At 38.0% G+C, this 72,089-nt stretch overlaps 1 long non-coding RNA gene across 1 annotated transcript; it reads right to left on the bottom strand.

The window, feature by feature from the left end:
• Positions 1 to 27,775: 27,775 nt before the first annotated feature.
• LOC138107389 (uncharacterized) lies at positions 27,776 to 33,193 on the bottom strand. The gene is made up of 4 exons (XR_011149474.1): positions 33,094 to 33,193; positions 31,026 to 31,110; positions 29,827 to 29,882; positions 27,776 to 28,944 (listed from the first exon to the last, which is right to left on the bottom strand). It is a non-coding gene; the product is annotated as an uncharacterized lncRNA (long non-coding RNA).
• Positions 33,194 to 72,089: the final 38,896 nt, after the last annotated feature.

Below are 72,089 nucleotides of genomic sequence, written 5' to 3'. Positions count from 1 at the left end.
TTCTGTCGAAGCAGTGATCCCGTAGAAAGGGTCTGCTCTTCCTTGGAAGGTCCAGTGGTGGCTATATAGCTCCTGTCCTCTGGAAATCCAGTGGAAAGGGTTGTCTCTGGTGTTCGGAATCTCAGATTATATCCAGGATGGAATGCTTGGTTCCTCCCTCTGGGTGGAGCATCTCACAATGGGGTAATGAGTCATGAGGCCAAGTGTTGATTAGGCTCATTAACAGAAGACAGTCCGGAGGGAGTTATCTCTGAGTCATGTGGCAGGGCATTGATGGGCCACTAACAGAAAGATAGTCCAGGGGGAAGAGTCAAGGAAACACTGCCCCACCTGGTTCCAACAGCTCAGGAGGGTGGTAATAGAATACACTGCAACCCAGGACAAAGTGTCACATTTAGCACACCAAAGGCATGCACTGTTTTCTTTCCTACCATCAGAGAAAATATAAAGAAATCATCCGTTGTTGGTCCTGAGCTACCACTAATTTTATAGCTCTGAGTGAATTCCTTATCTATAAGAGAAGATTGATTGAAACTCTGTCTGTTGGTTGTAACTTTTCCTGAACTCGAAAACAGACTGCAGTGATATTTAGATATTGTAAGGCTGTTTGAGCACCTGCAGCAGGCAAACTAAAGCTTATGTCACTCAGGTTGAAGTCACAAAATAGAAGCAGTTCTTTTCCCCCATCCCATCCCAGGTAGAGGTTTGAGAAACCAACATTCTGTTCTCTAGTGTGATTTGGTGGTTTGTAGCACACAGAATCAGGTATCTACTATAGTATACTTCATGTATATTTCTAACATCATATGTTAAAATACACAAATATTGAAGATGATTCCTTCTGTGCTGTCAATTATTTGGAAACAGATAATGCCATATTTGACAAAGAATGACTCTTCCAATCAGTTCTTTTTAAAGAGTTCATACAAAGAATCACACAGAACTTTCTGAATTGGAAGAGATCCATAAAGATCTCCTGGCCGTGCGCAGGGGAGCCCCAAGAATCACACCATGTGCCTGAGAGCATTGCTCATATGCGCTTTTTTTTTAATTTTTAATTTTTTAATTAAAAGTTTTAAAACAAATTAATTTTTGAGGGGTTTTTTGAATCTTGCGCCTTTTAGTGTCTCTCAGTTTGGTTTCCAACACCTTGAACTTACGCTAGGCATTTTTCCATCTATTTAACACAAAATAAGTAATGGTTTGATCAGAGACAAGTTACTGGCTTCATTAAAGGGGAAACAGATGAAATGTAATGGTTTCTTATCTACATATAGCATCTAATGATCTCTTTGTATCATGACCTCTGTAAGTAACTAGAATAATAGCCACACATTTTCTATATAGAAAGTCAATCCACTTAACTTTTCACTCAGCTCCTCACTGTAGTTTCTTTCTGTGGCTCAAGTGATGTGTAAGTTAGTAACAGTGGAAGCAGTTTGCTAACATCTCCTGTGAGATTTATGTGTTGTTTTAACCTTATTCTACTCTGTGCCCTGCACTGCCATCCCCATTGAGAACTCCTTCTACAATTAGTGTTGGTACCCACAGTGAGAGCAGAAATTCTGTGAGAGGAAGATACAGATACAACCAGCCATCCAGGCATGTGGCTAAAGGATTCAGAAATCACAGGACAGGGGTCTGCTGACACTATTTCTATAAAACCTAAGCTAAGAAAAGTTGTTTTTTGAATTTCCAAGTATAGCCACTATTTAATAGCAACCATTTTATAAAAACTCTTACTCCAAAAGCTGTAAATACATAAATCATGAAATTAATTTCTAGTTCCTAGAAATGTAGAATAATACAGAAACTTAAACTGTAATATTTATGATTCAATTAAACATGGGTGATACATGCTCCCAATCCACTAACCCTCACAGACATTTATCTGAAAGCCTCCATGATTTGTTTCAGAATCCTAATAAATAGGATGGATTAGTGAATTTCATCTTACTCTGTATTTACTGTGAACACTAAGTGCTATTAATATATATCATCAATTCAAAAGTTCAATCTTCTGAGCAAACAAGCTACTTTGAACTTCAACATTTTTCTTTGTTGACAGCACTGACCTTTTTTCAAGCAAAGCAACTTCATTAAAATTAAAATTAAATATTTGAGATGTTACAGCAAAAAGAGCCTGAATTACTGAGGACAAATCACTTTCGATTTCAGGTCTTTGTTGGTGTTGATCATTTTGTGTTGTTGATAAACTAAACAAAAGGTCTTTGTGAGCAGAGATGCATGCAGAGGGAAGGCACATGGCTCAGCCCAGGACTGGAAAACTACTGCTGGTTCAGCTAAGGAAGCCAGCAATCTGCAGCAAGGTCTACAGCCTGTAGTTCACAGCAGCAGTCAGGAACCTGTGCAGCATCACACTGCCTGATCTTTACCATTGCAGTAAAATGGTGTGTGTGTTTTTCACCAACCTCTGTCCATTGCTGTGCTTGCCCAGTGACAACATTGAGAGATATTCAAGAACCATCTGGACACAATCCTGTACAGTGTTCTCTAGGATGACCCTGACTGAGCACGTAGGGTGAAACAGATGATCCCACTGTGGTTCCTTCCAATCTTATCCATTCTGTGATTCTGCGATTCTTCTTTGACCTGGGGATCATGCTTCCCCTGTGCTTGTAGCCCTGTACATGCTGCACACCAGACCTCCTAGCTCAAGTGTGGAGCCCAGACATACAGAGCTAGTAGCTTTTTGTGATTTCTTGTGAAACGGTCTTCTGTCACTCACTCCCTGCCCTACTCATCTACTCCACACAGGGACCATGGAGTCCCCTGGAGAAGGCCCCAGCAGAAGAGGGTTAGAAGCCAACAAGTAATGTTAAGGTTCATTTCAAGAAGCTGCCCACTGGGATGGTCAGAGCCAGAAGCCAGAGCAGCTCACTGATTCAAGTGGAGGACAGAGGAACTGCTAAAGTATTGCCTACTTAGGTCATGCATGCCATGTTTTGGTGGGTCTGAGTATGTGTGAGAGCAGGATGTCTGGAGTCACCTTAAAATTATCCACACACACATACAGACACAATGGTGATCGCTGCAAGGCACTGAGCCAGAGATTGCAATGAGTAACTGATTATGTGTGTGCGCCTGCATAGGTGGGAGGAAAAGGTCATTTCCAAAGCCCTTTTCCAAAGGCAGCATAAGTTTTGCAAGAACGGAAATATGTGTTTGGAAATAAGTAATTTAGTGAGTTTCACTCAGGAAACATGAATTCTGACAACTGAGTTATTTGTTAGCACTTTCTCTTTGTCTGCAGAGCTTCAGACTTTGGTTATGAAAAGGGGGTCAGAAATTATTTGCAACCACTTAGCACTAGAGGGGCAATGAAGTACAAAAGGGCAGAACAGGTAAAAGATACACAGTAGATTGCTATTTGCAAGAATTTTAATGCACTGTCTATAAAATTACTCACAGGAGTGCAACATAATCAGAAAATATTCTTGCACAGGTCCAAAATGGTAGATAATTTTCACATTCATGTAGTGTTACATGCTGTCCAAATATTCCCAGAAGATTAAAGTTAAAACTTAATCTAAGGTCCAAGTGAACTAGAGACTTCTTCTTTTTTGTGGATAGAAAACATTTAAGACACTTTCTTGAGTTCAGAACTATATAGATATAGTCAGAAGTCCATTAAGACATATTGCTCACAAAGTACTTTTTGGCTTATACCCTAAGGCAAAACTACTCAGAGGAAGTCAAGGAAGCTAAACACAGGATCTAAAAGTTAGGCAAAGTATCCTTATAATGTCATTATGTGTCCATGGAAATAAAGAAAACATACATGTAGATTACAAGTCACTAGCTTATTTCAAGTCTATGTTATTGGTTTTTTGTCTATGGATTGGTTTTTTGTAAGCAGAAGAAATGGCTACTGAAATAATTAATTAATTTTAAAAATAAGATCATTCAACAAAATATAGAAATGGGAATCCTTTTGTTGATTATTTCTCCTGCTTAGCAGGCATCTTTACTTCCTGTTCCACTACTCCTTCATTGACTAAATTCTGAAGATCTTAAAGAGAAAACCTGTGGAATTTCCCCCACATGAGCAAATATCTGATTGGATTCTCAAGGTTCAGAATTATTGCCTGCTTCTGTAACAGGAGATTAAATGTACCAAGATCTGTCCTCTGGACACAAGCCTGTGACAAAATGGTCTACTTATGCTCCTAGCTTGCAAAGTGAGATGACCATGACCAAGTTACCTGTTTGGAAGGTTCCAGGGTCTACTCCTAAATGACACTGAGGAACTGTTTATTGCTCTGTAAAACCAAGCCAGGCACGTCTAACATTTTAATAGGATAGATGATTGCATGCTAGTGTTCATTCTCTACTGTTGAGTATAAGGATAGAGGTGTGCCTTTCAAGTCAGCCAGCAGCCCAGACTGTTGTCTCCTCTTGGCTGCTGGAAGGAGATATGGGGCTTTTTCTGAGGCTGGGCCATTACAGATAGAGAAGAGGTCATCATGAGGGCTGAGCCTGTGCAGTGTTGGTATGAATGTTTTAGTTGACTTGAGTATCAACGTCTGGCCCTTTCTGTTGTACTTTCAAAATTCTCCTCAGAAAAAATTGGGAATTCATTTATTCCCAATTTCCTTTTTTTTTCATGATTTTGTCTTCTACATAAAAGTCTCAGAACAGGACTACCCTTTTGAATATATGAACAGGCAACTTGCAGGTCAGGATTCATCTTCCTTCCAGGTTACTCAAGAAATCCTGGCTGCTGGACAAAGAAATATATGCCTGCTTGGAACTCCTGTCCTTTTTCATGTGAACATTCATAAGTACTTTTTTGTTTCTTTAAATAAGTATAGCAAGCATGAAAAATGCCTCAATTTTTAAACTGAAGAGTACTAGGCAAAGAATAGCTTTCCCCACAAATTTTAGTTGTGTTAAGAGCTGAAACAGAGTATTACCAGGAGGAAAACTAAGGAAGTAAATGAACAAATTTGTTTGATCAGTGTAAAAAAATGGTTTATGAATATGATTATCCTTATCTCTGGGATTTAAATGTCAGCTTTTATTTTTCTTAATGTACAAATAACTCCAAGTAGAATTATTTTTACTGTGATTTTCTATTCACATCCCTCCACATCTGGGAGAGGAGGAGAAAGACTATTTAAAAAATAATTGAAATTTCTGAGCTGGCCAGAAGACCTTAATCAGGAAACTCACCCTTTCTCCCCGCCTTAACATCACAGAGATTAATTTGTAATAGCTAAATATGTCACCACTGTTAAATGTTCAGTTCCGCCTTACAGTACTGATTTACATACAGAAAATACCATGCCAGAAAATGCTCAGACAGAATAAAGATGGCTGAGTAAAAGAACCTCTTTAATTTTAAAAGTGTATATCATATCAGCTTTATACTGACAAAGCCCTAGAGTACAAAAAGCATAAATGTTAGGTGTCTCTCTTGAAGACATCTACAAATGAAGTCGTGATTTCAGAAGAGCTTGCAGGACTGCTGGGGTGTGAGTCATCAGCTGGCTTTGGGGTTGGAGTTTTTGACATCTCAATTATGTTTTCCTTGTTTGCTGTAAAAGCAATCTAGATCACTAACTCAAATGGAGATGTATCTCATGGCTCCGCCTGTCACTGAATCCCAGAACAAAATCCATTTTCTCTCTTTCTAGCATTATTCAAATGATCTGGTTTTATGTCTCTGAATATATTTTCTGTGAAAACAACAGCTAAGGTTATATTAAAGTTATCTTCTAATGCTTTATAGGACCATTAAGGAATGGTCCTAGCTCATTAAATAGCATAAATAGGATTTTTAAAAAGCATTAAAATGGGAAGATGCAAAGTAGCATAGCCCACTTCTCTTTACTTTTCAACTGGAGTATAATCTTTATTTTTAAAAAAAAAAAATTATTGAAATACGAGAACAAGTAACTATTCTTCTCTTAATGTAGTAGAGTATCCTACTGCAAAAATAAGCATGGAAATGGTTTCAAAACTGAGTCCCAGTAGAAGCAGTGGAGGCATAGATATGTACTAAGGATGACTGATATATGTTAGACTTCTATTTTGGGAAAGTGGAACTGCCCTTGGAAACATCAGATCTGTAAGAGGGGTGCAGATAATTGCATTAGATGCCAAGGTCTGTAACAAAGGTATATATTTGTTCAGATTACTTTTATTTCTGCTTCCACTCACTTTACTGGGTAAAGCTAAAGGGTCAGTCTGGATAAAGGGTCCTAATTTACTGATTCATTGCAAAAGAGGAGACTGCAACAAAAATACAGTGTGTGTAGGAAAAAGGCTTGAATATGATGGCTGAAATTACACTGCAGCACGTCTGGTTTTTTTCCTACCTGTCACAAGCTTTTCATGTGATGACATTTTAGAAAGTTTGCTGTTATTCTGAAGATGGTATGGATTTTGAAAGTTTAAGCATGGAGAAGATTAACACGATTACTTGCAGATAGAATGCAGACAAGAATAGATAGGAAAAGATAGTGTGAGAAGAGCAGCAGAAAGTTCCTTTCTTTATTAGTTAGTCCTTATCATTATGTGATTTCTCTGTGTAGCCATCTATTCAATAGTCAAGCTAAAGATATGGATACTTATGCAATCATCCCATCTAGACAGTTGTCATTAGTTCCAGTTCTTACTCAAAATTTCTTTCCTGAAACAATGAAAGAGTAGTAATTCACTACTCTTTAATCATAAGGGTGGATCATAAGGACTGCTAATAATGTAAAGTGAAAAATAACAGCACTGAGGTGGGAAAACAAAGGAGCCATAGATCTAAATATATGAATAAAAAATAATTTATATTAACCCATTTCAAATGGTATTACCAAAATTCTCATGTTCTGATATGAAATATTCATTATCCATATATTTTCCCTTACCAGTCCAATAAACTGGAATCACAGTTCAGGGTTTTTCTCAAAGTCCCCAAAGTTATTAAGCAAGCAAGTACACAGTCTCTTGGCTCTATATGTGATCTCTACAGCTTCACCAAAAATCTTTATTGAATAATATGTGAAAGCTTCTTTGCATCACCTTGCATGAAAAAGTCCTCCTGTAGCAAGGCAGTCTAGTGACTGACCAACATGCAGAAACCATCCACACCACCAAGAGGGAGTTCTTCTTCCTTTCAGTTCTATTCTGCACATATTGTTCTCATGTTTCACTGACTTCAGAAATGTCTTTGAAAAAAATGAATACACCAACTTTCACGGTATATCAGCTTTCCTTTGTTTGCTAACACATGGGACCAAACTCCTTTCTTCTTTCTGGGTGTCGCGGGTTGGGTTTGTAACCGGGCGGAAACACCAATTTAGTGTAGTGGTTTGGTCTAAAATACTCATTACTGTTTATCTTCTGTGAGATAAGAATTAGGAGAAATGCAAAGCAGGCACCAACTTGAATGAATATAAAGAAGTTTATTAACAGACCTAAAAGAAGAGAAGAAAAAAAATTATACCACCTTTAGAACTCTCCTCCTCCCCCCACCTTCCTCCCTTCTCCCACTGACAATGTAAAGACAACCCTCAAGATGTTCAGTCTGTTTACCACTTCCATAATAACCTTGTTCAGTCCATTTAGAAAGAGAAGTCTCTTTTTGCTCGTGCTATGAAAACAGTATCACACCGAGACAGCCACCCACTTCCAAATATTGTTCAGTCCATTCAGGAAGAGGAGTCTCTCTGCTTACGATGTGAGTCCCTTCCCCCGACTTGCAGCTTTTCCCGCAGCTGCTTTCGAGGGTCCACTCTTGAAAGTTTTTTGGGGTACAATTTTAAGGTTGAGCTGTTCAGAAACAAAGAAAACAGAGGCCCTTCTCCTTCCCTGGGAGCAAAGGGTCATCTTCATCTTTAAGACTATCTCTGGAAGCATCTCTAGGAATTGAGGTTTTTCTCCTTTCCTCTTTGGAGCAAAAGTCCTCATCTGGTTCATCTGGTTCATCTCTCTCTGTCCAAACTTCTCATGAAATTACAGCTGCGGCAGCATCTGCCTATTGCTTATGACTTGAACACTCCACCCCCCATATCTTCATGAAATTACAACAGGATACTCTGATATATCATAGCTTCACAACAGACTTTCAGCTTTAAGCATCTCCTCTCTCTCTTCCCTCAGGTTTTCAGCTCTTCACAGCAATAAAAGGGTTAATCTCACCTCGGCCTTGCAGCTGGAATGTGGCTTATCGCTGTTGGTCACCTGGCCTCTGCCGGACAGAGGTGCCACTTTGCTGAAATCTTGGCCGCAGTGGAGGGGGGGGTTCCGAGCCGCTCCGGCTGCCCACGGCAAGGCAGTGGGGGGGGGTTCCACGGCTGGAACAGGCCCATGGCTCCAGGATGGCCGTGGCCCGGCCCGGCCTGGCCCAAGCAGGGCCTGGCTGGGCCCGCTGGCCCCCGCACGGGGCCTGCAGCCACCTGTGCCAGCGCCGGAAACGAGAGAGAGCTTGGGGGGGGAGTTTGTCTATTCTTAAGTGCGGATCACAGAGGCGGTCACAACTTTAAGTGGCTTAAAGAAGTGTCCATATTCAAACTGGCCAGCTGATAGGTTCTATCAGGTCCCAGAGGAAGCTGTAAGCACCCCTTAGCAAGGATATCCCTTTCGGGACTATGCTTGCTAACCTATGACACTGGGGCTGCTTAAACTTCTGAATACACCTATTTAAAAAAAAAAAAAAAAAAAAAAAAGAAAAGCCAAAAAGCCATGGCCATTCTTCCTCTCATTTCCAGCACTTCAAGGTTTATGCATAAATAATTAAATTTGCAATTATTTATTTTATAAATTCAATCAATTGAGTTGAAGGAAGAGTAAGCTAAAGGAATAAGTATTGTCAGCAGAAAGGTTGACTAAATGATCCAGAATTCTGACCTTGAAATCAGGGGTATTTCAATAAATGTGAGAGTTTTGGTCTTCTGACAAATATAGGAATAGAAAACAGGACTATTGGCTTTGTTTTTCCTATCAAAAAGTTGTTAAGATTACAGCTGTTTGAAGGCAACATGACTATATCTTCCTTTTCTTGAATCCAGCCAGCGGTTAAATATTTATAGCAAAATCTCAGCTTGAAGAAAGCTCATGTCTTGAAAGACAGAAAAGTATACTAGTGATGCTGAATCCCAGGCATGATCCCTTCAGTCCCAAGTGCAAAATGAAATGACATCATGCTGGACTGCAAATATGTGATGTTGTTCAAGAATCATTTATAGAATCAGCCTAAAGGGGTGAAGTCTAATCTTATTCTATTTTGGTTATTGTCAATCCTCAGTTATAAGTCTGAACTGCTATTTGATAAAAGCATGTCGAAATTTTAGGTGGAAAAGCCACCTTTTGATATTGTTATTAAATGCTACGAGTTTGACTGCCAGCATAGAGGGGAGGTGGGAAGGAGTAATGAAGTTTTTATGGTCTGTGGTATTGTCTTTGAAAATTATAGACAGCAGTGTGTCTGTAACTGGGAGTTCAATCCAATTCAAATGTCTTGCATGTATTATTAGAGTAGAGCCTAGGAATTCTTATCGTTAACAGGAGCAAAGAGTAATCACAAAAGAGTGGCCCAGAAATATCTTCAGGTACAAAATATTCCCATACCATTTAATGGTTGTAATTAAGGTTCTATGAGGAAATTAATGATAACTAGTTTCATTAGATGAGACAGAGGAGCCAACATTGTAGTATTCAAACTACCTTCAGTCAAAATTTTTCCAGCAACAGAACATATGAATGTTATTTGCATTATACTACTAATGTACAGCCTCCATTTGCATTTTCCCTTAAGAGAGTTTCTAATTAATTTTAAAGATCATTAAACAGGCCAATGGTTTTCAAATACGTATTCATGTTTATTGATGCTAAGTATTTAAGTAAAACTTATCACTTTTCTCTTGTTCTTTCCATGCATGTTCAGTTCTGAACATTGGTGGTCCTTGCAGGGCTATGGAATCTATTGAGTTACTTAGAATTATTTTGATTTCTATACCTAAGAGTAAGCTGATGATAACAGCTACATCCTCCTACTTATCAAACCTAATGTTTTAAGAATAAAGCAGTAGCCCTGTTTAAGTCAATACATGAATCAGGTAAACCATGTGAAGCTCTTATATGATCCATTCTGTGCACAAAGTGTGTCAACAATTTTGATCTAAAGTGTCAGCTAAGGTTTCTGCAGTGTTTGCATGGGAAGTGATTTAGTATTTATTACCAGAAGATGCTGAAACCTTTTTTTTCATTTGAGGAAACAACTTTGTTAGCTTAACTGGCAATCTTACAATAAGCTCAAATGGAGGATATATAGATTTCTCAACTGATTTTACTACTCCTAGAAGGGAAATTATATATTTAACCTGGCTTACCCCAGTTTAAAATATTGAATAATTTTGAAAATGCTGAATAATATAGAATAATATTGAATATTGAATTGTATTTATAATAGTGAAAGTATTGAATAATTGTTTCTAAACTGAGGGCTCTGATAGTGAGATCACTGAATTGTGTTCAGCCTCCTATTAACTTTAAACTTCCTTTGAGAACCTTGAAACTCCCTGTCTTAAAATGCCTATATCTGATATCTTAAGGGCTACAAAGGTGTTTGGTACACAAATAATCTAAATTCTGCTTACGTTTATTTATATTCCCTTTAGTAGGTGTGAACACTTACCTTCCTGGTACTGAACAAAACCACCACAACCCATGGCTTGAAGTCCTAGAGACATCACATATTAAGGTTTCAGTTGCCTGTAATGTCTTTAGCTGTGGATTTTGGGTTTTTTTAAGTGGTGCTTTTGACCCTAGGTAGGAGCAGGGGGCATCCATTCCTTACGCCAGAAATCCCAATTCCAGTCTGCAAGAAATGTTTTGTGTGGGAGAAACATAAGTTGTCTCTAGCCTTCCATACTGAAGTCTGTAACAGGGCTGGGTACAGTGGGAAAAAAAACCTCTTGGGAACAGAGAAATGAGGGGGGTCTTGAAAACGCAGATATATACAATGTCAGTCAATATATGTCCTGAGGTATGATACTGGGTTTCCCAAATGAACACTCCAGCCAACAACTTTTAATGATGCTCACTTTTTTTCTCAGCCTGGGATATTGGGTACTGATACACCCACCCAATTTGTGTGCATTGTGAATTATGGTCTTTGTGAAAGACAGCACTGGCCTGTCTTGAATCTCCAAAGAGAGGGGAAAAAATAAGTGGCTGAACTGCATTCTAGTCTTGAATCTCCAAAGAGAGGGGAAAAAATAAGTGGCTGAACTGCATTCTAGTCTAGAATAGGTGCATCTCCTGAGAAATTTCTATTTTTTTTCTAAATTTTTCAAATCATTAGATTCTGTGAATATTTTTGGTTGATATAAAGGGATGTTTTTAGTTTTTCCCTATTCTTTTTAGAAATCTGACTGCTGAGTTTAAGGCAGAAGATTTTGTTTGATGACAAGAGTTCCAAAATATTTGCTACCGAAACATTTAGCAGTGTCACACTGGTACCTTTGTAGAAATTCCCTTAGTTTATGACTTAATTTAGTTTTCCCCATGTTGCAAAAAGCAATTGAGAAATTATGAAAATGAGGAATGATGTGGGAAACATTAGTTAGAGACAAATAAAATGTCTTGCTCTGAATGCATTGTGCTTCCCTGTTCTGGCAAGAGGGAGTATTGAGGTACTCTTTGTAAAGATTTATGCCTAAATTGATTTTTTTTAAAAATAATTCTTATTATTCAGATTACTTAAATTATACAACTTTAAAAAAAGAGATCTTGTCTTACAGTTCAAACCTTCTAAGTACAGCCTGTTGTTTAATGCCTGCTTGATTTCTACTGACTTCAAAGGGAACTGAAATATTTCAGCATCCCAGTTTTTCCTTGGTTCTTATGTGATAATTTTTAAGGCTGTCTAAAATCCAAACTCCCATGAGAGCAATTAAACCCAAATAGTTTTAAGTATCTGGACTTTAGGATATAGTCTAGTTCCAAGTCATCCTTTCCTTGGGAAAAAAACTCACATACCTTTTCCAGTGATTAAATGTGTCTATTTCAGCCTGACTGTTCACTAACCACTATAAAATTACTGCTGTGTTTTTAAGAAAATGCAGCTGGACTCGCTCATCATAGGTTTTATCACTGTCTCTTGCAGAAATACACTTTAATGATTAAATTAATGCATAACAGCATGGAAATGTAACTCCAGTTACTCTCCCAAAAAAACATAATAATGAAAAGCAATGGAGCTGGGAATAATGAAATTGTGATCCTCTGCAGTTTTGAGGTTTTGAGTACAGTTCTCTTAGAAACGATGCACAAGCAATTGCATCTGAATTATTGTGTAGCACACAATTGAAATGAATGCTGTGAGCCTGTTCAAGTCAATAGAGCTCCATATGGGTTGAATTTGACCCATTCCATATATGATTTCAATTTTATAAAATTTGTATTGTTTGATAGTCTTTATGTAACTTCTAAAATATTACATTTTACAATGTAATACAATGTGAAACAATGCAACAGGTGATTTCTCTTTTCCATTATTAGTCTTCCTTTTTAAAATTAACTTATAAGGTTTGGTTTCTTAGATATTTTAAGTAGAGATTGTTCAAGTGCAGTGTAACAGAAGAAGAACAGTGGCATTTTTAAAATACAGTAGAATACTTTCGGTTCAGAGACAAATGGACAAAGAAAACTAAGCATTATTTTTAGCATAAAAAATTCATATATGTGTGCCCTTTTTTCAAAAAGGAAAATTGCCTGAAGAAGAAAACACAGATCTACTAAAAACTTTATGCTTATGTCTATTGCAGTGGGTTGCCTTTTGTTGTTGACCTAGCCTGACTCAGTCAGAGGAAAGATCCCCCCATCAATAATCATATTCCAATCAGACCTCAACTGGATAAAATGATACTGAGATCCATATACCCTAGTATTACATGAGCTTTATGTGTAGACTGTTATAGAAACAGAAGGTAATCACTGGATAATTAATAAGATTTAATGATATTAAGTGCAGAGACTATCTGATGTCCCATCAAAGAGACCTTCAGGAACTGGAAAATTGAGAAATATTTATGGTACAGCACCAAACCAAACGATGTTTATTTCATGTTTCAATGGAAACAAAGTTAAGCCCTTTTTGTAATATCAAATGCAAAATATGTACTATTACTAGACATGAAAATTAAAAGTCTGATTTACTTACTGCTCCCTGTTGGTATTTTGAACATAGGACACAATTTAGAAAAGCTAGCACAGAAAGGAAAAGAATGTAAAAATTCAATTTCCTGGGCAAATTCATGTTCTATAATGTTTTAATTCTATGCTTTCTATTTTCCACAAGACAATATGTAACACTGACACAGAAGGTAGACTAGACCAGAAATACAGCTACTTCTTACAACCCCTTGTTTCTTTGGGCAGGAAAGCACCCCTAAAATACCACATCCTCCCTGAGCAGGTGCAATTACACACTGAGTGGTGCACGAAGTAGAGGTTTGAATTGAACCACACATACAAGTGAAGATAAGTATGTGTGTAATGTTGGGAGGACTGGACTTGAAACTTTTCTAGCTACCGACATCTTAGAAGACACAATTTTGTTTCTATTATGCCTGCTATTTGTAGTGGGAAAATCTGTTGTTTTCTCAACAAAACAGAGCAGAAAACAAGTGACTATAACTAAAGTTTTAATTTGTTTAATTTGGAAAGAGAAGTTTACAAAACTACTACCTGTTTGAAAATAAATCCTTGAAATGGAGACATGCTTTTAGGGTTATTTCCAGCACACACTAAAATAAAACAGACTCAAGAATGCCTCTCTTGTGCTGATGACCCTGCTGCAATAGACAGTGGCATATTAGCTGTCCTAAATGCAAGGCAATATTCTACCTTGGGCTACAATTTATGAGTAAGCATTTAGATAGATTAGAAATGTTCATGATCTGTTTGGCTAGATGACATTTAAAATGATATTTCATTAATTATGACAAGGCTGGCATTCCCATGACTATTTGTTTGTTTGTTTGCTTCTTTTTCCAGGCTCTGGGTAGGAATGGAAGAAAGTGGAAGACAGATGATCTAGGACAACCTAGTTTCCTGCCTACTGGAAATGAAAAATACGTGTAACTACATCTAATCTGTAGGGAATTTCTTTTTTTTTTTTTAGAGTACAAAACTGCCATGTATAATCAGTGTCTGAATCAGTGGCTATTCTTTCTTTGTAAGGATAGAATGACTTTGAAATGCAGCCTCCTTATATCCCCTTATTTCTCTGCCCTGGGCAGGCATTTATGGTTCAATGGGAACTGGAGCAAGAGGAAGTCTGAGCTCAAATCATCTAGGCTTTCTGCTGTCTAAAGCAGCATATTTTTCTTCTTTCACAGTGCTGAACTTAAGTCATCTCTGTCCCTTTGTGTTTCCTGAAGTTTTTGCCTGATCCCCTAGTTGTGAAAACTGTTAGGCACACACCACTCAGCTGAAGATAGATAAGACATCAACTTGTATGTATGGAAAACTTTAGAAAACCAGGTTGCTAAGAGTATAACATGGAAGTAAAAATAAAAGACTGAAATTCAGAAGACCATCTAGACCATCTATTAATTCCCTTTAACTGCAGCCAACATTGGAAGTTCTAAGAAGCTTAAAACCACTAAGAAAGTGATTTTTGTGGGAGAGGGAGAAGAGATGAAAGTTGGAAAGAACCCCTTAGCAATATGGGTTTTGATTTGTCATTTTATCTGATTACTGATTAATTATTCTAACTAATTACTGTTTGTGACCACAGAGGCCTGAAGGGCATGCCCAGGTTCATCACTGTCTGAAAGCATCTTCAATCAGATTCTTCTGGAAACTTCAAAAGCAAGTATACAAGGAGCAGTTGATCCTATCTTTTTCACTCTGATTTTTCACCTGACATGACAAATACCAGAGAAGTGTCCATTAAAGGTTGAAGATTTGCTGGGCAAATAGTGTAGTGGCAATCAAACCTTATTTATACAGATATTTTTCAACATGGAAAACTGATTTTCAAGGGTATATTTAACTGTACAGTTGGCATGAAAAAGAAACAGATACAGCCAGGATTAAATGGGTGAACTATTCAGTCACAAAATGTCTCATTGGAATTCATTCCTCTATTTGCCATGTTCAGTGAGGGGGAGAGGACCAAAATATCCTCTTCTTCCCTTTTTCCTAGTGATTTTGTTCCCATATATTTTGACATCAATGGTTAATGGTCATATTGCATAAACAGAAATTCTGTGTATTTACAGACAGGAAAATAACAAACTCACATGAGTCAGGGTACTTTGTAAGTAAGGAACTTCTGCCTGCTGTTTTTCTAACTAAATACTAACTGGGACTATTTGTGATTCCAAGCCAGTATCCAGTGAGCAACTCTTAAGCTGTACTGTGGCTTGTAATTTTAATTAAAGAGTCTTTTGGTGTTGCACTCTCTTGAAGCTAGCTACTCCTATTACCTGAGCTTTTCTAATTTTGAAGCTGAAAAAAAGGGAAGAAGATTTTTATAACTGGTTAGAATTCTGTAAATTTTTTTTCTTTGTGTTAAAATGCATATATATAGCAGCTCTGAGGAAGACTTCTGGAATGAATAGATGAACAAAATAATGTCTCAGTGCTTTTTTGAGCACCTTTTGAAAAGGATGCAGCTTTGGGAATCAGGTCTTTCATGTCCTTGAGCATTTAGTGCCAGAAACAAGGGCAGATTAGAGCCCAACAATTTCTCAACCCTATCTTTTCTATGAATTGTTTCTTTGGCATGCAGTCATCAGAGAGTGTTCAGGCTCTCATAGCCCCTGTGCTGGAGACAGTCTTTTAAATCTAACAGTGTTAGTGGTAGGCAAATTTGGATGATGGCTACCTTCAGATCCCTCTGAATGGAGTGTGGACCTCATCCTGTATTTCAGCCCACAGTAAGGATTTAGTTGTGCTTATCTTTTAAGCATTTCTCACAGGTACTCATTACTTCTATTTAGATCTTTTCCCTTCTGATTTGTTCATAAAAGTTTTTAACTCTTCAAAAATTAATGTCTTAAAATGTGTTTAAATTAGAGATTTAATACATTTTGCTTATTTAGATTGTATATGGTCTTCCAGCAGAAAATCACAATCACTTGAAGTTCAGCAACTGTCTGATTTATTTTCTGATTACTTCTTTTTCCTCAATAAAAATAAAGCTTAATGCAAACACTTTTCCAAGAGTTTGTGTCATGTGATTGTGTCCCAGAAATATCTGTAAGGTAGAGATTGACTCCATGTTAGCAGTTTATCCATTCTTATTTTCCCACTTTAAGATTTTAAAATCTCAAAAGATAAAACAGAAATAAAATAGTAAAAATATCTCTACATAGTATAGCACTGTGAAATAGAAAATTACAAGATTCATTCCTAGGGTCATGCGAGAAGGATTTGGTGTGAAACACAAAACCATCTTCTCACATATGAAGCATTCCTCAAGCACAATGATTGATGACTATAGTTGTATTGAACTGTGTACAGGCATGTTGTGAGTTGGTTATGTATTTGTTAAGCGTATTTTTCACCATGTCTGAAGCGAAGAGTATGAGACAATAATTACTTTTTCAGTATGCAATAATCATACATCTGAGAGTGGAGAAAAGTGAACTTTCATGTCATGTTGTGACCTTAGAAATACCTGGTATCCCATTCTAGCACATGGTCGTTTGAAATGTTGATTCACAAAAGTAATGATGCCCAGTCCTTCTGGCTTCCTGTGTGACACTTGCAAGGAAGTTATGATTGAGGGCCACAAGATCTGCTAACTTAAACTGCTGACTAAGCTTACAGAAATCAAAACAAAGCAAAACGGAATAGGGACATGTTGATCTTTGTATATTTTTACATCACAAGTACCTTGGGTGCCACTTCAGATATGTAGCCTTGAACTGTGTCAGTGAATGCCACTCCACATTTTTCCATTTATCGTAAAAATTTATTTTAATAATATCAAATCCAAGAGTTTCTTCTGCTAAGGAGATGTTATAACCATCTGGCTAAGAATCATGCTCATCTTTGCTTTGATTATTTAAGGATTTAAATACTTTATGGTGTTAAATAATCTGGTTCTCCACAGGAAATCAGGAAGGGATTTATATTAGAGGCATAGTTGTGACAGACTCTTAAGAAGTAGCTTAAACTAAAATTCTCTCAAATAAAAGTCTTTTAGAGGCTATTTTAAAAAACACACTGTGAGAGATGAGCCATAGCACTCAGGTTCATGGGATGCCTATTTTTTGAACTTACGTAGAGTTTATTTGGAATGAAAGATAGAAACTTCATTTTAAGATGAAAATGGTATTCCATTAAAGAAAAAAAATGTTTGCTCATTTATTAATATTTTCATGATATCTGAGCTTTTGATGTATTAAAGAAGGTCTCTGATACTTGTACTTGGATAAAAATTCTGGATGTTTCTGTTGATTTGCTGCAAATGTAAAAAGCATGTAACCTGTAGCAAATTCGGTCCAGTGATGAGCTGGTAAATCTTCCTGAAGCTCTTCAGTGTCAAATATTGTAAATTCAAGGCATGTTCAACAGGGAAGGTAGAAAAAAACTAAGTCCCTCTGCAGTGTAGGATTCTCAGAGATATCGAATTATTGTACTTTCTGTTTCAAAACAAATTTCAAATCTTTCAAATTTGAGGTTTCTAGTCTTTTTTCAATCAGTTGTAATCATCAGTTCAGAACTGAAATGGAACTGCAATTAGGATTCTGAAAAGAGTCTAATTCAGAGAGAATTTATATTTAGCTGGACTTTTCCCACTGGTTTTTTGGTAGTTTATATCAGGCTCTCAAAGAAAGGTTCAATAAGCTTGCCAGAAAGCAAAAAAGACCACACACAAAACTGAAAGAAATTTGTTTTATCCTTTAGATGTAACCAGGACTTCAGGACCCAGCACAGAAAGGCAGAAGCATGGAAAAGGAGGTGAGTGAAAAGGGGATCGATACTACCGAGATTGTGCTAGCACTAGGGAAGGAGATCTCTGAGGGGGTTGGAAAGGTTGGGGGCAGAGAAGCCTATGAAAGGGGAAAGCTGCACTCTACACAGGCACAGGAGTGGCTCAGATGTTGCCTGGTTGGGACGTTGGTTGGTTGGGATGTCAGGAGGCTGTGGGTTTGAATCCTGTTGAGACCAGATATACTTCTGTATTCTTAGTGCTTTTTGCCTACATTCTTGGACTTGTTTGTCAAGCTGAGAGATGAAACATTTTAGAAGCTTCGTAGTTAGGGATCAGTGTGCTCCAGACCCCAAGGTCCTCTCCAGAACACATTCTATAAACTAAGATAGAACCTTCCAGGGGAAGGCTCCTTGGGGAGGGGGGCTCACTCAAGTCTCTCATTGCGGAATTTTTGATAGATATGCTAATTAGTAAAACCTATAATGTTATACCAGATCTTTTGGGTGAGTGCATTGTGGTGTGCATTTTGGTGCATTTGACCTGGACGTGCACCTAAGGATCCTTACAATAAATACCAAGGTAAAATCCCTTTTCCCCTTCTAACCATGTTTGACTCCTGATTTTAAAACCAGGAAAAGGCATCAAGATCGAATGCAATTAACTGAATTGCACTTTCTGCAATGTCATGAAAGAAGTGCTTGAAAAATAGTGGGATAACATTTTTTTCTTTCATAAAAGTTGGGTAATTATACAGTCCAGCATCTGTAAAGTTTTGCCTTTAAGCTTGTGAAAGGCAGTCATTTATGTGTAGAGGAAAGTGTTCATATTGGTGTAGTTTGACATCTGTGATCTTAAAAAAAATTCAGAGCTGGAGTCCAACTTCCTCTAAAACCCTTTGACATCGCTCAGAAGTGTAGAGGGAACCAGAATGGGCAAACCTCATCTTTTTAATTTCCAGTGATTATCTATATATATTCAAAATTTCAGTAGAACTATACCACTGCTGTTTGCTTTCAGCATTCTTTCAAGTAATTTAGCCTTACTGGCATGAATAAGTACAAAAGCAAGAATTAAGTTCAAAGGTGAAAACTCAAGCAGTGTAATATAAGATATAATAACAATTTTGTAAGAACAAATCAATAAAACAGCTAATTTCTCATAAAGTACTTCTATTGAACTACTGACACTGAAATAAATTTAACAAAAAAATCCCTAAACATTTTGAGTGTTAATTACAGTTCAGATCTTTGCCACCAGAACAAATAAAAACTTGATTAAATTTTGGCATCATAGCTATATATTTAACATCAATTGGTCCTGTGAATATGTTCCTTTCCTCTTGGCTTCAACCAGCAAAGTATTTAAGAAATTTGATTTATTGACAGAAATGGCTTCTTCTCTTACCCTCTGCATTGCCAGGTGATTCTTCTTTAAAGAATATGCTTTTCATAAAGTTTTGGGAAAATTTGGAAGTGTTGGTGTCCTGTTTTCAGCTGATATAGAATGAATTGTCTTCCTACAAGCTAGTACAGTTCTGTGTTTTGAATTTAATTTGAGAATAATGTTGATAACACATTGATGTTTTAGTTATTTAGTTATTAAGCAGTGCTTACCCTCAAAATCAAGGAGTTTTTAGTTCCCCATGTTCTGCCTGTGAGGCAAAAAACTGGAAGGGAACAAGGCTGGGAGAGCTGACACAAACTGGCCAAAGGGATATTCCATACAAACTAGTGCTATTCTTACGTTTTTCTTTATTTCAATGATTAAACTTTCTTATCTCAATGTCTTGGGGTGATAAACCAGGACATTCAACCCACAGGTTTTACCACTGTTCCTCCCCATCTCACCACAGGGAGGAAGGGAGTGGCTGCACGGTACTTAGTTAATGTTTGAGGTTAAACTGTGACAGTTGGGATGCTGTAATTCATGGAACTGCATATCACCAACCAAGTGAGTAGTTCAGATTTTTATTGCTCCGGGCTCTCCTAAGACATTTTTAACTGCTTTTGACACCTGTTATATATGAAGCTAAAAAATCTATGATGTTTACATACTTTCATTAATACCCAGTGCTCTGGGGGGGACAAAAAGTAGTTATTGAAATTAATTGATGTAATATCCTGGATTTATTCATAATTTTGAAGTATCATTAATGATATCTGTATATAAATAAACTCTGCAGTTGTACTTTAAATTATAATTTTCTAGTGGAAAAAAATGAGGTGAAGACAGGTTTGCAGACATTTCTAAGACACTGATTCTTATTAATTTCTGTATTATATAGTGTTTTAAAGCTTTAATACAAAATACACTTTTCCTGCTGCTATTATTTTCTATATGTACTTAAAAATCAATAAAATATTTATAACCTTAAAGAAGATATGTGCACCAAGGACTTCATTTGTGAGACAAATATTTATACAATTTATTTATTAGTTCACACGTGTACAAAAACAAATAATGTGTAATCATGGTACACACACTCATACACACGTGCTCATAATGTAGAGCTGACTCAGTATGTAATTTTACATTACATATTGACTCAGTATATTACATGATAGGATATTAACAAGCAGAATTTGTTTTATATGAAAAGAGATGCTTGAACAAGATTCCAGAAAGATAAATAAAATAAATGAATAAATAAATTAAAAGGAAAAACTAACAGGTACAAAACCTAGATGTTCAAGTGAAAGACAGAACAATTCTGCTCACTCTCTTTCAATCCCTTCTAATACAGAATTATTTCTCTCTACTTTTTCCACTTGTTTTTTAAATCCAAATTCAGATCTGATGTTCTACCTTAAAATAGCCATTGCCATTGTCATAAGACTGCTGAGGAAAAGGTGAAGCTAATTCAATTCCAGATTAATTTTTTATATTTGTTACTTGAAATGTAAAAACCTTGTTGTTGATCTGTCAATTTTCATAGTCAAAACTGAACAAGAGGAAAATCAAAGTCAATAATAGTAACAAAATTCACATGCAATTTCACTCAAAAACTCAGCTGGCTAGAAATATAATTGACAGGTATCACGATGTCTCAGTGGAGGAAAAATTTTAAAATACCAACCTTTAATATGCCTTTTTTTCTCCCATGCATCCTTTAGGTAACTATTTCTGGTATAAAACTTGGCAATTATCACAAAGTACCATAGGTAACTGATTCCATGTGACTGCACTTATATTACATCACACAATCTTTCCTTATTTTTGAGGCTTATGCTAGACATGCAGAGTCCAATGACTTTACCTTGTTACATCTTGTTGGCTGCTAAGTTGTCAAGACAACTTTTTGGTTAACGTCTTGACAGATCATCAAATTTATTACTCAGTTTATACTAGCCAATAGACACTATAGTTTTCTATTAACTAGCAAAATGTCTGTGCCTTTCAAAAATCTAATACACCTTAAATAGTTATAATAAAAACAAATTGATCAACTTAAAATACTTAGGTTCCTAGAAAATATTTCCTCCTCAGTTACCCACTATTGAGCCTTCTCCAGATCTTCCTTTTCTTTGGAGGGAATACTAACACCTCCAAGTCTTTCAGCAGCATCTTCTGAGAAGACTGGCTTTAGACTTCCATACCATTCACATCTGTTGGTGCAGTTCAACAGGCAATAATTTTTGACAGCATTTCATAAGACTGACATAAATGACTTCTCCAGGCTTAAAAGACTTGTGAGTTTTCTTTTTGGTTTGTTTTTTTCTTTTTCAGAAGTGGAAGGTGGTCTTATAGGTTATGGTACCTTTGGATTGAGGCAATACTTGCTTTGATGTTGCCCCAGCCCCTATTTCAGATCTGTCAATGCTACTCTTATCTGAATTCTCACCCCAGATCCTTGTCCTCATCCAAATGGCCATCCCATTCTCCTTTCAATGGTATATCTGCTAAAAACAATGTCTTCATGCACTCAACTAATTCAGTTTACAATAATCTTTATCCTCCTTCTTAATTTTGTATCTCTTTAATTTATATGCTACAGAAACCACAGCTCCTTTGCTGAGTATTTCACTTATTACACTTGAGCATACTGCATGAAAATAATCCTGTTATAAACTACTAAATGGATGTCATCTCTAATTCTAGAAAGACTTATGCAAGTGTTCTATTTCATATGATGTAAGCAGTACTGTTTACACCAGTGGGAAGAGTTGCTGCGCAAGAAGATAATCCCATTGGAAGCTCTTAGTAATTACAAACCAAAAGTAAGAAACAAGACTTTGACCATCTGGGATCTAAGAGTCCTTGCAGTGCTTGATGTTCTCATTGCCTCAGCTCAACTTTCCTTCCATTTAATAGTGAACACAGCTTGGACCTCAGAACTTTTCCTTAAGGACACCAGTTCAAAAGCGTGCACTTTTCTTCTAGCCTGTTATAAAGACTTAGTATCAACTACTGTCTCATTTTTAGCTGATTTAACTCAGTGGAGATACTCTGAGTGGCAGTTATCCATGGAAGGCAAACTTCAGATCTCTGTTCTATTCACCTGCTGAAAACTGATTCCCCATTATTCTTAACAAAATATGTGTGCTAGCGGCTATGAGTGCCTCCACATTTGTATTTACTGTATTGGATGGAAGGCTTTTTATATAGACACATTTTTTTTCCATTTTAAGACAGCATGAAAGCTATCCTGGAGATCCACATGCATTTCTCTGCAACATAAATCCAAATTCTTTTCAATCAACTACTGTGCTTGAGTAGTTATGGAGTCCAGAAAAGCCTCATGGCAGTGATAAACTAAAAGCACACTATTTTAGTGACATACTTTTGATTTCATAGAATTAAATCAGGAGATAATTCATCCTACAAGAAACAAGAGAAGAGAACAATTTCTAAGCGAGCAAAGAGTACTATATTTATTCTGTTTGTTTTGTGACTGATGTACGTCAAGAGAAATTTTTCAGTGGTGCTCTACACATAAACTTGGCTTAAAAGAACAGTGGGTATTTATACTGAGTAATCCAGCATAAAGTATCACCTACGCCTAATCCCAAAAAGCCTTTCTTTAAAGAATATTTTCCATTGAATCTTAATAACTAAAATTATTTTTATGTGAGCCTTCCCAGATGAAAGCAGCAACTTACACAACCACACTCCAACAGCAGCTGCACCAGAAAATATCAATAGATAAAAATATGTTGAGTGACATAAGAATCAAACAGGAATGGACAGGGATGTAAAGTGAATTCATAAGGTTGTAAGAAAATGTGAGAGAAACAGCGCTACAGAGACCAAGGTCAATGCAGAAGGAGGGGCAGAAAGTGCAGGAGCAGAGATTCCCCTGACGCCCGTGGTACAAATCAGATGAGGCAGCTGTGCCCCTGCAGCCCATGGAGGATCCCATATCTGTGCAGGTGGATGTAACCCTGAACGAAACTTCAGCCCATGGAGAGCCCTCCCTAAGCAATCTGCTCCTGAGGGACCTGTACCTGTGGAATGGACCCACACCAGAGCAGTTCTGGAAGAGCTGCAGCCTTGTGAGAAGAACTCATGCTTGAGCAGTTCTTGTAGAACTGTCCTGTGGGAAGGACCCCACACTGGAGCAGGGGAACACTGTGAGGAGGAAGGAGAGGTAGAAATGAAGTGTTTAGGCCTGGCCACAACCCCTCTTCCCCATTCCTCTAGTGGTGCTTGGGGAGGGAACTAGATGGAAGAATTGAGAGCAAAGTCGAGCCAAGGAGGAAGTGAGAAAAGGTGAGAGGGTGTTTTTAATTTTGCATTTGTTTCCCACTATCCCACTCTATCTAAAAAAAAAAAAAAAAAAAAAAAAAAAAAAAAAAAAAAAGGCAATAAATTAAATTAAATAAATCTTTACCCAGCTGAGTTTATTTGGCCTGTGATGGTAACTGGTAAGTGTTCATCCTGTCTTCATCTTAACACATGAACTTTTTCATCTTAATTTCTCTCATTATTGTGTTGAGCAGTGTGAGAGTGGCTGGGTGGGGATCCTGTTGCCAGGCAAGGCTGATTTGCCACAATGGCACATGTCTCTCAGTCAGGAACTGTTTAATGGCCCCATTTTAGGCACAGGCATTGCACTTATACTTTAGAAATTCCCAAAAGGAGACAATAATAAAATCAAATATTTTGAAGAGGTATTGAGCAGATAATGGGGGAAAAAAAAATCTCTGAGGACTCAGAAAGACTTACAAAACCATCAAAAACTGAGAAGCACTTCATATATACTTTTATTACTAAAGATGCAGAAGATTGATGCTGTGTTTTGCACAATACAACCTGTTCTGACCAAATTTGTCATGTATGCTAACCATCTTCTATGGTGCTTCCTAGATCTCCCTGACTTGAATTCATCCCCCAAGAGATGATCTTGATTTTGTCAAGACTGATATATGCATTTCTCCAGAAGATACTGGAGTGATTGTTCCTCTAGTAAAATCCCAGTCACCCCTTTTAGCATCATGAAACTGAGTCCTCTTTGCAGCTCTTGCCTAAGAGTTACTGAAGGATTTGACCCATGATTAGCTGGATCACTGATATATTTATAATTTTAACAGCAAGAAAAGATGTATTATCTCTATAATTTCTATGGAGAAATTAGGGATTATATTTGACCAGTGAGTTAATACATCAATACATTCAAAATGTTTGTAAAATCAAATAAAAGGAAGATTTGTACACAGAAAGACAGGAAACACTATCAGTTCAGAGGCATGTTCAGATCAGCACTGAAGAATTTGTGCTTCACAAGTCTGAAGGCTAAGGGATGGTTAAACTGGAGCCACATTGTTCTAACTTTTCCAAATTGGAATCCAGTCAATTGCTTTGATTAACTGATGACCTCTGCGGTTTGTTGCTGGCAGTATTTTCAAAAATAGATGTACTGGGAAAGAAACTGAATTGTGTCTTTCCATTAAGCAGATAACTGTAGAAGAATCCCTCATCCATGTTAAAAAAAGATCCACAAGGAAGCAGTTCTGGGATCTACAGCTTCCAACTCATTTCATCCCAGACAGTCTTTCTGGGATTCAGTCAAAGGGTTTCCTCCAAACCTGTTCTTATTTTTTGTAAGAGTTTCTGGAACTCACAGTGTTTCAGAGTAAACATGTTTAGTTCAATGAACCAAGATTTTTTAACATAGTTAATTTGTCAGAAATTTTTTTAACAACTCCATGCTCCCTATCTTGCACATAGTGCTCAGTATGAAAAGGACAAATACACAGATGTGAAGCTTTTCCATGTGAGGGCTTGCTTTTTGCCTGTAAACAAGTACAGTGCAAGATATAATAGAACTACCAATTACCAAAATAACATTTTTGCTTTTTAAAAGTAGAGAAGTCATCAGGGACTCTCACTAACAAATGCCTTTACTAACTATACAACATGAATTACAGAAGCATTTAGTTATAACTACTCTAACTCTTGTACCGTTAAATTCTTTACTAAAGGCACCAGACAGAAAAAATGTACTCTTTTATAAATAATAGCTACTTTTTTACAGTTCTTAATGCCATGAATGAAAACAAACTAACTAACTTTTTTTTTTTCCTTAGAATTCGTGCTAAAAAAAAACAGGTAGAGGGACAATGCCATTAACCAAGCAGGTATTCCATCCATAAAGACAGCTCAGGATTAGGGCGGCTTAAATCCAGTAGATCATTTTAGATGAGTGCATAAGCCTCCAGATGGGGATGAAACCCTGTGAGAGAAATCCACTTCACCGTTAACTGCAGTTAGATCCTTCTGCAATTTCATGAGTCACAACCATAAGAGCTGACCAGCAATGATGCTTGAAATTTAGGCCCATTTTCAGTCTTGTATCATTCCTGATATATTTTGGGTAGAATTTCCCACTGGAAGAAACTTTTTTGCCATGCCAATAGCAAAGTTGCCATAAAAAGAAAAGGAGGATATTCCCAAGTCATTTGGTACCTTGTGTAATTTTTGATGGAACATTTAGCACTGTGAAAGTGTGTCATGAATCACTTCAACCCCAGGCATGGATTTCTGGTTCTTTAAAATCACTTCTGCATCAGACAGCATTAAAATAGAAGTAGATAATTAATCTTTAGAAACCCTAGAATCAATCAAGATAAAGCACTGCAGTGTTTAGAGGCAGATATATATAAAGCAGTAAGTACACTTTAAGTTGTCTTTGTGTTTCACTTAGATAACAAACTGGAACCATGATGATAAGATTTACTTGCTGAAATCCATTTGTAGGGCAAGATCCACAGGTTGGATATTGCTTTTCTTGAGGGAAATCTGGACAGTGGGATGCATCAGTCTTTGTATGCCCATCTTCTTTGTGCATGCTACATTAACGCTCAGACATTTATCCTTGCTGCTCCACAGCTCTCTGGTGCTTCATCACTTTTTCAGAATGTCAGTTTGTAACATTGTGCCTGTAGGATTGTTGGCTTCCCCTCCCCAAGCTGAGAAGTGCTAATGTCTCTGTCTAGGCAATAAATAGCACTAACATCGCTCCCAATATCTGCGTTTAAGGAAATCATTGACTCCTTCTGAGCTAACTACTTACTAGTTCATGCAAACATAACATTCATATAACAATACCTTGACAATCATGCTTAGTAAAGTCACACGTAAGGAAATGATGTGTGCAGTTCATCAGATCCTCTTTGGGAATAAACACAGCAGTGAAAAAACTCTTTTGGAAGTGGCAAGAGTCTTAGAGTAAGCATTTGCTGGCTTTCAGTCTGAGCTACACTCTGATCCTTAGGTTTCTATGATCCATAACGAATTAAGCTTAGAATATATTTTTCATGAGCAAGGAAAGCCTGAACAATGTCAATCTCTTAGTGACCATATGAGCTAACTTCTTAGAGATCACTACAGTAGTCTCAGGAGTACTAACATAATCCTTTAGGACCATTTTCAGAGTTTAGCATCAGTTTGCCTAAATTAAGGTTAATTTATAAGTAGTCCTTCTCTGCTATGTTCTATGCCCTAATGTCCTTCAGAATTTTGTTTGATAACTGTTCCCCCTGCTTTAAATTCTAAATACCAGAAATTTTGAAATTACTATTTTAACATGAACTTTTTAATGAAAAACTTCAAATTTCTGTGGGTCAATGCACCCTTAAAACTGAAATATGAAACAAAAGTAGAAAAACACATCATTTGCCTGCATGAATAATTCTTATAAAATATAAGTTAATGTATACCAAATTTGCTATTTTAGCCAGTGTGTTAAAAAAGGAAAAAAAATCAAAACTTTAAGAATGCCTTTCTAGAAGCTTCCGGATAGCGTTGCAATGGTCATAGAGCAAGCAGTGAGCAGGACAAAGAGCAGTCCATGTGACAAACACTGCAGAGACATTATTCTTGCTTTAGCTACATCCCTGGGCCAGTGACTGCAGCTCTGGCCCCCACTCATGGCCTAAGCATGGAAGCAGATAAAATAAATTTATGCAAATAATCCCTTTGTCCTTAGATCTACATAACAGCAAAAAACAAACCCATTGTCCCCCGTTAAGATGTTTCCATTAATTGCTATATTGTGTGACATGAAAATATGGCTCTCTGAAGTCTGTTTCAAATCCATGCAATTATAATTTTGAAAATGTAATGCATTAATTTACAACACAGTCTGTTAATATTCTCTTTTTCAGAGTGAGGCTTGGAACAGAATGACTATTCAAATGAGAACAGCTTTTGCCAAACACAGTAAACTCAAGTTGGTCTCAGTAAAATTATTTCTGAAGAGAAAAATACTAGAAATCTATAAATACTCATATCTATATATTTCATATGTAAGTATATCACATATAAACTTGCAGACACAGACTACAGATTTGCAAAATAAACAGTATTTATAATTTGGAAAAAAATTACAAAAAAAGAGTTTTTTAATGAGTGGACGAATTAAATAGAGTTTGGTATTTGGTTTAAAAATACCTACCTTCCTCAAGAAAATAATAGTTTTGAAATGTATTCAGCATTACATTTAATATGACACATTCTTTTAATAAAGTTGGGATCTGATTATAAAAAAAATTTTCTGAATTTTCAGAGGCTCAGTTTATCAATAATTTCTAAATCCTTGCTGAGGAACACATGTATCAATTAAATTATAAGACTTATGACAATTTATCTCTGATTTTACTTCAAAATGAAAACACACTGCTGGTTTTATGGCAAGAAACATGCACCATACACCCCTTCAATGAACAGAACAATGTCAATGCCAGACAAATTGGCCAACAGACTGAAAGCCAGCAGAAAAACATAACTTTAAATGAAATTAACAGATGACCTGCTCTTTATGCCAGTCAAGTACTGGGTGGTTCTTAGCATAATAAAATAGTAGTAGTAGTGGTCATAGTAGTAGTAATAATAGTAGTAATAGTAGCAATAATAATATTAATGTTAATAAAAGCTGTTCTAACTTGAATTCGTTTTTCTACCCTCCAAAGCTCCAGCAAAGGCATTTTAATCACATCTCATTGCCCTCAAAACCCCCTTCTTTGCTGCACACTTGAATTGTATCAGTCAAAGTCTTATGTTGAAAAAAAATTGGGAAGAGAGAGGTGTGATTACAGGAAGGAGAAAATCTATACAGGGAGGCGGTAGCAGGTAAACTAGTTCAGGCCACAGTGTATATCATACATTTTGCAGCAGTATTTTTCTTAAAGATGAGGAAGACCATATCTCAGGAATTATGCAATTTTCTGGAAGAAATTTAATACAGCATAATGCCAAAACAATAAATGGTTTGAAAATTTCTCAAAGTTACACTATCATTGATACCTTTTTTCAACTGTGTGAAGAGGCCTGTATTTAAGCAGCAGCATAAATATTAGCTTATTATTAATAGCAGTTAATGTTTTAAACACAAATTATTCTTTTAAGCTATATTACATCCCAGTAAAGTGCTTAAAAGTGAAATCTCATGAAATGAAAAAACCAAAAAACCAGCATGTCCTGTTACAACACCAGTGACAAAAAGAATGGAAATTCAATTAGATGTTCTATGTAGGAGTCTCCAGTGATAAATCAGACGTTGTTTATTAGTCCACAGTAAATAATATCATCTGGTTAGGGGAAAAAAAAAAGAAAAGGCTATATGACAAAACAACAGAAGGCAATTCTAGCTCTGTATTTGGAAACAGCCCCCGGGAAATCCCTGTGCAGGCATGCTGAGTGGAATTCAGTCAAAAAGGGAATCGTTTCCAGAAAAAATGCTCACAGGAGCACCATTTCTGGAATCAGTTTCCATCTTACTTGCAAAGACTGTGGAAATCACTCAACCTGAGGTCTCTATGGCAATGATTTTCTCATGGTGGTCAAAATTCTTGCCCCCCATGTTTTGGCTCTTGCTGGAATGTCTATTTTTTCTATGCTGCTGGTGCTCTGAGGTTTTGAAAATATTTTGTGCTTATGACATAGTGAAAGTGATGTCTTTCAAACTGTGATCTCCAAGAGCTGATGACCAGGTCAAGGTTGTACTTTCTCCAGTGTTCCCTTCAGTCTCACTCTCAGCAAGACTGGGAGATGTCTCACTGTGTGCTGTGGCTGCCTCCTGGCCCACATGGTCAATGTTACATTTTTTTTTCTCCTACAATATATGGAATCCATTTTTTGTCTCAAGACCATTCCTGATTGAAATAGCCCATTAAATCCTCTTATCCTTCAGATTAAGGTGACCAAGTCCCAGCTGTTGATTGGTAAGGACATACAAAGACATAAGGAAGGGAACACAAAAGAGCAGCTAAAATAGAAGATTGAAGGAATTACTGTCTTATGAAGAGAGACCAGAGAATTCTGAAGAGTGTACAACTGAGATTTAAAAAATCCTGAAGAGTGAGTATGAATATATAGCTAGATCACAACCCTTAAATTATACAACTAGAGAGCACTCATTGAAGCTGGGAGCATACTAGCTTAAATGAGGTTTAAAATGAGGTTTCACTCACTGTGCATTGAATTTCCAGAATTCACTGGCACAGGAGGTTGTGAAGGTAGATAGTATCTGCAGATTCAAAAAGATCAGAAATTTAATGACTACTAGGTCTCTAAACAGACAGAAATATAAACCTTCCAATACTTCCAATATAAAGATTGTGGATGCTAGGGAAATTATGAAACAAATTGTCTAAAAATATCATTCAGGTTTGCCTGCTTGTTTCATCTCATTTTGACTTTTTTAAAACAGAATATTGCGTGTCATTAATAATTCTGAGCCAGTATGGCATTTCTGTTGTCCTCACATCATTGTTCAGCCTTTGATAGTTCCTGTATCATTCTCCGGGCTAGACTATGCTAGGCACCATTAAAAAAATTTGTCAGGTAAGATGCAGAAATTCCATAAGCAAAATTCCCTGGTTATGTATAATTTAGTAGTACAGAGATAGTTAAATGAAACAGTATTCAGAACTTGAAGAAAAAATAACATTCCATATTTAATTCACTTTGCAGTCATTAACTAAAACTTTTACTTTCCTAATTCATGATGCAGTTCATGTAGAAGATAACATTAATTTAGAAAGAATTTGTCATGTAAATATGGATTTCTCTTCAGTTATCTAATCCATTTGCTGGTTTAGATCCATATGCTTTCCTAATGTACTGTAAGCTTTCTCTTCCAAAATTAGGTATATTGTTCAGATATAAAGAATGAAATACAACTATATCAAGATTCACTTTCAATGTGATAGACTTGGAAAGTTTATCAGCAGATTAATAGAAGAAAAGTGACATTGATTATCCATATCGATGCTTGATAAAATCTTATTTTCCCTTGTTATTTTTAAAGATTGAAATACTTACATTGAATTTGATTTTGATAAAGATATTCTTAGTTTATTAAACAAAGGAGCTTGGAGCAATCACATAATCACATAATAAGAGATTATGACACAATATTATAACAGTATAATTAATAAACTTATAGTGCTCTGGCCTGATTAATACTGTAACTCCACTACAATAATTCCCCAAGGTCTTTGATGTTGTCATGTATCTGTGTTGTCTCTAGTAATCATCCACTCCATTTATACCAGAAATTTGAAGTAATCCTGCAATTTTATATAATCCTCATAATAAATTCCCATCCCATTTTAATTTTCATGGGAAAACAGGCTCCAGTATCATGATGAATAGATTCCCACTTTACCAGAAATCTCTTCACACACATTGTCACTCTTCCTTTGGTGCCTGCACAGTCTTCCTCTTCAAGTGTCCCGACACTCACAGAGATTCTAAAAAAAACCCAAATCTCATTTGCTGATATTTTTCCATATTGACTTTAAAGCTTATAGGTTAAGTATGAAAAATGAAAATAAACTTTTAAGTCTCCTTTAAACTCTGAAGATATCACATGGTATTTTGAACAATATTAAAAATCTTTTAAGTTATCTTTATTAGGTCCCGATATCTCTCAAATTTGATACACAGGGAAGTGTAACATTTTCATTCAGTCTCTTGTTATACTGACACACTAGATTTGCTTTAATTTATTACTTTTTTGTACATAACAGCATGCATATGGCTGGTATTTCCCCTGTAGAAAAAAAATATCCCACCAAGAGGGTTTTACTTTTCAGTGTTGTTAGATTGTTTCAAAAGACCAAGAAAGAAGAGTCAAACGGGCTGTGAGACTAAAGGACCAGGAGAAACGCAATTAGACAGGAGGCAGTCTGGTGAGCACCCCTGGAGACACTATTTGTCCAGGCTGGAATAAAGGACCCATTCAAGTAAGTCATCAAGTGTATAACACATCTGTGGTATAAATAAACAAAAAGTTATGAAAGTAGCACTGAGATGATAGCAGTCAGAGTACAGAGCATGTGCATAGAGAATGAGAGAGATGTAAGCAGGGGCAACATCAATGCAGGCCCCAAGGGAGAACATAAAATGTTTGTGATGGCATGTCATAAGCCAGGAAGCTGGATGGAAGACAGCTGTAAAAGCAGGAGAGAAAGAAGTTGCTGGCATGGTACAGTGATGTGCAGGAAAGGATAAAGCTCGTTGAAGGCAAAGAGTGCCGAGCTGAAAAACAACATGTACAAGTGGTAGCACAGGGGAGAGAAAAGGAAGATGTTACCAGCTGCAGGGCAAGAGGCAAGGGACACAGCAGCTCCTGCACTTCCCTCAGCGGCAGTGTGCTTCCTGCAGAGGTGAGGTCTCCATGCAGGATAGGGTACACCAAGGACAGGGAAAGGGGACAGAGGCACACAGAGCTTAAATGAGATCAGAAGCTTTAATCAACCTTGATTAAGTTTGGACTGAGAAAGAGGCAACTTGTGGCTAAAGAGGTTGAAATACTAGAAGAGAAAATCACAAAGGCAGTAATCAAAGTTCAGGGGAAAACTAAAATCTTGTCTTAAAATGTTGCTATGGTACTGTTACTGCTTCTGGAAATCATAGTCTCTCTGTGTCTGAGAGTGGAATGATACATCATGCCCAGAATAATCAAGCAAAACACTTTGGGGTGCAATAGAACTGCAGGATCAGTAAATTCTGGAAGAACATAATAAAAACATAATGCCACTGGTGTCTTCCTCATGTGAGTTACAGTATGAGGCATGAGGAAAAGAGACGTCCAGCTATGGCATCTGGGACACATGTGATGGTTTCATAGCATCAAACAGAAAATGTGTGCCACTGACTATGTAATTGTATCATTTAAGCAGTTAACATGGGGTTTTCTTAGGGAAATAAAAGCTTTTATTTGTCAAGGGTGATGCTGGGATGAAAGAAAAAATCAAGCTAGCAGCAGGAATACCACTTTTATGCTATAGGTGTTACCAGTCACATAATAGGTAGCTAACAGGTACATGTCTGTCTACCCTCTCACACTTCCTACAGCTGAATTGATTTTTTTAGCCTTCATCACTATTTTTTTTACTCCTAACAAGCCAGGGAAAAGTGAGAAAGTTTAAATAAGAATTCTTGAATCTAGATTTCCAGTTTTACAGCAAAGAGTCTGGGTCTGCTAGCCATTTCTTTCCTCCTTATTGTCAGTCTGTAACTGAAATGGACATAAGAAGCTTAGCTTAACCAGAGTTTAGTGATTACAGCACTAACTGAATTTCAATGCTACTTTACTTTGACCCCATCCTTCTCACCCCAGCAAAGAAACAGTATGTTCTCCCAAGGTATATAGAAGATACTTATAAATACATATTTTCCACATATAAATATACATGCACTTTGATTATTTTTCAGATAGGTTTTCATACCAGACTGTGTCTTCACAATACTTCCCCCTCCCTCTCTGACAGGCAGCTTTGCAAGTTTTGCAACAAGGAAGTTGTTCAATGAAGAAATACTCCTTAGGGCCTAATTCTGATTTCCCATTCAGCTACATAAATGAGGAGCATCTGTGCTGAAACCAAAGTAAAACTACTGTCAGCTGTCATCAGTTGTGCACCTACAAAGTTAAAGAGCTCTACTCGGCTGAAATGGGTTATTTTTTCAGTTATATTATCTAAGAAATGAAGAGCAATTAACAGTGAGGAGCATAACTATTAGATTTCATGACATAATGTAAAACTAATATTTTAATAAGTTTACTTTTCAGCAGGTTTCTTGTTTCAGTACTTAGTAAGCAAATAGTCATTTGCAATAATCCACCCAAGCCAAAAATCAGAGGAACAAGAAAGGTGTGAGATGCAACCTACCTCTCACAATACTGCCTGATGCTGCCGCTCCCCTTGCCATATGCCTACAAAATGTTAAGGCTCTGTTCATTTCCATTGAGGAGAAGTTGAGACTTAGCTCAGACCAAAGGAGACCAAAGCTACAGCAAACTCAGGAGGATTATGCTGGTGTCACTGTCTCCTGTCCGTATTATGTTGATCAGGGAAGGATCAGCTGCACTCTGAGACACGATCAGCTGTGTCTGATGGCCAGCACTGCTGATATCACCCAAATTGCTCCAGCAATTAACATGACCCTTACAAAGGGGTTCTTTAATGTTCTCAGAACATCAATGAGGTAACAAGCCCTATTTTATTTGAAGGACTCATTAGAATACAAGCAATTTTTAATGTCTCCCTAAATTAAATGATACTATAAATTAATTTATATACTTTTCCCATCCGTTCATGTTCAGTGTCTCAAAGACTATTTTTTTAGCTATTAAACTAATTTCATTATACACACTGAAAAAAGTGTGATCAAATCAATCACCAACACAGAATTAATAAGGAACATTAAGAAGATATCCATAAATAATGCTGTGCACATAGAAAGCACTGACATTAGAGTATCTCTTATCAAACAAAAAAAAAATCAAATAAAGATCATGAATAACACAAAATCTGATTCTCAAATTCTTATCTAATGATATTGAAAGACACAGACTAAAACCAAACATGCTTTGACCAACATTAAATTGTTTTTCTATAAATGAAAATGTGACTTGTAATTGCTGAAATATTAGAATGTCCTATAAATTCTTACTGCTATGAGAGAAATGATTTTTTTCTATAACAATAGGTGAAAAAAATTGAGATGGGTTTATGAATTATATAAAGCCATCTGTGTACATTTCCTATTAGTCTTTTTTTTACTTATTGTTTACCTTTATTTAGAATTATAGTATATTAATACATTGGTAGTTGGGCAGCAACAGGTAGTTAACTATCTTTTCTCAGGTAGGGCTAGGTCATTCTTCAGTTGAAAGAATGAAGATGCAGAAAGACTGAGGAGCTGTAAAATGCCTGCACAAAAGGACAAAAAATTCCCACATGTTACAGGCAGCATCTTTGTGTTTGAGATAGACTGAATTGAATAAAAGGGCATGGTTCTCCAACCACTGAACTTCCTCATAAGGTTACCAGACGTAGCACAACTTCCCTTCATTAGCTGAGAGACTATGAAGAAAGAGGTCAAAAAAGTCACCTCCTCATAAAGGTTAAATTCATCTGCTCTGTAAATTAACCATTATGTTGAATCCTTCATAGTACCAACAATCCTGTAGGAAACTTCTTACTCTACAGAATGAATTCCTGTGAATATCTGTAATCTACTGCAAAAGTGAGCCCTGCTGTCTGAAATATTAGGAGCTCAGAACAAAATCTAATTACTAATTTCCATATGAGTTCTACAGACTGCAGCAGAATACTATTGCAAATATATATCACATGGCTTTGATTCTGAATGTATAATCTTATTTTAGCATTTGAAAGTTGATATTGTTATCATCACTTCATCAGCTTGGGACAATAGAAATACTGCAGACAGAAGCATCTCATTCATATCCTACATTACTTTACAGAAACAGAACCATGCAGAAGCCATCACATGAATGCTACAGAAGTACATAGGAGACAATTTGTAAGCAGAAGTGGATAAACATTTTTTGTATAGTAAAAGAGTTGACTCAGATTATTTCCTTTCTGCTGATGCCGACTTTCAGCTCCAGAGACATGAAGAGATTGGTACTGTAGTGAGCTACTGTCAATACTCAGCAAATGAGGATGCAAAGATTCAGGGTGTAGTATCAGCCCTAGACAGAACAGGAAATTAATAAATAACTAAAGGATGGAAGAGATTGTATGGGAAATAAACCTTGACAAATTTGACTATGTGGTTGGCAATTATTAGTTTTTCTGAAAAAAGAAATTAAAATAGTCAGACATTTGAAAAGCACTGGCTTAGTAAAACATGGCATTATGACAGTGAATTGGCACTATATGCTATATTTAAGAATAGATTACATGATTTCCAATAATACTGCAAATGTACAGTTACATCAGTCTCAAAAGGGAGATTTTCAAGAGGACTGCTTTAATCTTGATTCTGTCCAATATTGTCACTAATGACAAGGAAGCTAATATAGAAATTGCTACTGATGGGCAGATGGTAAACACTTGTAAAATGATAAAAAATGGATGTATACAATGCTAGTATGTTTGTATAAGTTCTTTGGAACTCTGAATCTTTCGGTAAACAGAATTAGTTCCAACAGACTCACTTTAGCATCATGATCTATAACTGTTTTAGGCACAGCAAGGTAGAAAGTACACACTACCTTGTGTGTGTGTACATAGATAGACATGCATACCTAAGTGCAGTTGATACCAGATTTCTGTGTCCATTTGTGGTTAGTTTGAATGTATCAGGTGGCATTAGAGCTACTCTGACTTTAAAAGGGGAGAAATTGGTAGACTAGTTCTGTTCCTTTAAATAATATCCATAGGTCTACTGAATTTTATTCTGATTCATTATTTCAGCTACATTCCCACCACAAAACAGATGTAGACAGGCTGGAGAGGATTCAGAAAACAGACATAGAGAGGATAAAAAGACTGGCAAGCTTGACATTTGAGGAAAGGCTGAGAGAACTGTGTTTGTTCAGCCTTGAGAAAAGAAGGCTTAGAGGATATCTATCACTGTGTTCCAGTATTTAAAGGTATTTAGAAGATGGTTACAAAGAAGATGGAGACTCCCTGTTCACAAAGAGTCATGTAGAAAAGACAAGGAGCAATGGGTACAGGTTACTTCTGGGGAGTTCCTGATTGGACACAGGAGGAAAAATAGTTTCCACAGGAAAAATCAGACATAGAATAATCTCCCCAGGAAAGTGGTGGATTCTCCAGAGTTGGAAAATTTTATGATTCATCTGGACAGCTAGATTGTGCTTTTGCCAAGAAGGGTTAGACCAGATGGTCTAGAGGTCTCTTCCAACCTGGTATTCAATGATTCTATGAAAGCAAAGGATATATAAAAATTATTTTATCTATTCTGGAACATGCATGAGGCTTACCAGTACAAATAGTTGATTGGTTTCAATATCTTGATCAAATCTATCACCCAGTACATGATGAATTTCAAAATGAGCAGGGAGTGTCAAGATTTGAAATGGAACAGTGCAAATTTGCTTTCCAGGCTTGAGAAGTCCTGTTCTTTAGGGAAGAATGACCTCACACATGAACACATGAAGGGGCCTGATGGGCTGGAAAGCAGCTTGGCAAAGCAGGCCCTGGGGTCCTGATAAACACCAGTTTGAACCCAGGGATCAACCCAGGGATGCTCACTGGTGACAAGAAAGGCCAACAGCAACCTGGACTGTGTTGGGAGCAGTGTTACCAGCAGGTCAAGGGAGGTGACCTTTCCCCTCTCTTCAGCACTGGTGAGGACACACCTGCAGTTCTGTTTCCAGTTCTGTGCTCCTCAGTGCAAGAGAGACACATGGACATTCTGGAGAGAGCCCAGTGAAGGCCCATGAAGATGAATAGAGGAATAGGGCATTTCTCCTATGAGTGAAGGCTGAGAGAGCTGGGACTGTTCTGCCTGGTGATGGCTAAAGTCAAGTCAAACCTAGTTTTAGTTTCCTGACCTTCTATTTTTTTGAAACCCAGGGAGGAGTCATGCTATTAGCAATACAGTTTGTACAGGTTTGCAGTGCTAGGTTGCAGACTGATGTCATGGGTGGCTACTCTATAATTCACAGCAATAGGAAGACCATATCAGAAAAGAAATAGGCATTTAGGTTCATATGTTCAATATGTAAAAGCTATGTAAGTATTTCAACATGAGCAAAGATTCTGGATGATTGATAATAACTGCAGCATAGAAGAAGAAGACAGGGATAGCAGTAGACACGAAACTAACACATTTTTCTACAGAAAAGGTAAAAGTAAAAATGTAAACTTTAAGCCATTATATTCTGCATGATAAAAAGAAGTTTTCTACTTTAATTTTATTTTTCACTGTCAAAGTTTGTATGTGTTGCTGTATTATTTCTAGTTGGAGTATTTTCTTGGGTTAGAATTTTCAGGAAAATCTAAAGGCACTTGAAATAAAGGTTAATTGGATTTAGGTGTCTAGGTGCATTTAAATCCCATTGCATTCCTCTCTGTAATCTTTAACAACCCTTGCAAACTATTTTCCTACAAAGTGAATTGATAAAAAGTTAAGGAAATGTAGACCCAAGATGAACCTCACAGGCTTCCTGACTGCACACTCATATCTTGTTCTCTGGTGGTCAGATTCTCAATGGTATCTTGTGCTGGTTTTGGCTGGGATAGAGTTAATTTTCTTGTATGCTGTATGGGGCTGTGTTTTGGATTTGTTCTGAAAATAGTGCTAATAACACAGGGATGCTTTAGTTACTGCTGAGCAGTGCTTACATGGCATCAAGGACTTTTCAAGTTCCTCACCCCCACCTCAGTAGTGAACAGTTTTGGGCTGCACAAGGAGCTGGAGGGGACACACCCAGGACAGCTGAAATATGAACAGTAAATAATTTAAATCATAATGCATTTGTGAAAACTGAGCAGTGGAGCTGCTCAGTTATTTGCTGTAAAAGAGCTAATCTTACAACAAACTGTGCTGGGAAAGAGAAGATTTTCACTCCCAGTTTGATTTTATACAGTATCCACTTTTCATGAAAAAGATTTCAGTGAAAAGATTTCAGGGAAAATTGCAGCCAGGCATAGGGATGCAGCTTTCCACCATGAGAATGGTGAAGTCCTGAAGCAGGTTTCTAACAGGAGCCTTGGGATAACAATTCCAGGATGCTTCCAGAACTGAACTATATGAGCACCATGGCAAACTGATCTAGTTTTGAAGCCAACCTTGCTTTGAAATGACCTGCAGGATCCCTCCCATCTGAATTTTCCCATTATTTTTTGTACTCCTTTATATCTGGGACACAATTCAGTTTTGATATGACAAGAAGTTCTGTTAATTTGTCAAAAATATTTCTATTTCTCTGTCAGTAGATCAATCAAGTTTTCCTTGTTCATTATTTGTTTTATTATTGATACTTGTATATTTCCTCTGTTTATATCCAACTATGTGAACAAACATCTAGAAATAACTGGTTTAAATCTAAGAGCCAGAGACCACAATATCTACGCACTTACACAAATAACCAGCCAACCAAAGGCTGTCTGGAGTTTTGAAAAGTTTATGTTTATTTGTACAATGTCTCCGTATGATGTGGAGTGGTAGAGCATTTTAAATATAAAAGATTTTTGGAGTATATATAGGTGGTGTTTTTTAAGTACAGTAGGAAAAGAAATTTGGAAAGAAAATATATACAAGTGTACTGTATTTCATAACAGCAATGTTCTAGAAAGTCTAGAACACAAAGGACTGCCTGGGTCTAGTCCAGTTTCCTGTTATTTTAAGCAACACATTGGATAATGTCTCATAATGCTTCTAATTTCTCTCCCCAAACTGTTTGGGTTTCGGCTTTGCTTCAGTTTAATTATCCGTCCTCAGAACTCCCACTGAGAGGGGTTTTTTGCACTGCAAAATACATTAAAGCCACAGCTAAGTTAAAATATGGCACTGATCCTAGTCTTTGTTTGACATTACTCTATGAAAATCAGCAGAGGGATGAATTTTCTCAGTCCCTGTGTGTTACACACTAAGGGACAAACCATGAGCATTTTATGAGGCTGCTCAGTAAGGCAGTGGGTAGAACTCATGGAATATTATATCAATACTGTATAATATTGGAGTACCACAGAAACAGCAGGTTAGAATTTGATTTAAAATTTTGTGGGAAGCCGTTATCAGGGGGAACTGCATTACTGAGCACGTAGCCTGCAGCACTATGTAGCAGTCTGGTCAGCCTCTGCACAACAGCCTTTACGCTCTGATATGCTATATTGTTGAGAGGTTTACAAAAAAGAAAGGCTAGATCATTTTATCCTCAAGCATGTGGTACATAAAACATTTATATACTGTAGTCCCAAAGAGTGTAAATACCGATAAGCTTCCTTGGTGCAGTATAGATTAAAAACATGGTCTCTAACTATGAGAATTTCCAGTGTGAACAGAAAATATATACTTTATGTAATGGGAAAGTACAGCAGGAATAAAATTCAGTAAATATGATGCCAGTATTTAGATTTCTATATATGCATGTCAACAGATTACATCATGTGTAATGGGACTCATCCAGTACTTAGCAATCCAAATAGAAGTATCTGGTGTACTATCTGACTCCAATTCATTGGTAGATATTTTCCCCTAGGCTTCAGTTGTTTCTGCAGAATGGATTCCTGTAAATCATGTGTCAATCAGCACCTCTCTCTCCCCATACTGTCCTCAGGAGAGAGGTGAGGTTGCCCCTCAGTCTCCTTTTCTCCAAACTGGACAAGCCCTCAACCTCTCTTCATAGGATATACCTCCCAGTCCTTTCACCAGCTTTGTTGTCCTCCTCTGGATGCATTCAAGCTCCTTCACATCCTTTTTAAATGGTGGGGCCCAGAACTCCGCCCAGTGCTGAAGGTGAGGCTGCACCAACTCTGAACACAGTGGGACAATCACCTCTTTTGACCCTGATGCTGGGTTTGGTGATCCCAAGGATGGTTTTTTCCTCCTGGCTTCCAGGGCACTGCTGACTCACATGGAGCCTGCTGTCACTCAGCACCCCCAGATCCCTGTCTGTAAGGCTGCTCTACAACCACTCCCCTCCCAATTTATACTCCTGTCATAATTGCTCCATCCCAAGTGCAGAATCCAGCACTTAGACTTGTTTAATTTCATCCCATTAATGATGCTCCAATGCTCCAGTCTGTCTAGATCCTACAAGGCATTTCATCCTTCAAGAGAGCTAACAGCACCTGCCAGTTTGGTATTGTCAGTAAACTTTTTAACAGAATACTCAAATCCTGTGTCCAGCACTTCTGGGACATTTGCTGTTGCTGTTCCTAGAAAAAATTTGCTGTTGCAGACTTGGGCAATGCAGACAGACACAAATGACTATTTATGTCTGCAAACCTCCAACTCCCCAAAGCTTCTGGCTAACAGGACAAGAAGTTGTCCATGAGCCAGCAGGTCAGTGGTAACCTGGGTGCGTTAGGGAGGGCACCAACAACAGGTTGAGGGAGGTCATCCTTCCCCTCTACTCAGCCCCAGTGAGGCAACATCTGGAGTGCTGTGTCCAGTTCTGGGCTCCCCAGCCCAGGACAGACAAGGAATTTCCCATCCCTGGAAGTGCTCAAGATCAGGTTTGATGGGGCTTGGAGCAACCTGGTTTAGTGGAAGGTGTCCTTGTCCATGGCAGGGGGGTTGGAACTTGATGATCTTTAAGGTCCCTTCCAATTCAAAACAGTTTTTGAATCTAAATACTACCATCAGCAGTACCAACAGCACAGAGCCTTGACCTCTCTTCTTTTTGTAAAACAGTTAATGCTTTCTATAAGTCTGTTAGCTGTAATATGCACACATGGAAAATTTCTGGCATTAAATGACACATAAAGAAGAAATAATATCTGTTAAATATTGCTGAAATGTATTCCAGCTAAACTCATGTGTCTTTTAAGAGCCCATAGTTGAGCCAATGTGAACATAGCTTTTTACTTCAACCTCTGCTGTGTTTCACTTAGGTCTTAAAATAACAGAATTTATAAAGGGTTGAAGTTTTAGATGAAGACAATATTCCCTGGAAAAAAAAACCTTAATCTTAGTAGTATTCGTTTCACTGTTTGCAAGAAACAGGCACTAAATTTATCTAAATTGGTTGTTTTGTTTCTCTCCATAACTGCTTCATCTATTATAACTGGGCTTTAATGTTTTGATTTTTGTTAGTAAAGTAGTTATCACTGAATTTTTGATAGCAAAGAAACAGCAGTAAACAACCCAGAGTGACAAGGATTACTGCTGTTTTGAGTATAAATAATTGAGTAGCATGTGTGAGAAATGAATCTTTTGCCTACTCTAGACAAAAAAAATTGCATACAAAAATAAAAAGAGAACTGGATGAATGTCTCTAAGTGCTAGAAATGTCCCCTCACAGGCTGCAAATGTATTTCACTTTATTCCTTCTCACAACAGATGTGATCTGATTAGAATAATGTTATCACTGTGATAGACTTGAATGCTACTTACATGAGTGGTAGAAAAGTAGAGGATATAGAAACATCTCTGTGTTATGTTATTTACTTGATTATCCTGCAGCAGTCCAAGGCAATTTCTCTCTCAAAAGGCTTCAAATGTAGATAAGATGAAAAATATTAACATAAAATATACATATTAATGCAGTAATAAATTAAACTGAAAGATTCTTCATAATTCTTCTATTGTGTTGTTTTGTCTTTTTATTGTCCCACATCTCTGGAAGTCCAGCTAAGCAAGAACAGTTCCTTGACTCAAAGCCCTGTGTACCTCCATGGAAAAACTCACGCTGGCACTCTTTTGCTGGAGTCCTAAATTCTTCTTCCCTGGAAAAAAAAATCATGACCTCAACTTCCTAATAAAAGGAATAAAATATATTAAGACTATTTAAAATGCATTTCAATCTCTCTACAGAAGATAAAAGTCCCAGACCACCCTGCGCTTTTTTCCTTTTCACAATGGCCCAGTAGGTTACGTAAAGGGACTAGAAATGCAAATGTTTTTCACCAGAAGAAAATGGCAGAAGATGTTGCTATATTATATCCTTCAGTTTGTCTAAGTACCATAATAAAGTTTGGAAATACTTAAGTTTTATTGTGAAAGGTTTTGCTGTTGGGGCAGTATGTTCACTTTTTGTGGTAAATATGCTGCCACGTTCACATTCCTTTCTATGTATTGTGTCTAAGCTGTAATTTTGTTTGTTTAATTAGAAGAAACCTAAGTGAAAGTCAAATTTCAGTATTCCATAACTGAATTGCCCTGATACTGTTGGGTGGCCAAGTCTATGTTCAGTAAGAATACAGAGCAGAACCTTCTCAAAAATATGCTGAAGCATACTGAAAATATGAATGTGATTGGTGATAGCCAACACGGCTTCAATAGTGGTAAATTGGGCTTAACAAATGTGGCAGCCTTCTCCAATGGTATTGATGGAAAAGTGAAGGGAAATGACCCACAGCACTACCCACAGCATCAGGAAATAACCTGTGCAACCAATTCTGTCTGCAAACACATATGTGGCTTCCACAGTGTTTGAATTATATAAATTATCTTCATTTCTATATGTAGCATGGGTTCCAAGTTAATTGTCTGCTACATTACCAAATGCAAAGACAAGTATATACTATCTAGTGTGTCAGGGAATAAATTTTTAACAAAACAGTAAAAATATGGGTCATGTGGGTTATAGTTCATATTACCCAACAGAAAAAAAAAAATTATATGCTCCATCACTATAAATATACTATTTTGAACTGTTACGGAAGCTAATTTAAGGTCATTAGAGAACACAGATGGAAATAACTGAATGCAAATTAAAGACATTGTAAAATGAAGCTGTGGTTCCCAAAGTTTGCAGATATTTTATATCCTTAGTGGAGAAGTTAGAAATACATAGGTTTCACCATTTTACAGGAGCCAGTAACATCAGACTAGAAGAAAGAATCACAGGATAGGAAAAAAGATAAAAAAGAAACAGAAAGCAGGGAGAGAACCTGTTGCAAAATGATTAGATGATTAGGGACATGGATTATTGATAAAGGGAACAAATCAATAACAGAACTGTGCAGGCGAAGGCCTGCAAGCAAAAACCTCCATGAGAAAATCCCTGTGTGAGAAACAGGCCTGAGAAACAAAAAGGGAGTTTTGAGGATGTGTAGCTGTGCAGATAAGATGTCCTGACCATGAGAAGGGAGGGTGAACTCTGAATTCTTTTAATCATGACATAACTAGTAGAAGCTTGCCAATGTAGTCTAATTATGTAGAAGCAGAAATGCACTTTGATAGGTTTAAGCCACTTAAGAGTTAACAAGCTGATATACTATATAAGTGCCTCAGGATTGCTAATAAACGGAGCTTGCTTTTATAAATCGTATTGGTTGTTCTGCAATTTCTCCCCCCCGCCGAAGTCGACGAACTTTTCCAACAAGAACCTTGTAGATATTAAAGGGTAAATTGGTTAACACTGAAAAATATCTTAATAGTATTCTTTTTTAGTAGTTAATTTAAGGATTAACCAGACTTCCAATTCCCTGTGTATCATAAACTGTACAAAAACCAAAGCAAAGAAACCATGAATGCATCCTACTTCTTTCTAAGAATAAAGTAGTGTATGTGAGTTATGAATGTGCATCAGAAAATGTTTCATAGTTAAAAATAGGTAACTTAATTGGCTGAAAAATAATGTGTGAAATATGTTGATTAAAACAAGAGAAGCTCTACTTGGATTTATTCAGTCAAGGATTCACAGTTGTTGCAACTGCTCAAATGGAGTTGTATTGGCATCTCTATTGAAATATATCTGACTTACATGCAAAATTGATTTTGACCCTCTATATTTGTCTGTTTGCTGATGTAAAACTTTACTTTTCTAGTGTCAAAGAGCACTGGATGTACTGAAGTTTTACTCTGGTCTAAGTGGTGAGTTATCCACTACTTAGGAGCAAATGTTAATTTCACATTTTTCAGAGAATATAATGCAACAGTGCAGTCCTCCAAAACTGGTGCCTGCACTTCTTTCTCATTCTTTGTTTTTCAGACATTTTGGACACTATTTTAGTTAATGCAGTGAAGACTGAACTGGTTATGTCCATCTAGTTATAGCAATATGTTATTAAAATTTTGCTGAAGACTCTATCATAACAAATAAAAAATAGTTCTCCCATTCTCCTAATAAATGGAAAATATAAGAGATCATCTATTGGAACTAATACCAGAATCTTTTTGAATACTGGATACGGGTGATTGTTAGAGTGCCAAAAAATTCATCAAAAGTTGTATTAAAAACCATTATGTAAAAACCATTAAGTCTCTGAAAGGCCTTTTTATTTTCGAAAAGGAAGGACTATCAACCTCTAACACTAATTGCCTCACAGTACATCTTAATATAATTCTGTTTGAGAAATTTTACCAGATATTCTCATATGTCACACCACAAAAACCCCAGAGATGTGGCTGAGATAAACTGCAGAATATTTTGCAATTTTGTCAGTGGGTTTTCACCTATAATTTGCCATGACATTAATATACCTTTTAGAATTATAATAATCTAAGTTTTCTAAAAACTGAGCTTTTATGAAAAGTGTAGGTTATTCTATCTTGTCTGTATTGTATTATGTTTCATTTATAGCACATTTGTAAGCCCCTCACCTCCTCTTGCTCACTCCTCCTCCATGGGATGGGGGAGAGAATTGGAAGGATAAAAGTGAGAAAACCTGTGGGTTGAGATTGAGCAGTTTAATAATTGAAATGATAATAATAATAATAACAACAATAATCATGAAAAGGAAAATAACAAAAAGAGAGAGAACTAAAACCCAAGAAAAACAAGTGTTGCAAGTGGAAAGCAATTACTCACCACCCACTGACTGATGTTCAACCTGGCAGTGGCCCCCAGGCAGTTTTCCTCCTGGGTTATATGCTGAACATACTGCCATATGGTATGGAACATCCCTTTGGTCTGTTGGAGTCAGCTGTCCTGGCTGTGTCCGCTCACAGCTTCTTGGGCATCCCCAACCTTTCCAGTGGTGGGACAGCATGAGAAGCTGAAAAGTCCTTGACTTTGGGTAACCCCTGCTCAGCAACAATGAAGACATCAGTGTGTTATCAACATTATCCTCATTCTAAATCCAAGCTACAACACTGTAGCAGCTACTACTAAGAAAATTAATTTTACTTCAGCCAAAACCAGGTTGCTTTCCCAGATATTTTATTGAATGCATATGAATCTCAAATCAGCTGTCAGAAGACAGACAACATCCATGTAAGCATGCCACCTGACAGTTCAGTCTCTGTGAGAAATAAACAGAAAATATACAGACAATCAAAGGGGTGTAATTTGTAGATGTGGGAATGGCTACAAATAAAGTGATCTTTTCTATATAATAGTCACGTTCTAAATTTGGTACAATGAGTGGGAGAAAACTACTCATCACCATTCTTGAAAATGTAAGATTATATAATGTGTGCACTTATGTCACTGTAGCCTATTTGTTGAGGTTTTATCATAAAATGAAAAAAACTCCACTCTGCAGTGAATGCATAAGCTAGAATATATGGACAGGCAGGGCAAGGGAGGAAAAAGAAGGGCAAGAGAAAGGAGATAATGCAAGGCTGAACTTCGTTCTTCAGCTTTCCTTTCTGGCTTTGGCATATAGAATCATGCTTTTCAATTCCAATGTGTATCTAAGTATTCACTTTACAATTCATAACTCCCAAGCCATTGTCCTGAAAAATAGAAATTACTCTGCAAAAACATTCTGTAAAGTTGAAAAAACCTAAAAGCCAAACCGGGTGGGGAGGGATGGTTTTGGGGGAAGGGGTGTGGGGCTGAGATAAAAAAAAACAAGAAATAAAGCTGTAAGAGTTTTGTAGCCAGCATTTTCTCTTAAAATTTCTAAACTTTTAAAGCCACCTTTTGAACAGCAATAGCTGTATGAGGCAGTTCCCTCAGTGTGACAAAAAAATATAGGCTGCAGGAATTTATACTTTTATTTTTTACTTTCTTTTTTGGCCCTGTATTAGAGATCCCTGTACTAAGTTATTTTCTACATAGGAACCAGGAAGAGAAACTAAAGATTTAAAACAAGGCACTTGCTTGAGGCAAAGCATCCTCTACTTCTTAGGTTACTTGATTGACTTCTTCGGGCAAGTGACTCACGGTGTTCTTGCAGTGTAATGGGCCATGGCATTGATCTGTCAGTAACACCCTTTTTGCCTTCACGTCCTCCTCCTTTTCCTGCAGAACATATAGACATTGTATTCTCCTGGTTGGGATGAGGGTATGCATCCTGACAGCCAATGCATGTGAGTCCCCAACAACAGCAAAAGTAAATACCTATTGAATTAATTCCTACATAGGGTAAGAGGTATTCTCCATCATGTTAGTCACTATTTCTGAGCCGAATAATGTTCTCAGGTTGATATGTTACTCATTACCAAGTCCCTAGCTTTTAACCAGGAGAGTACTTAAGAATGAATTATTAATATCAGTAAGGCATTAGGTGAACTAATTAATCATTCAAATTCACATTTATTGGCTTAATTAATGGCCTCTTTCTGAGCACGTGGAATGCAGTCCAAATGCTACAAATATAGGTGTCCTGATGTAGTTAAATCTAACGATGAAGATCAGTCCATTTAGAGTTGCCCTCAGCACCACGGTATCTACCCACTGAGCCATTTGACATGTTTGCAATCACCAGGAGAGTGGCATTAATGTGCTTTCTCATTCCTGTTGTCACAGCACTGTTCTTCACCAGCTGGAAATGACATGGTGGCTGGGCAGTGAGACAGAGCAGCTAAAGAGGGAGGCATGGGTCCCTGCTATGGCAGTGGCACGTCAAGACAGCATCTGCTACCTTGATGAGGCTTCTGTGACAGATCTGTCCCTGGAGGTCTGGGGAGCTCTTCTGCAGACACCTGGTCCTAGAAGATGGCCCCTTTCATGAATCTGTGTCATGTGTGATGGAAAACTGGTGGTCACTACCTATTACATGGACAGAAGACCCCATCCACCTTCAAATTTATCCTCTTGAAGTCATTGTGAGGTCAGAAATTGCTATGAGTCTATCACACAGGAAAAGGCAACAACTTATGGAAGGTGACTTAAGTCACTCTAGCAGAGTAGGGATTCCAGCCAGGGGCCGTACCTGTACTGTCAAAGGGCATAAAGACTCAGAGTAGTAGGGCATCCCAAAAGCTATTGTTTGTTAACTGATCAAATAACTCAAGCAGTACAACCTGTAGTGTAGCTAGTTATTTTGGCACCATGGGGTTAAACTGGTCTGGCATCTCCCAACTGCCAATAAACATTTTACGTTTGAAATGAGACTTGACAAGATAAGCTGAATTTTTGACTGACATCCATTCACTTTATAACTATAAAAGTCACACCAAACTTCTACAAAGCAGAAATCTTCCATAAATTTTTCTGGAAATGTGTGGAGTTTCTCCTGTGAATAGGGATGTCTATTTCACAGTCACTCCCCAGGGGTAAATTAAGGAATTTGTGTACATTATCTTCATTTTGGTGGTAAGTTACCTTCAACTCCTAATCAATATTCTTTCTTTTGCTTGCTTTAATATAGGTACCTTGATACAGTGCACTGTTTTATGTTATGCTGTAATCTACTAGTAGTCCTTTTAGTTTTATACTGTGTAGTAAGTATTTCTGATTAAGATCTTTTGTCTGTTTCATATGTTCACTTGTCTTACTAAAAAATTCATTTTTATAAATATATTTGATTTGCCCAGCATTAGAACTTGCAGGACAAAGGGATCCAGTTATACCTCTATAACAATTTCTGTTGTGAACTGTTCCTTTACTAACCTTCTACAGAATCAGTCCTTGACCTGTCTCAGAGGGAACAAACTGGTTTGCTCCAAAACAAAACTCAGAGCAAAACAACGGGCACAAAAATTGGATGACTCTAAATAATGGAATTTCACATGTGGACACATGTTCTATGATAAATGTATTAACAATTCATAAAAAGGTAGGCAAAATATTTTTTTCATATTTAAGAATGCAATGAAACTGTTTAAGTCGCTAGAAGTAATCAAGATTAACAACTGAGCTCATAAATTGAGGTAGAATATAAGACTGCATTTTCCCTTGTATCTAAAAGTTTTCTACTGTTTCTTTGCAGCAAAGCCATGAAAACAGCCATCAACAGGCTTGGAACTCTATTGAGGTAAATATTGATGGGGAATAGATCTGGCTCTGAATATTTAAAGTATAATTTAAAACTTTCAATAGGAAACTGCAAACAGGACCATAGGACTAGTCAAGGCCAACTGTAGCAAAACCTTCTGAAATGTATACAATATCAATATTGGGCTCTTGGCACCCTGTATCACTTTCAAATACATTCCTGTTGGGGTGCATCTCTTGTGAATACAGACAAAGAGAAAATAGCTTGCTATATAGCTTGCTTCTCATTGAGATTGCAGCAGAAGAGTAGTTGTCTTGATTCCTCTTTCAAAGAATAATTTTATCCCTTGAAATCAGCCAAACTAGGCTGGGGTGAAATTGCTATAATGGAGGAACAAAACAAATGCAAGATTAAAAAAAAGATAGAATAGACTTTCATATTTTGTAATAGTTACATCTCAGATAAAAACATTCTCAACTATGCCTCTGTGCGATCAAACATTATTATCATATATAAGGGGAAAAATGTAAAAGCAAACACATATAAAGTCTGAATTATTAACTATTTCTCTGTAAATCATAAATTATTTCAATTACTAGTAAGCAATCACTTTCTATTTCCAAATAAATTGTTAGCAATCTCATAAAAATGTCATTACAAATGCTGGATAATTGAAGGCCTGGAAGGAGAATCTGAGGAACAGATCTGTGTTGGGGCCCTCCCCCTGCCATGTGGTCCTGGGAGAGGGGCCCCGGGGGGGAGACACGGGGTTTCCCTGCCCCTGGTCAGCCTCGTTCCCCATTGGTTGTTTTGTGTTCCCCTGCGTGGGCAAGGACTCTCAGGTGCCGTGATTGCCGAAGTTCCTCAGCAGATCCTCAGCCATGCGGCTGGAGAAATAAACATCTCTCTGAAACATCTATCAGGAATCGGTCCATATATATTTCTTTTCCACGGGCCTCATTGTTTGATACACATGTTGCAGTATCCGTGCTGTAACAAATGGTAGGGAAATGCGAGTAGAACGATCCCTGATCCCTAAGGACAGCGACTGATTTGTGAGTAAACTCTGGATTTCTCTTCTTGTTTTTGTTTTGCTGTTCCATCTCTAAATTATGGAGGAACCGTGGAAAGATTCTTGGCTCTCAGAGCCGCATATGGACATTTATCTTAAACTTGAAAAGATTCTTGTACAACAATTTGTAAATTTTAGCTTAATTCAAGCTCAAAAGGAACTGAAACACCTCCTGGCATGGTTGTTTAAGAACTTTTTCTGTGTTTCTTGGGATTTAATTCTTACCAAAGACTTTTGGAAGACCGTTTGGACACAGTTAATTTCTGAGTCAAAATATATGCCGATGGAAGAATATTTTCGTGAATATTATTTAATTACCGAGACTGTTGAACAATGTCAGCTGTGTCCTGGCGAAGGGAAGCCTGCCTCAGGGACTGTGCAGCCTCGGCCACGTGGACCGAGCACTCTCCGAGCAGCAGCGAGGCAGTTCCCGCGCATGGGCGGAGCGACGTGAGCTGCAGTGTCGGCAGCGGAGCCAGGCACGGCAGGAGCAGCGCGATCCGGCGGTGCCCGCCCGGCCCCGCGCAGCGCGTGGTGGAGCGAGCCCCGTGAGAGGAGCGGCGTGCGGGCGGCAGTGGCGGTGGGGTGGAGCCGTGCCCAGCCAAAACGCACACTGGAGCAGGGCGTGGGGGGGTTGTCGCTCGGGGGCCCGGCCAAGATGTGGGCATGGTGCCAGGCAGCGGCAGCGCAGCTGAGAGCAGAGGAGACGGCGCACAGGGAGCTGAATGGCCCGGCCCGGCCCGCGTGGCCCCGAATGCCACCCCGGGAAGAGCGCACAGGCACAAGCAGCCCCGACGGCCCCGGCAGCACTGACAACCCTGGCAATTCCAACACGGGAGTGAGCAAAAGCAAAAGAGAAAGCAAAAACGCAGCAAGACAGAAAATAGCAGCCCCTTGAAAAAAGGAAAAATCATCATAGCTAAGGTTTTAGAAATAGTAAAACGGTACAATGTTAAACAAAATTATGGTTTTATAACAAGATGTGACAACCAAGAAGACATATTTATTCATAGAACTGCTATTAAAAAGAATAACCCTGAAAAATGCATCCCAAACTTGGGAGATGGGGAGGTGGTGGAGTTCAAAATTGTGCAAGGTACAAAAGGGTTACAAGCAGCAGAGGTCACTGGGCCTGATGGTGTTTCTGTAAAAGGCAGTATATATGCTAAAAATCGTAGTCATGTTAGACAATATCTCCATTATAAGCCCCCCCTACAGTCTCCATTTCCTAATTCCACCTTTCCCTTTTACCCTATAGCCTATTACCCTCAGTGTATTCCCAATCCATTTTTCCACCCATGGTTTCCCTCACAAAACCATGCCTTACCCAGTTGTTTCCCCAAAAATCCCTTTCCAATGCTGAGTGGGGGATGAAGAGAGGGAGGGAAGAAATTAGAGTTCCAACAGGTACCAATAGAAGAAACCCTCTCCTGCCTCAGTTTCCCCACAAAGCATGCCTGGAGAGTCCTGTCTCCCTTCTGTCAGCCTTAAGATGTTCCAGAGAATCTGTTTGGACATTTAAAGACTCAGGAGGGTGGCTAGTTTTGTTTTGAAACTGTTCTTGTTATCTCATGTTTATCCAGTTGTTTTCAATGTTAAGTTTTAAATCTCTTTTTGTTAAAAATAAATGGGTGAAATGTTGGGGCCCTTCCCCTGCCATGTGGTCCTGGGAGAGGGGCCCCGGGGGGGAGACACGGGGTTTCCCTGCCCCTGGTCAGCCTCGTTCCCCATTGGTTGTTTTGTGTTCCCCTGAGCGGGCAAGGACCCTCAGGTCCCATGATTGCCGAAGTTCCTCAGTAGATCCATAGCCATACGGCTGGGGAAATAAACATCTCTCTGAAACATCTATCAGGAATCAGTCCATATATATTTCTTTTCCACGGGCCTCGTTGATTGATACATGTGCTGCAGTATCCGTGCTGTAACAGATCTGCTGCTGGGGAAGATTATGGAGATCATCTCATGTGCCATCGTGTGGCACATGCAGGACCACCAGGACATCAGTTCCAACCAACATGGGTTTATGAAAGGCAGGTCCTGCTTCACCCACCTGATCTCCTTCTATGACAAAGTGACCCACTTAGTGGATGAAGGAAAGGTGTGGATACAAAAATGCTGCTAGCAAGGATTTTCTTGCTATTTTCTAAGCCCGTGAGAGACTTTTTCTCTCTCACAGAGATAGTAGCAGAGTTCTGTAAACAAAGAAACACCGGCAGCCTTGAAAAGTCTTGTTTAATGTACAGTAGAAAAATATTTTGACAATGGATGTTTTAGGATTCTAGCCAATCACCCCAGGGGGTGGCTGATCCTTTGTCCAATTAGACTATGAAGAAAAAAGTCTATCAAAGATTTTGTAAAATAATTAAGTAAATCAATCTTGCTGCACAATTCCTGCCTGCTGGATCTTCTCTCCTCCTCCCTACGGCTGTGGGACACGGTAATATACCCTAGGGCATTTTTTAATAGAAAGGCGTGTGCATTGTCTACGTGGACTTCATTAAAGCTTTTGACAATGTTTCACACAGCATTCTCCTGGAGATACTGGCTGCTCATGGCTTTGTACAGGTGCACTCTTTGCGGGGTGAATAACTGTCTGTATGGCTGGGCCCAGAGAATGGGAGTTAAAGGACTCACATCCAGCTGGCAGAGGTCACTAGTGGGATTCTCCAGGGCTCAGTGTGGGGCCAGTTCTGTTCAATACTTCAATGATCTAGACAAGGAGATCAAGTGTCCCCTCAGTCAGTTCACAGACGACATTAAGTTGGGCGGGAATGTTGTTCTGCTGAAGAGTAGGAAGGGTCTGAAGAGGGGTCTGAAGAGGCTGGATCAATGGGCTGAGGCCAATTGTATGAGGTTCAACAAGGCTGACAGCCTGCGGAACATGAGCCAGCAGTGAGCTCAGCTGGCCAAGAAGGCCAATGGCATCCTGGCCTGTTTCAACAATAGTGTGGCCAGCAGGACCAACGCAGTGATTGTCCCCCTGTACTCAGCACTGATGAGGCTGCATCTCAAATCCTGCATCCAGTTTTGGGCCCCTCACTACAAGAAAGACATTGAGGGGCTGGGGCATGTCCAGAGAAGGGCAATGGAGCTGGTGAAGGGTCTGGAGCACAAATCCTGTGAGGAGCTGCTGAGGAACCTGAGGTTTTTTAGCCTGGAGAAAAGGAGGCTCAGGGATACCTCTACAACCTCTACAAGTACCTGAAAGGAGATTGTAGCCAGGTGGGTGCTTATCTAATCTCCCAGGTAACAAACAGAAGGACAAGAGGAAATGGCCTTAAGTCATTCCAGGGGAGGTTTAGACTGGATATTAGGACAAATTTCTTCACCAAAAGGATTATCAAACATTGGACCAGGGTGCCTAGGGGAATGGTGCAGTCACCATCCCCTGAAGTATTTAAAAGATGTGTAGATGTGGTACTTAGGAACATGGTTTAGTGGTGAACATAGCAGTATTAGGTTTGAAGACGGACTTGAAGATCTTAAATATCTTTTTCAACCTAAACAATTCTATGGTAAGATGATAAATATATTTTAATGTAAATAATATTTGTGATGTTCTTTACTTTCAATATGCCAGATAAAAAAATTGTATCAGCTAATACTTAATTATGCATAAAATGATTAAATATATATTCCATTGCAAAGTTGAATACATAGAGCTATAAAATCCCATCACAGAATGGATTTGTATTATGGTGATATATATTGGCCTAATGTTCTTGTGCCATAGAAGAAGAATACAATTATGTCATCTGTTACACCTGATTGGTATCTGATGCATCTTGTAAATATCCATAGTCTGCAAGGAATTATCCAGCAGTGTCTGACTTCAACAGCTTTCTACATCTGCTCAGCTTCCATTAGGCTCATCACCTTTACTCTCATTACAGCACTCATTAGCTGACTTATTATTCTATTTTTACAATACTTTTGCCAGAAAAAGGTAGTTCCAGTTAGGACTAATCAGGAATTCATGATGTTCAGAGAAGATAATGAAAAGGAAAAAAAAATAATTTAGTAGAAAGATTTAGTAGAAATAGTAACTGAAATTTATCTTCACTTACAAGTCACAAAGAATTCACATTTCATGAATGGTTCAAAGGAAAAACAGCTAAAATATAAGAGATACATTTTACTTAGAATGTATAAATATGTAGGAAACATTCTGCCAGCTTGGTGCTTTTCCTCCCTGGCCCCTGAACATTCAGACATTTAAATATTAATAATCCCTTTTTTGCTTCAGTTTACTCTCTAGTCTTTAATCTTGATTCATTAATTTATGAAATGCTCAAGATTCTTCAATAATACAGACAGAAAAAGAGTATTGGATGGACTGGGTCTGAAGGCTGCGTAGTTAAATGAAGTCAGTCTGTTGCAAATACTCTGGAGAACCTGTTTGTTGAAATGTCTCACATTTAAAAACTCAGTTGATTCACTCACTCAGTAGGATAACTAACCTCGTTTAAGAGCTGGTATGCATGAACGAGAGTAAATCAACATGCCTACTTTGGCTACTGTGGAGTGTTGGCACCTAGTTAAAAATGGTAACCTAAAATCTCTTCATAGAAAACAAAGAAATTCAGGAATGTCTGCATGTGTGACTTGCTTTGTCCCGAGGCATGTGCAGGTATTATTTCATCAGAAGAGATACTAGATACTAGATATACTAGAGATACTGACCTAGAAAATAGGTCAGATTAGAGTTTTGATTGGCATCACTTCAATGTAGCCTTACTTAAATGAGGCTTAATAATTGAAGTAAAATGAACAAAGGTATGTCTGGTTTAGAGGACAGTATTGAATCTGGTGAGCAGATAATCCGATTTTGGGAGAGCCTGTATTAGTGTTCATGAGATATTCTAAACAATTATTATACTTTCTTCTAAGTGAAAAGTACCTTAGCAGTATCATGGAAAAATTTTAATAATTGGCATGATTATAAGATCATATTTTGTATTTATTTATATTTTTGTTGAAAATAAAATTTATTTCCATAAAAATATATTCATTCTACAATGTGTAACAAAGTAACTTAGGCCCCGTGCTCCTCAACATCTTCATAAATTACTTGGACACAGGACTGGAAGTGATACTAAGCAAATTTGCAAACAATACAGAACTGGGAGGAGCTGTTGACTCCCACTAGGGCAGGGGGGCCCCACAGAGAGACCTCAACAGATTACAGGGCTGGGCAATCACTGACCACAGGAAGTTCAACAAGTGCTGGATTCTGTACCTGGCATGGGCCAGCCCTGGCTGTACAGACAGACTGGGGTATGAGATGCTGGAAAGCAGTGCTGTGGAAAGGGACCTGGGGGTCCTGGTCAATGGCAAGTTTGAACATGAGTGAGCAGTGCCCTGGAGCCAGGAGGGCCAACCCTGTCCTGGGGGGTATCAGGCACAGCATCTCCAGCTGGGCAAGGGAGGGGATTGTCCTGCTGTGCTCTGCACTGAGGCAGCCCCACCTCAAGTCCTGGGGGCAGTTTTGGGTGACACAATACATTCTCTTTGGACTTTCTATGGTTCGTATCCTTTAGACATGAAGTTCCTGTGAAAGTTTTCCCCGGAAAAATAGTCTGCAATCTTGTGTTGCAAATCCGTTAAAAACAGTAAGCAAGCAGGCAGGAGCATTCTACTGAACCTTATACTACACATAGGTAATAATTTGTTCAAATATGAACAAATTCTGTGCTGGAAAAAAGAAAATAATTTTTTTTCTTTAATTATCAACTACTCTTTCCACTTAAGTCTGATTAAAGTTAGGATTGCTTTTTGACAATTAATGGAATAGTTCTAACTCATCTAGAAACTGAATGTGAATCACCTAAGCACTGATCTCTAGATATTTAGCCTGGCCTCTATTTCAAATAAAACTCAGTATGTTACAGGTGAGAAAATAATTCAAAATCTGAACTTCTCTTGAGTTAACTATTTGAGGTTTGTGATTAATTATTTAACATAATGAAAACTATTAATTTCTTAATTTCACAGAAAAAAAATAGGTAATTTTTTTCCATTTAAATTTCCTCTTGATGTAGGTTTTCAGCCAAATTTGACAGTAACAGAAATGCATAAAATAGCAAATAAATTCAGATTAATGAGTTGAGCACTGTGCTATGTTTTACTGACAAATGTTTCTCCTATGAATACAAGCTGAGAGAGCTGGGGTTGTTCATCTGGGAGAAGAGAAGGCTTCAGAGTGACCTCATGGCATCTTCCAGTGCCTAAAGGCAGCCTGTGAGAAAGATGGACAGGGACTTTTTCCAAGGGCCCATAGCGACAGAATAAGAGGGGAATGGTTTCAAACTGAAAGAGGACAGGTTTAGGTTAGATATTTGGAAGAAATTATTTACTGTGAGAGTGATGAGGCACTGGTACAGGTTGCCCAGAGAAGTTGTGGTTGTCCTGTCCCTGGGAGTGCTCAAAGCCAAGCTGGATGAGGCTTTGAGCAGCCTGGTCTAGCAGAAGGTATCCCTGCCCATGGTGTGTGTGTCTGTCTGCACATGTGTAACTAGATGATCCTTAAGCCATCCAAAGCATTCTATGATTTTGTGTCAATATAATAATGTGAGGGATATCTACACACAAAACCTGCTCAATTACTACACTTGTTTTAGCCTGTATAGCATACTGTAAAAACAATGGAAAGGGACAACAAATCCTGGAACAATTAATTTTACATTATCATAAATGCAATAGCACCGTAATTTTTTAACATGAATTCAAGATGCAGTCACAAGTTTTAAGCTTCTGTGCATTCAATTTAGGTGTATTATGCATACACCTAAAGATTCTGAAAACTCTTTTTGATAGGTTGATTGTTTGTCTGTTTGTTTGTTTAAATGCCAAAATAGCTGAAGAATCTGACTTGCAGCACATGTTTGGGCACAATTCCTAGTATTTGGTATGATGTTATTAATAGACAGACTCATGGCATAAACTTTAATTAAATGAGTATACTTACAAGCAGAGGAATAGACAGCTGTCACAAAAATGTCACCTCAAGTGAGAGATACAGATGAAGCTGCAAGTGATTGAATCTAGCCACTATTCTATAATATTTCCATAATTAAACTCCTGCATCTGTAAAGGAAATGTGTTTTGTCTGGTTCAAGTATTTTTCACAGCACAAATCTGAGCATTCCCTAGATTAAATTGAAAGTAAACAGAAAATCAGAATGCAATTTAAAGATTCGGTGAATATAAAGAATAACTTAAATGTGGGTATGCGGGAATTTTTGTGGTTGAAAAATACCAATACAGCCAAGTTTAAATGACCTGCAGAAATTCACTAACTTAATTGCACCATTTTACCTCTTCTGTCACCATTCCTTGATTTTTGTACTCCTTAGGTTATCACCTTAGACCTAATAGATAGATCAACCTAGAATCATCTGCAATTTTTGTCAGCGTAGATAAAAATATAATTTTTTCTTTTCTTTTCACAATAAGATTTCACAACTTGCACTAGACACAAAATGCAAAGGTTTCACTCCAAAGTAGAAATTTTTTTTATTATTTCTGTGGACTGGATTCTAGTTAGCTCCGGCTGCATTCAGTCTGTGGAAAGCCACTTTACTATCAATGCATGCAATATTTAACAGCTGCATGGCCCCTAGAGAATTCCTCATATTCTGCAAAGCATCTTTATAAATACTCTGGGGTTAGTAAGAGAAGATACAGGGAAAAAACAAAAAACTCACTACAAACACTCCTCATCAAGTCTGTGTTCATGCCCTGCCAAGCTCCATTTAGAATAGATAGATTTTACTGTCCTACTTCTGCCTATTGTCTGCATCAAAGTATCTGAACTAATATTTCTCTTCTCTCCTTCAGTTAACTCACTTAGAAACAATAATTTTGTTCCTGTTTCCATCTATTAGATGACTCATTTATTTATTACTCTTTCATCCCTTGCTATAAGGCACAACTACACAGCCACGAGAAGGAGCGTCAAACAGCTGTCATGTGATGTCATTAGAAGGGGCCACAAACCATCAAAGCCCCCTGAGTCCTCCCCCAGCTCATTTCCACAGGGTTGTGTCAGACAGTGTAAAACCCCTCTGGAGCATTCCCACATAAGCCTGAATGTCTATAACTCACAGAACTCTGCTGCACCCGTCCCCACCCCCATTGAATCAAAACTACGACCATCAGTCTGACCATGGACATTGAAATGGTGAAGATCAAGTGTTATAGCTGGATCCATGGGTGGTGATATCTTTCCTTTCCACTGTATACTCATGTCCTTTTCTTCTCTTTCTTACCGATATTTTCTTCGTTTTTATTTTTTAAAGAAAAGAACCAAAATGGTCACATACTTCCTTCCAGCTCAAATTACATTGTTTTTTAATAAACCTGCCTCACATATACAGGGGTCCTTCTGTGTTTGTGTTCACCCTCAAAGATGTGTCATGACAGAAGATCATCAAACTTGATGACTTTTTGACTTCTATCTTATATGAGATCAGATGTGCAAGTATTAAACTTCTCTCTTGTTTCCAGAGGCTTTGAATCAGAATAATAGTTATGGATATCAAGATGCAGCCCACTGAAATATGAGCCTGAAAGACAATGCCCCTGTTTCTAATCAGATGAGAGAATGAGACATAGCATTGCATAAACGTGTTTTATTAAAAGTCTATTTTTAAAGAGAAGCACATAATTCAAAAAAGGATCAAGTTTCTTCTCAGAAAACTAATTTGATATTATATTTTGTATTAGAAATTCCCCCAGTCATTGCTGAAGTGTTTATGGATGTACAAACCACTACTGTTGTTTTGTTCCATCAAATTACTTTGCTCGCTTTCTGGTTTTCATGCTGCGAAACAAAAACAATGGAAAGCACAATATACTTAAAATTAACTACTTGAGTTCACCTGCAGATTATACCCTTCATTATTCAGTAAAATCTTACATTATTAGGTCTCAAGTACCTTAATCTTTTCAACATAGCAAAATAGCAAGAATATATGCATTTATCATAATGTTGCAATACATTTCTTCAAAAGAGAAAAAGAAATATTTCCCTTCCTTAGCAAACAGTTTTATTTTCAAGAAAAGGGGAAACACAAATTTTATTATATATAAATTGGAAAAAAACCCCATACTGTAAATTAAAAGATACTCATTTTGCAATTTAGCAATCAGAAAATTCATAAAATAAAGGTATTTTTTGACTGAAACAAAAATACAACCTATAATTGTACATGTACACTTTAATAATGTAACACTAATGGTTATTGGCATGTCTCTCTTCCACTGGCACATTCCAACTAAAAGCTGGTACAATAGGTGGGATTACTGTGGGATTCAAATGAGAAAAACGAGCAATAATCCACCTCACAGAAATAATCTAGCAGCCAGTAAAAGGTCAATGCTTAATCAAATTATTCATTTTTAAAAACAAATTTATTCTTATGATTCTTAAGCCAGCATTAAATAGGGCTGAGGAATTATTTCACAATATTTTAGATGCTATATGTAAGTCTGTGAGATTTCCATGCTAGCTGTGTGCCACCTTGGAGGTAACCTGAAAGAAAATCGTGAAACTGAGGCAAGATCTGAATTGTCTGATTGAGTTCTTAAGTCAAACCAAAAGTAATGTTGCATCCCATCCCAGCTCTGGATTCAAAGCCTGCTGAAAACAGCACCAGCTCCTGTTATTTCTGGAAAGGTCCCATCCAGGTACAGTCGGTAATAGATGCAGATATGCCGGGGACTGAGCTGTGAGGTAATGAAAACTCTGTACTGAAAATGTTTATCAGCTGAAATGAGAAAGGAAAAGCAGACAACTATTGGAGACACTGAAACAAAAAGGGTTTCACAGAAGTGAAAGAGAAGCACAGAAGTGCAGCAAAATGGCCCATTCAGTGGAAGGCTCTTTATAACAAAAAATGTCTACAGAGGCACAGACTTACCTACTGCATCCCTGTGCTTGCTGAAATGGCAGCGAGTAATGGGTTTAACTTTAGGCCAGTAATCAGTTTTATTTTGAGGCCAGAGAGTCACAGTGAATTTGCAACTGCAACTGATTCCAAACAGAGCTTCATGTGTTTGCTTTTAACTAAAATATATATGGAGACCCATGCATTTGGATTTACACACAAAAGAAAATAACCTCTGTGGGAGGAACCTACATGAGAAGTTAAAGAAAAGTTGTTTCTGTCATCTACTACCATTCTGTGGACAATGCCATTTCGTGCAAATAAATATCAAAACAGCTCATAAACTCTTCCCTCTTTTGCTCCTCCCTCTAGTAGAGATTGTTATTGTCTTGTTCATATGGATTCACTGATTTAAGTGCACACAAGCACTTCCCACAGAAAGTGTGAGAATGCCAAATATTTGTCAGACAATATTAAGTAATTAAAGCTTTTACTGTGTGTTGCTTCTTAAGGCCAGTAGTGCTTTTCTATTGAAAAGCAGTTGCACAAAGGAAGACACCAGCAACAAGAACAGCAAAAACAAATATTGTTCCAAATTGTACAGGAAGAAAGATACAAAGGAGCTGCTGAGAATTTGCTAGCATATTCTTTCCAAAGGTATTACATTTTTGTGGTGTCGATTACCGAACATTCCATCTCATCAGGCAGTGAATTTCTAAGTATATATTCTCAGATCAAAGGCATTAGCTCCCACTTACTAAAACAGTACATTTTCATGACTCAGAAAAAAACCAAATAAATTCCTTGAATGCCCTTAAGCAACACTGTGTTTCCGCATTCTGAAAGCTCTTCATATGTCATGTAATGTTTTCCAAATTATCCAGTCATTTTGTGGCTGAATTAATAAAGGATTCGTGAATATAAAAAGATGAAAATATGCAAATAGGTTTCCACATTATTCAAACAGAGGCAGAGAAGGAACTACAGTATTTGCAATTGAGAGTTTGTATGCTTTTCAGGTTTAGCAAATAAAATTACTGGAAAATGTTATGCCTATTATCATACCTATATAAAACAAGGTATTTGCTTTTATTTATTACCAAAAACATAAGGGTGGTAACATGTGAGTTGCTTTTGACGGTCTTCTTTGAATTTCTTTATAAACTCTCCAGAAACTCTGCCAAACTTCTGGGGTTTCCATGTGTATGGTGAAGAGAGCAGCTGAGCATCCATAGGAAGTAAAACAGCTGGATGTCACTGTTCAGTATGATGTATATTGTGGTAACACAAGCAATCCAAGTATGTCTCCATCTCCACAGAACTTCCTTTTGATTTGAGTAAGGTAAATGACGGGAAAACTACTCTGCTGTTATCTTAGGATAATATTTTTTTATTCAATGTAAACAATATAGACTTCAGTTAAGCATCTTGTAGAACAAGGAATTTCACTGTTCAGTTGCACAAGTTTGTTTCATGTGTCCTGGAAAATGAAAAAAATATATTTAGGTACCAGAACTATCCTAAAAAAGGTTAAAGTAGGCTACTCATAGATGCTGGCAAGTCTTGCCAACGAATGAGTTTCCAAACTCCAAATTTACCTTTGTTCTAGACACACCCACTAATATGTAAATTTCAATTAGTTACTAGATATTTATTTATTTATTTATTTCATAGACCCATGGAATCATTTTGGTTGGAAAAGACCCTTAAAATCATTGAGTCCAACTGTCCAGTTTGTTTATTGTATGGTAGAATCTGGGGTAAGATATCTTATTCTTGTGCTATCTTATGTCTCAGAAATCTTGCTAGACTGTAGGTTTAAGTCTACTTTTATCTATTTTAAAAACAGAAAATCTCTAAATTCACCTTCTTTCTATCGGCAAAATAGGGGCGATTTGCTCCTGAATTTAGCTCTCAACATCATGGGTATTTATATCCGGAAAAGTCAAACCACACGGTCATTAGTCAGTGGATAGACACTCTAGAGCAAAGTTCTGAGGTTCTCTTTCAGAATTGAAGATGTGATGAGATGTGTTGCAAGTTCAAACAATTTTCTTCCTAGAGGGCACAAAGATTGTAAGTTCAGATATATGCAATTCATCAAAGGAATATTAGGATAAAATTTTGATTAGTGTCTATGTTATTCAAGGTTGTTAACTGGAATTCTTAATGTCAAACCCTCTGGAGATTTCTGAAATTTTCATCTATAGACACTGAAGCTGCACTGACTTCTGAGTGGTCCACCTGCCTAAGCCTATACAAACCTCAGTGATATGTTTAAAGTGTAAGTATTTTATTTGAGACACCTGGGGTGATTTTTGAGTTAATTTATCAGGCATTTGGAAACCTAGCTGTTGTGAAAGTGGTGGATATGGTACGTTCTTAAAGAATTCTAAATCATGGTATCTTGCAGCATTCTGACTCTTGAATACCGGAAACCCTCATCAGTTCTAGTGCAAGTTGTTGAGTAAGCATCTACAAAGAGCAGCTGTAGTCTTACTACTCTTAAACAATGAAGTTCACAAAAATGTTCCTTATTATCAACATATTTGTAGAGTTTATTTCCAAAGAAATGTAATTTTCAGTGTGTGTTGTATCACATGGGTAGATTAAGTTAGCAAGGGCAAATTAAAGTGTACAAGCAGAAGGGGCATTCTGATCAGAAGACAGAAGTCTTGAGAAATTACAGTGATTGTGCATGAAACTGAGGATATGCCTGGAGATAGACTTGGTTTAATGATCTGTCACTTTCTGTAAACCCACATTTCAAATACAATGAGCCATGTACAACTGCATGAAAATTACCTTAAATGTCTGTTGGAATTATAGCTACAAATATCTATGAGTTTGTTAAAAAAACCCTGCTTGAGAAATGTGGACCTTTTTACTTAAAGTATGTTAAACTGTTAAATCTTTAACTATTACTTATGCTCAGAAAATAGATACCAGTATACCAGTATATACCAGTAGCTACGATGAACAGAATCACTCACAAGCACATTTCTTGATGACTGATTTGTTCATTAAGTCACCAAAACCCAGTGCTGTGGTGTTCACCCTTCAGCTGCCTGCAGCAGTCAATGAAGTCAAAGGGAATTTGTTCACTGGCTTCAGAGGGTGCCTAATTGAGCTTCCTGCCCTTCTTGAGATGTGTAGGATCTTCTGGGTAAAAACTCTCTGAATTGCTTCCTGATTACATTGAATTCTCTGCTCTGTTTAAATATTCTCCAGTTGTAGCATTGATATACGCTAATTCAGTAAAATTTCTAATTAAGATTTAGCTTATGTGCAAATGCTGGATGACAAAACTGCCTCCGAAGTTTTAATCAGCAAGTATAATTCATTATGGCATCTCTGTGAAAATTTATTCAATCTCCAGGAGACTTTTTTCCTTTCTGAAAAGCAGGACAATAAAAAGTAACTTTCTGCTATGACTTGTTGATGGCATAAGGCACTGTTTTTGATTACAGAAGTGATTTTCCGAAATCATAAAAAGAACAGAAGTCTACTCCTTAACATGGAAAAACAAGTGACTTTATCTGAGTTCCCCTAAGAGTAGTATCTTTTACAAGGTTATTGTTCCAGGCTTGGAAATAAAGATAGTTTTACTGTTTAAGAAGAGTTAGAAAGAAATTCAGAATAAATTCTAAGAGGAAAACAATTAATAATTTAAGATTATTTCAGCTGAAATGTCTCAGTGCCTTGGACATTTATAATCACAGCATTAGTCTTCTCAAATGGGCAAGCAAATAATCCAATCTAGCTTTTACCCAGTCCTTTCCATCATTCTCTTCCTTGCTCATTTACTCAAACACTCTTGTTTAACAGACCTACTGTCCATGTCAGCCTGTGTTACAGCTGGTTAAGGTGAGCATGACAAGGTTCCTTTGACCAAAGACAGATGTCTCTACACTCTAGCAGCTGCAACATTGGTTTTTCCACAGTGCTTAAGAGAGAATAAATCACTTGTAACCAGGGAGGCCTATTTGGTTAAAGCTGGGATGGGTGACTTCAAAGATCTCCTCTTACAGTTACTCACCCAAGGCATAATAAGGTCATTTGTCCTATCATTACACAAGAAATATGATGGCATTTCAGTCTTCTTAGTCCATCCATTTATCCATATATCCATGAACAACCCAAATAATTTAAATGACCAAGAGTCAGAATTCCCTCTGTAATGTTTCATGGCATCTGGTGTGAGGCAGTGCAGTGTCACCTTGGTGTAGAACTATTTCGGCCACACCTGTTTAGTCAGTAACATTTGGCATCCTGTGAGTTGCAAACCATCTTGGAAGGCCAGTTCAGGAACCCAGTCTACAAAGAAACATAAAAAACAAAGTCAGACTCCTAAATGTGCTAGAAAAGAAATGCCAAAGTGCAAATATTTCTCTCTTTTAACCTTTTGGAGAAGAAGAATTAAATAAAGTTATGACAACATGGAGAGAAGAAAAATAATGAGACTGAATCTTGTGGAAATTCAGTTCTGTCTTTTCTCCTTCTTGCTATATGGTAGACAGTTAAAATGTTCATGGTCTCATACCTCAAACGTAGTAATTGTTATTGCTTATATTTTGAGCTGTATCAAAAGCTTCTCCACCAGAAATACTATTAGGTAGTTATGGATAATAAAAGGAATGGCTTGACTTACTGTAAAAGGTGAATAGACTGCATACACAGCTTTCCGAATGCCAGTCACTCACATTTAAAAAAGTCAGACTTGCTTGTTGGCTTGCAGTAATGTTCCCTGCTGCACTGAAATGTGCTTGGAATAAACTGTAGTAGAAGAAAAACTTAAATTTCTGGTTTTCCTCTCTCAAAAGCAAAAATAAATTTGAGTTGTTTGGGATTTTGCTGATTAACATGCTCATTCCTTTCCATTCATTCTTTGAGATGCACGTAATTTTCAATCCAGCTCTAGAATCTTCTTTTCTGAATAAAGGAAAATATAGTTCCAGAGTCTGGTCTATCAGTAGGATTTTTTAGTGCTCAAGTCTACCCCATGAGAGGGAAAACATTGTGGCTTTTGTGGACAGGAAAACACACTTTCCAAAACCAACCAGTAAGGAGACAAATCATTCTAACCTGCAAATATATTTAAGTGATTTGTTGGAGGTGAATTATTTATGTTCCTCAGTCAAGCTAAAACAAGTATAGCACAAAGCAGTATTTAGACCTTAATTCCTACATTCCACCCTCAGAATAAGAACAAGGGACAGAGAAAAAGAAAAAAACAGTTATCCAGTTGCCCAGACCATAGAAGTAGTAATGTATGTCCTGGTGAGTTTTAAACACCTTATTTGAAACAAAATAAAAATAAGATTTTTTGTAAACACGGAATTATTTCTGCATAAACTCATATATATATTGAAATAAAATAATGTAATATTAGATATAAATCAACACAGTAATCAGAATAAAACAAAGTAAGATCATTCCTTTAAAGAATTATAATTTTGAAGTTACTTGGTTGTTCTGAAACCCTCCCATATGAGAGGATTCTTTGCCAAAGATCTAACCTATTTTTGAGGCAAAGGAGGTCTTTCAGGAACATAAGCCTTCCTCAGTGACTTTACACCCAAATGGAGGTCTGATCTTTTTCTCTCCCAGACACTAAAGATAAACACTCCAGGAATGGTCCTAACCACTGCCATTGCCAAGGACCCTTATGTATGTCACAGGTTTTAAACCTTAAACCTGCACTCAGCATTTGCCAAGGATCTATTTGAAAAAGTTTTCAAGAGAAATTATTTTTACAAGCTAAGCCTTCCTTTGACAGACCCTCTACAGCCCCAGTACAGATGCACCTCAGCTATTTTGCCTTCTCTATCCTCACCCTAACCATAACCCTACATACATCCTGACCCTCAGCCAAGGACCCCCTGACCTGGCCCAGATTAAATAGGTCGCAGAGAAAGTACTGTGTGCAACCTACTCTCCTTTAGCAGACTCTGTAGCTCCAATCTAAATGGTATACTAGGTTTTGGCTCTCTTCTATTTTGAATTGCTTAAGACTTATCTTAAACTCAAATTTTTGTATGGACTAAAACCAAAAAAATATGGTCATATGGTCCCAGTCAGGCCTATCCCAGATGAAAAAAATTATCATGGGGTAATTTTTTATGTAGCTTTTCCTTTCCTTTGTCAGCAACTTTGCAGCACCCAACTCCAACCCTAAGGCTACAGATAATTTTCTTGGGCTAAATCTCAACAAAGTGCAAGGCTGAGAAAGGGAAATCCTTCAGTTTCTGTCATGCATGTGCCTATACTTAAACATGTATATGCAAATACTGAGGGAAGAGGTTTCTTAAGGTCCCTTCAGAGCCAAACCATTCTGTGATTCTATCATTCAATGATTCAATGATATAATGGTTCTGTGATTCTGTATCTCTGTGTGTTTAAGACATATATGTGTGACTGATATATGCACATGCATACACATATGTGCTTACATACCTACACGTGGGAGCTAAAATACTCAGTAATTCCAACAATATGAGACCAAGTTCCACAGAAGTGTAACCCAACATGAAGTGTTTTTCCCCACTATACCATCTCAAGTTTTGTCTTTAATGCCTGTGAGCCCTGTAGCCCTGTGTTTCAAGACCACGGCTGAGGGAATGACAAACTTCCAGCTGACACTAAACTTCTTCAGTACTTGCTGCTCCAGCTACATGCATGTAAGTATATGGGTTTTGATGGGATTCATCCCAGAGAACTGAAATAGCTGGCTGATGTTATCGCAGGCCCTCTCCATTATTTTTCAATGCTTGTGAGTGCCTAGAGAGGTCCCAGTCAACTGGAAGCTAAGAAATGTCCTAATTTTCAGGAAGAATAAGGAGGACCCGTGTAATTTCAGTCCTGTCAGTCTCACTTCAGTGCTTGGTAAAATTATGGAGAGAGTTGTTCTGGGAGTTCTTGAAAATGAGAGACAATGCATGTGGTAGCCTGCTAACCTACTGCTTTTGTGATGCCATGTTTCCCCTCCTGTTCTCCCCTTCCCTTAGCCTTGGCCACTCCCTCAGACTCTCCCTATTGGTTCCTGTACCCCAACCCAGCCCAGAGACTGCCCCTGGGCCCCTGACAAAACCCCCCCACGCCCAGACCACGAGGTCTCTCTACCTCTGGAGATCGAGGGGACAAGATGTGATTAAAGCCATCTCAAAGCCTCATGAGAGACCCTTCTCACTTCTTTCATCATCACTAGTTGTAACGCTGCTAGCTGCCAGAGCAAGATCACAAGGTTGTCTGAAATGGACTGTGGGATGTGATGGGTCGCATTGCCCTAGGACACCCTTGCTGAGCTCTCAGGGAGCTACAGCCTGCTAAGCAAAATCTAGCAGTTACAACAAATGCATTCTTTTGTCATAGCCAGCATGGGTTCCTGAGGGGAAAGTCCTGGTCAACCAACTCAATTTCCTTACATGACAAGGTTATCCATCTAGTTGACCAAGGGAAAACAGCAGATGTGGGGTGTTTTATTTCAGCAAAGATTTTGATATTGTCTCTTACTTTATCTTTCAGGATGTGTGCAGCACCCTTGTAGAGAAGTCCATAATGCATTGGGTGATCAATTAGCTGATGGGTCGGGCTCAAAGACCAACAGCGAATGGGGTTGGTGGCTCAATTTTAGGGCCAGTGCCCTTCTAGTGTTTTTATAAATTATCTGGATACAGGAACAGAATGTACATTAAGTAAATTTGATGATGATACTAGATGGGGAGGGGCTGTGGACTTCCAGAAGTTGGAAAGCAGCCCTGCAGGAAGAGATTTGGGGGACTTGGCAAGTTGAATATGAGTCAGCAGTGCCCTGGCAGTCAAAAGGGCCCACAGTGTCCTGGGATGCATCAGGCATAGCAACATGAGCCATTTGAGGGAGGAGATTGTCTCACTCTGCACTGGTGCTGCCTCACACTGGCTACTGTGTGGAGTTCTGGGTGCCTCAACATAAAAAGGACATAAACTAGCAGAGTGTACAGAGAAAAGTGATCAATATGGTGAAAGGCCCTGAGGGCAAGACTTATGAGGAGCAGCTGAAGTCACTTGGTTTGTACATCTTGGGGAAGAGAAGGGTGAAGGGTCGCAGTCTAGAACTCGCTCAAGGGAGGCAGTAGAGAGGGTGGTGCTTGATACCTCTCTGGGGACCACCAACAGAACATGAGGAAGTGGATTGAAGCTGCATCAAGGGAAGTCCACACTGGACATTAGGAAAAGGTTCTTCACTGAGAGGGTGGTTTGTCACCAGAACAGGCTTCCCAGGAAGTGATCATGGCACCAAACCTGCCAGAGTTCAAACAGCATCTGGATCATGTTCTTAGTCATAAGAGTTAACATTTAGGCAGTCCTGTGAGGAGCAGTAATTGGACTTGATGGTGATGATGGGTACTTTACAATTCAAGATATTCTATGATCCTATGTATTTGGTTCATTTTTTATACATATTCTGGATTACCACTGAGTGGGGAGGGTAGAGGGAAAAGGCTGTATATGCATCCGTGGGCACTCTTTTCATAACAAACTAAAGTAATATGCATACCTTGAATAAAAAAAGTTTTAAACGGTATCTTTTCCAGATACTAATGTCAGTTAAAGGGTTTTTTTCTTTATTCTGCTGGAAGAAAGGAAATAGAAGGAACTAAAAATTTTAGACTGAGTGACATTTATATAAACTGACACTGTAGCAGTAAGTAACAACTTAAAAAAAATCACTGATGCTTGTGGGTGAAGACATTGTGCTAATAAAGACTATTCCTCTGAAGCTGTGTCTGAGTCTGTGTGTATTGGGTATGGCTGAGATGGAGTTAATTTTCCCCATAGCAACCCTCACAGTGCTGTGCTCTGCACTGGTATCTAGAAAGGTGCTGGTAACACACTGTTTTATGTGTTTTGTCAGCTGCTGGGCAGCACTAGCACAGCATCAGTGCTGTCTCTCCAACATTCTGTTCCCCGTCAGTAGGCTGGGGGTGGGCAAGGTCTTGGAAGGCGATGCAGCTAGGCCAGCTGACCCAAACTGACCAAAGGAATATTCCATCCCTTATGATGTCAGCTCAGATATAGAAGGTAAGAAAAGGATGAGGAAGGGAGGCATTTATAATTTAAAATGTTTGCCTTCTGGAGCAACCACTACATCTACTGAAGCCCTGCTTCCCAGGAAGTGGCTGGACATCACTTGCTGATGGGGAAGTAGAGAATAAAATCTTTTTTTTTTTTTTTTGCTTGAGCAACATTTCACTTTTGCTTTAACAAACTGCCTTATTTCAACTTACAAGTTGTTTTCCATCCTTTTTACTCTCCCCTGACTGTAGACGTGACTGAGCCAGCAACTATGATGGCCAAGGGGCCACGGAGCCCCAAAACAACAGAGGCCCATTGGTGGGCCGATTCCGAGGTTTAAAAGCACTCCTTGGCTAAGCATGAGAAAGGAAAAGCCTCTCTCATCAGGCTTTGTGGTGCTATGCAGATTTGGTCCATCTGGTTGGCTCACTGCTCACTCCGCCCTTCCCCTCTCCCTATTGGCTCCCATTCCCTAGTCCCGCCTTTGTACCGCCCCTGTGCTCTCAGATCATTGGTCCCTGGCGCTTGCCCCACTCCCATATAAAACCCTGGGTCCGCCATTGTTTTGGGTCTCTGTCGTCCCTGATCTCCTTCGGGGCAAGGATATAATAAACCATCCTTGGAATGCCATATAGGGCACCCCTCCTGACTCTTTTATCTTTGGAAACACTGCGCTATCCAGCTTGAGTGTGTGTGTGTGAGTGTCCGCACCTTCAGCCACACGGGTGAAGGAGTTTGCTTGCTAGTGTGCTATACCGCACCCCCTGAGCAATCTCTTGCCAGGGATGCTTTCAGGATAAAAAGCAGCGAACCCTCCATTGAACCGTACATGCTCCTTTACCTGTCCAGCGGAGAAGGGGGAGTGATAGAGTTTCTTGGTGGGCACGTGGCATCCAGTCAAGGTCAACCCATTACAGTGTGATAATTTTGTCCCAGGCAGTCCCAGGAGAATCCAGCAGGACGCTTCAAACAAATGAGGTTCTCTCATGTGAATGGCAGAAAACTCATGAGTTTTGATTGTCATTTGCCTGAGTTTGTCAGACAGGGGTGATAAAAACGGCACAGATCCACTAACTGGCATGGCTGGAACTCACACAAGAAAATAAATCAAAAAATACGGTTCCCTTTTCAAAGAGTTACTTAGCTCATAACATAAAAAGAACTTGTTTTAGCATAAAAGGTACAGGAGATACTAAGCAAGCTGCATTGCTTTACTTTGATAGCAACTCTTTCAAAATATGAAGACTATTGGGAAATAGAGAAACATGCAAAAATGTCACAACTGGTTTATAAAAACATTCTGTAAAGTGTACATTGCAACTGTACACAGAAGGCTATTGAAAAATATAAAAACAAACTCTTAATAAAACAGACCAAAAAAGAAGATGGAGGAAATGTAAACCGCTTTAAAATATTATCCCTGTACTTGATGTTGGTTTTGTTAAAATTTTTTGGATCTTCTGATTCAAACAGCCTGAACCACACATATTATAAAGCATTGTAATCCACAGTCTCTGCCACCTGATACTAAACTTTTAGTCAACTCAGTTTGTATATCACTGGTTCTGGGAAGCAATTCAGATAACTTAGGTGAGATTACAGTTGTTTTAAAAATAAATAGATTACCCATACATGACTGTTCAATTTCAAGTGGACAACATAAATTGTAGCAAGGTGGGGGGTGACCACTTCTCCCAGGCAATCAGTGACAGGACAAGAGGAACTAGCCTCAGGTTGCACCAGGGGAGGTTCAGGTTGGACATTAGGAAGAATTTCTTCACTGAAAGTGTTGTTAAGCATTGGAATGGGCTGCCCAGGGTAGTAGTGGAGTCACTGTCCCTTGGAACTACTGTTCAAGAACTGACTGAATGTGGCACTTTGGGCCAGGGTTTAGTTGACATGGTAGTGTTTGGTGAAAGGCTGGATTCTGTTATCTTGGAGGTGTTTTCCAACCTTAATGATTCTAAAATCATGAAACTTTCTTAGTTTCTTTCTGTAAGCCTTTACTTTCATGGACAAAGGTACTCAGAAGGACCATGTTTTAAGGTCAAATGTTTGAATTTTTCAAAATTAAGTTTCAAACTGCATTTTCAGTGCCGGTATTCACAGCACACACATGGTGCTTATGCCTGATTAGTTGATGGTAAAATACTGATCATAGTATATGACCACACTATGCTGAGCAGCCCATTAAATATCTCTTGAGTTTCTTTGAAAACACCTGAGACAAAGTGTGCTTAATGCAATGGTGACCAAGCTTGATTGGGAAGGGAAGAGCTCCTGTGAGGAGTTAGGAGGCGTAAGAACAGTAAGAACTGGGGAGGACTTCTGTAAGATAAACTTCTAGAAGTTTATAAATACTCTTATGAAGAAAATTAGTCTAAACTTTCACTGAGTTGTACCGCTCTACAATGTTTTGATAATAAAGATCAAATATTCTGTAGAAATTATCTCAAACAATTTTAAGACAAAAGAGACATAATTTACTCTTGCTGGTGATTGGCCTATTATATGTTAATGGATCTTAATAAATAATATGTTGAGGAAGGGAATATACCAACCAAGAATAACAGAGTAGTGTAGAGGAACAATAGTGTAGTGCAGATCTTTACTCAGGAATCAGTAGCTGCTTTCTTCACTGGAAGTCACGTCCTATGAGGAACAGCAAAGGACATGGAGCTTGTCTAGTTTGGAGAAAAAGAGACTGAAAGGTGACTTCATCAGTGTCTACAGCCTCCTCAGGAGGGGAAGTGGAGAGGTGGGTGATGAGCTCTTTTCCATAGGGTCCACTGATAAGACATGTGGGAAATGGTTGAAAGCTGCACCAGAGGAGGTTCAGACTGGCATGAAATTAGCATTTCTTCACAGAGAGAGTGGTCAAACACTAGAACAGGCTTTGTAGAGAGGTGATGGGTGCCTCAAATCTGTTAGTAGGTAGGAGGCATTTAAAAACAGGATATAATTTTGGTCAGCCCTGAAGCAGTTACGCTGTTGGACTAGATCGCTGTTGTAGGTCCCTTCCAACTTAAACAGGCTTTCCTTTTATTGGGCTATCTTTTGACCAGCTGAAAACCAGTGATAATTTTATTGAATGCCTTTATAATTTTTAGGGGGCTTTAACACTAAAAATAATTTTAAAAGAGACTTTGAAAGCTGTTTCTGCTTGACCAAGCAACATCCCATGAGAAGTAATGGAGCAAAAGAGATTGAAGCTTTCTCTTGAGAGTTATGAACTGAGCACAGTTATTCAGTTTTCGTTTAATTTCCCTTTCTGTCAGATTCAAGAAGTATGTCTTAGAATGAATGAAAAATAAATTAAAGATTAATATTTTTGGAAAACCTGCTTTAGTATTTTCAGGCATTGATTGATCTTCTGTGTGAAGACTTACTTAATAGAATACAGGAACTTGAAATACAAGTCTGAATTCAGTGATGCAGTATAGCAACTCCTATTTGTCTCTTCTGTAAGTTTGTCTTGTTGCCATTGAGGCACCTGGTAAATTCCTCTTGACATCAACAATGTAATATCAGTTGTTTAGAAATAGGGGACAGGAGTCAAAGACTTTATACTAAGTTATGCTCCACATTTACAGAAAATAATCCAGCATTCAGAGGCTTCTGCATCCAAATCATGAACATATATAAAAGTGTACATTGACTGGTGCAATTAAAAAAAGAATAGCTTTCAAAATAATAATATCACT

The sequence above is a fragment of the Aphelocoma coerulescens genome, chromosome 3 (genome assembly GCF_041296385.1).
Source record: "Aphelocoma coerulescens isolate FSJ_1873_10779 chromosome 3, UR_Acoe_1.0, whole genome shotgun sequence".
NCBI classification, from domain to species: Eukaryota; Metazoa; Chordata; class Aves; order Passeriformes; family Corvidae; genus Aphelocoma; species Aphelocoma coerulescens.
Note: the sequence above shows the minus strand (reverse complement) of the source record. Positions and strands in the feature narration are given on the sequence as shown.